Source organism: Clinocottus analis, unplaced genomic scaffold (genome assembly GCF_023055335.1).
Source record: "Clinocottus analis isolate CAN_PGR_092001 unplaced genomic scaffold, fCliAna1.0.p SCAF_4, whole genome shotgun sequence".
Classification (NCBI taxonomy): Eukaryota; Metazoa; Chordata; class Actinopteri; order Perciformes; family Cottidae; genus Clinocottus; species Clinocottus analis.
Window position 1 is genome coordinate 17,299,946 of NW_027176153.1, and position 72,089 is coordinate 17,372,034.

At 40.0% G+C, this 72,089-nt stretch overlaps 3 protein-coding genes across 7 annotated transcripts; all 3 read right to left on the reverse strand.

Moving 5' to 3' along the window:
• Positions 1-4,407: 4,407 nt before the first annotated feature.
• Positions 4,408-10,936, reverse strand: znf740b (zinc finger protein 740b). Of its 2 annotated transcripts, XM_068598673.1 has the most exons (7): positions 10,853-10,925; positions 8,680-8,831; positions 8,251-8,484; positions 7,797-7,925; positions 7,555-7,684; positions 6,896-7,014; positions 4,408-6,732 (listed from the first exon to the last, which is right to left on the reverse strand). In XM_068598673.1, exons 2-7 carry the CDS (start codon positions 8,722-8,724, stop codon positions 6,583-6,585), a joined length of 807 nt encoding a protein of 268 aa, XP_068454774.1. In that variant the 5' UTR covers positions 8,725-8,831; positions 10,853-10,925; the 3' UTR covers positions 4,408-6,582. The 2 variants fall into 2 exon arrangements, with proteins under 2 accessions (XP_068454774.1, XP_068454775.1); XM_068598674.1 differs by lacking the exon at positions 8,680-8,831 and having other exon boundaries at positions 10,853-10,936.
• Positions 10,937-11,642: 706 nt separating this feature from the next.
• csad (cysteine sulfinic acid decarboxylase) lies at positions 11,643-18,167 on the reverse strand. Of its 4 annotated transcripts, none has more exons than XM_068597742.1 (14): positions 18,084-18,167; positions 16,965-17,104; positions 16,752-16,878; positions 16,575-16,665; positions 15,092-15,314; positions 14,452-14,531; positions 13,783-13,837; positions 13,503-13,619; positions 13,350-13,414; positions 13,126-13,207; positions 12,832-13,031; positions 12,508-12,559; positions 12,324-12,413; positions 11,643-12,118 (listed from the first exon to the last, which is right to left on the reverse strand). In XM_068597742.1, exons 2-14 carry the CDS (start codon positions 17,004-17,006, stop codon positions 11,945-11,947), a joined length of 1,398 nt encoding a protein of 465 aa, XP_068453843.1. In that variant the 5' UTR covers positions 17,007-17,104; positions 18,084-18,167; the 3' UTR covers positions 11,643-11,944. The 4 variants fall into 4 exon arrangements, with proteins under 4 accessions (XP_068453843.1, XP_068453844.1, XP_068453841.1 ...); XM_068597743.1 differs by having other exon boundaries at positions 16,965-17,107; positions 18,084-18,101; XM_068597740.1 differs by lacking the exon at positions 18,084-18,167 and adding an exon at positions 17,196-17,851 and having other exon boundaries at positions 16,965-17,107.
• A 309-nt stretch (positions 18,168-18,476) lies between these two features.
• Positions 18,477-20,683, reverse strand: zgc:174906 (uncharacterized protein LOC571548 homolog). The gene is made up of 4 exons (XM_068598293.1): positions 20,516-20,683; positions 19,642-19,969; positions 19,464-19,544; positions 18,477-19,376 (listed from the first exon to the last, which is right to left on the reverse strand). Exons 2-4 carry the CDS (start codon positions 19,955-19,957, stop codon positions 19,096-19,098), a joined length of 678 nt encoding a protein of 225 aa, XP_068454394.1. The 5' UTR covers positions 19,958-19,969; positions 20,516-20,683; the 3' UTR covers positions 18,477-19,095.
• Between the last annotated feature and the right edge of the window lie 51,406 nt (positions 20,684-72,089).

Below are 72,089 nucleotides of genomic sequence, written 5' to 3' on the forward strand. Positions count from 1 at the left end.
TTACTCTTTCACTTCACACTTGGGGTTGTCTACTCAAGGAGAAAATTGTCGGACAATAAAGAGAGAGAGAGGAAAGCCCTGGACTTTCCTTGTCAAGTGAGATTGCATAATTTCATCAGAGACCTTCTCATGAACTTGATCACTTGGGGTTACACACATGCCCTCTGACAATGTGTCATGTAAGAGAAAGAAAACAGGTTTTTACATCTTTAAGAGACATGATCCCCCTGAACTCGGAGGAATGACGGATAGTTCGGCGGTGTCTTTGAAGAGGTTGAGAGAAGTGTACCTGTAGAGAGTTAACCATTTCACTGAGGTCTTTTCTGTAAAAATCATGCTTTGTGTGCTCTGCTGTTTGTATAACCTTTAAAATGACTGTGACTCCTTTTGGATTGGCAAAAACTACATTGTTAGTAAGGGTTCGACCAAATTGACGGCTTTAAAGTGGTGAATAATTTGCATTCCGATAAAAGCAAACTCGAGAATAAATGGGTGGTTTTGATTAACATCGCTCCTGATATTTGTTTAGTGTGTTTCTGCTCTTTGGAAAGGTCATGGCTTCCCAGATAAAAAATGTCTTCACCCCAGTGCAGGGAGCATCCAGCGCCTCCGAAGTTCAAATACGGACTCTTGTTGTGGCTGCTTGGCTGTTCCCTGGAGAAGCAGCTTGAGCGTGTCCCAACAAGCTGTAGATTAATAGGGAGGCGTAAGGCATGTCAATGTATCTGGCGAGGCTTAGCACACCTCTGTTGGAGAGTGTTTTTACACCGTCAGCAGTGTGCCGGGAAGTCCATCCTGTTCAAGGGGAATGTGGATTACTCTTTGTCGCCAAATAAATCTCAGCAACAAGGTCCCGCACAACTAAACTTGATCTTTGTAAATGTATCTGCACGCTGCCGACCATAAGTATCCGTGGAGAGCAGCAGGCCCTCACTCCGCAGCCTCTGGGGCTCCTCTCTTTGTCAGCGTTGTTTATTCTAACAGTTTTAATTAGTGCAGAAGTTTAAGTCATTGTTTGAATTGAGGACTTGCAGTCTAGTGTGGTTTTATATGTACATTAGACATCAGAAATAGGTTTACTCCTTGAAACTGAAGCAGCTAAATGGAATATGATTATTATTTACATACATGTTCAAACAATTCCAACCTTTTTTGTACCTCTGCTTCCCCGTACTTCCGAACCAGTCTCTCTCCACTCTCCATCTCTTAGGCTTCCTTCCATACTTGCGATTGAGCCAAATTGCTAAAAGTCAATTTTGCTGATTCAGGATGACTGAAGGTTAATTTGAATGTATCAAAACACACAAGGTGGCAAAACTTGACTTTTCCTTTGTTACCAATGTCATGGATGATGCTTTCACTTCTCGTCTCCTCTGAGATTTAGTTTGGAGTATTGGGATCAGCAGGCAGGGGCAAATTCATCTTGCTGAGAAGTGGCAGACATCGGACTATGGGACAGTTTGAAGCATGATGTGACCGAACGTTCCCCGTCAGAGATGTTTTGTGATGCAGGAGGCTGGCTGACATCCCGTCAGTCATTTCCAGACATCTATTATACTTTGGCAACCCAAACAGAAACACTGGCCACCGAATACACCAACTTTGTACACTTTGGAGGCCATTCTTTCCATCTCAGATTAATGTGAAATGGTTTTCATTTGCTAAAACGCCCCTCAATTGACCCGGCTATTCTTTAATTTTATACTGCTAAAGACCTCATACTGGTGCAGGATGCCTTTTGGTTATAAAGGTAGACCAAGATCCAGCTACATACATAATTGATATCTGAATAATAGCCCCCAGTATAAGAGAATATTACAATATTTGGTAATCATTAATAAGTAATGCCTTCTCACTTTCACTGCTCATTGTTGGACGAGAACTTTAGATTTATGGCAAATTCTTTAATATAATATCAAATAGTTATTGAGCAAGTGCGATAAGTCAAATTGATGATTTTACATTAATGCTGACATAGTTGGGTTAACATTAAAATAGATGTGAAAAAAAAAAACAGTGAGCGCCCCAACACAGTTATATTCACAGTTGATTCATTTAATTACAGATGCCTCGCATGTCTGTTCTTCTTTTAAAGAAAAACTGCCGTTGTGTTCTCATTTATTCTCATGTCTTGATTGCATACTGTGTGAAAGGTTTGAGGACGTGTTCACTGAGGTGTCCGGGAAGATGGGAGTAACCCGGACAGAGGAATTTTAATTTTAATGATGAGCAGCACCACCATGCTGACGGCCATGGAACACCTTAGACAGCTTAAATATCAACGCTAATTAACACAGAGAGGTGGGCTGTCACAGGCATGATGGATGATGGAGGAGGGTGGGGGGGGGGGGGGCAGAGCAGATCACTGCCTTCAACCAACCAGCGATTCCTTTATTAATCAAAGCCTGAGATGAAAAGGCTCTCCCATACCTCGGGGAGAGGGAGATAGCGGGAGCTATTGTTGGGAGGGTTTCAATCATTTGTCGTGAGCTTGAGATGTATTTGATCAGGGGCCATCCAAATATTTGTAGGAGACGGGACCTTTCTGCTTCTGCACTTGTTTTTGTAAACCCTTGAACCACCCACATGTTTACAGAACACACTATGCACAGTCATCGGAGATTTACTGGTTTTTGGGGGGAATTTCTTTTTGGAGGTCCTGTTTTTTTTTAATCCCTCTGACAGGAGAGGTGAGCTTAGTTGGCTATCATTCTTAAACAGAGCTCTCCTCCCTGATGGAGTGAGCCAGACTGAGCACAAAGCAGCACTCCTACACTTTAACTCTGGACCGACTCCACGATCAGTCTGTCTCGCCGAGATGATTTCGAACCGAGATGATTTCAGCACTTTGTGTATGAAGATGGAGTGTTATCTCCCCCTTTCTGGTCGCCTCCCCATCTACCTCACTTAAAGAGGTCCATTGTTAAGTGCCAGGGGCCTGTGGGTGCTGTAAATCAGGCTGCAGAGGGAGGGGATGTCTCCCGTGGGGGAAGGCGCACACTCCCAGCAGCCTTGAGGCTGATCTCATCCTGCCTATCCTAATGCTTTAATTAAGGCGCTGGTCAATAGCAAGGAGGAAGGTGCTAAAGGGTAAGATCCGCCGAGCGTAGGACGGATGGCAATACCTACGCAGACAGAATGACGAGAAGAGGTTCTTCCTATTTTACTAAAGAATGTGCTGCAGCCACACAGACAGTTAAAACGGTTTAATTACCCAGTTTGACAATGTATCTTCATTCCAGCAACACCTATCGCGAATTTAAATTCTTTAAAGGACCGACTGCGGCGTAAATTTTTGGCAAGATTTGTAATCAAATGAGATTTTCTAAACTTAGCATTGCAAGTTCCAAAGAGTGCAATGCAACTTCAGATCGAGGTCATATATTGTCGACCAACGCCAGGCCATGATGTCAGTGATTGAGGTATTGATCATCTCTGCTTTCACAAAGAAAGCCCCTGAAAACTCCAGAGCACTTGGCTTTGCACAGTGCAGGCGTCTGTTGGTACTGTCTCAAGGAAGGTCGTGAACCGACAGTAATTTGGGATACACCTCCCTCTTGTGGTGCAGACAAGGCTTCGTAAAAAAACTCTATTGCAATTTGTTGTTGTATGAAGATAACCATTAAGAGGGAATTCCTCTTTCCTCATTTCATGAAAAAAATGTATTGCTTTCATTGTCTTGTCATCCAAAAAGCAAATCTAAGCTACTCAAATGTGAGGAAAAAGGTTTTGTTTTAAGTGATTAGAAAAAAGGGATTCAATTAGATTCATTATTTTAGACAATCACGTTTTTTTTTTAGAAGTAGATAAGAATAGTCACACAAAGCAGGTTACATTTGTAGTCTGATTGTTTAAAAAGAAAGAGAGGTAAATGCCATCATCTAATACAGGTGATTAAATGGCTTGTATCAAAGTTGTGTATATAATTGTAGATCGACAATATTCTGACCCAAACTTTCTATTAATGCCAGATTTGTGTGGTAACAGAAGTTCCCCTTTTGGACATTCGTCTCACTGCCTGTTTCCAAGACTTGTTTATGTGTGGAGCAACAATGTTCTCCCCATTTAATTAATTCTGATAACAATATGCAAGAGAAGCAATCGAAAGTGAGGACTGAATGCTTTCATCTCATTCACTAAGGTGGGAAAACATTTTAAAGTGTTTTTTTTCATCAAAATTATAGAGAATATTGCGAGTATGTGGTCATGGCTGCCACCTGCTGACAAGATTGGCGCATTACATATTCCTGAAATGTTTTACAGGCTTTTCTAGTTCAGAAGATTCAGTAAATATTGTGTTTTTTGAGAAGTAATTGCATTTCTCAATTTATGTTGACCCAAGTGAAAGGCAGCTGAAATGGCTCTGAATGATTTGAACAAGCGTTTGTTTAAAAAGTGTAACAGCTTTATTGAGACTTGGGGCCCTAAAACTTTGTTCACTACAGAATGATTGACTGAGTCAAAATAGATTTCACTTCACCCCTGAAATGACAAAAAGGTGGGGCTCACATGAAAAAAAAAATCTCCAAAACAAAAAGTATAGAAGATCTTTCCAACAAATACATGCAAAAGTAAAAATATGCTGACTAATCATGGCAGCTATACTAACAAAAGCAAGAGTGGCAGCTTGTATTGTACTCCTAATAGCAAGTTGAAAGATGACTTCCCATTTTCAGTTGTCATAAGAAATCAGACTAAGGATTATAACTTTGTAAATACTTTGATTTTCTTTTGAAGTGTAGGTCCCGTACATACTATTTCCTACCCCTAATACAATTTAAATATATATTAACTTCATAAAAAGTAGACAACTCAGTGGTAGGCCCCAAACTCCCTTCACATAATCTAAAAGTCTGACAGCAACAGAAGTACCAGTCTACAATACAATCCTCTACAATTGAGCTAACATCGTCAGTCCAGTGTTTACAGTCTGATTTCATCATACAAAGGCCTAAAAATAATATAATGTAGGTTAGCACTTTACAAAATGCCACGCGGACCTTATATTCCCCCGTGCACAGCTCTGGATCTTCATTGAAGACGCTCATGGTTAAACTGGAGATGAAACGGCATGGTGCTGTGTTCAGATCACATTCAGTTAGGTCAAGACAGAGGAGAGCTCTCAGAAATATGTGGATGAACCAAAACAGTTACGTTGCAACTGTTTGACTGGGCACTGACTTTAACAAATTGGCACTACACTTCCCCCAGTACCGCCACTGAAAATAACTGTAGGCCTCGGACCAGCTTTGATTTAATTGTGTGCTAATGCACTCTCAAGGACTTTCAGGTAAATCCCAGGATTTATGATGACATATAGCCGCCTCACTTACCAAAATACATTTGAAAGGACGGACGTTTCAAATTCAAATTCAGAAAAATCTATAAACGCTGAGCAGGAAAAAATAAGACTGACAGTGGTTTCTGGTAACAGAGACAGTAAACATTTATATTGAGGGGGTATTACAGAGGCAACTTCTTTTTTTCATTTCTTCGACAGACAGGTGGTTCCTACATCCGGTCATTAAAGGATAAAGAAGCTCAGTAACTTTTTTATCAAGAGCATCAACAACCTGTCAGCCTTCTGCTGCATTTCAACAATGTAACATATAAACAGTCAGGATGAACCCCTTTAAAACAAGGTCGAACAGTGAGAATGTACGCTACACAACCTAACTAATGCCAACAGTAGTCGAACATTTTACATTTCAGGAGCATCTTGTTAACTTTTAGTGTGTTTCAACCTGTTTGTACACATCACCAACAGGGGTGCATATGTAATCCAGTTTTACAGCTATTGGCGAGTAGCATGATAGAAATGATTTGATTTCCATTTAAAATTAAAATAAAAAAAAGGGTGATCTTCTATATGAAGTGAAAATGGAATACCAGTTGCATTTCACTCTGTAATAAGCCCAATTCATGTTTAGATCACTGTTATAAAAATGACATTATGTTTCATGTTAGATGCCTTACGCACACCTTCAGTATTGAATAGGACCACAAGTCTGCCGTGACCTTTTCACTCATGAGCAGTAGCTGGTACAGAATTAGTAACGTAAGGAACACAAAATGAGAAGAATTTGAACACTGAAAAGCTATACAGTTCTGTATGCGTGTCCTTTAGGGAACTGTCCGTATGGAGGAGAGGCCAGCACCGGGGTTGTTATGCAGGTCAACAGGATACCCAAGAGCTGCTGCGTGATACATTGACAGTCAACACAGTCAAAAATACTTGCGATCGGCAGCAACAGCAAGAAAAAAATACCTGCAACCTTTCAGATGAAAGGAGCCGTGTGCATTTTTAATTCAGTTATTGCCATAGTACCAAGACCTGTTGTCCATGAACATGAATTAGTCCTTCCCCTTTTGTCTGGTTCATAAATGGAATTGTAGATTAAAAAAATATATAAAAATCCATTATCGAGCTCTGTGAATGAGCTGGCGAGAGCAAAGGAAAGTTTGGTTGTGGTTAAGCAACGCTGTTTTCAGCTTACAGTACTGTTGAGCTCTAACGTGGGACATTACGGAGCTGCAGGCTGCTGTTTGCTGTCTGTGGGGATCTCCGTGGGGAGCGGAGGGTCAGACAGTCAGACGGTTGTTGGAAGGCTGTAGGGGGCTCCAGGAAGCTGAATGGGCGGATGCATCCTGTGAGAACTGGCTTTCTTCTTTGCTCATCCCCACTGTACATAGGCGTCGGTGTCTTAGCAGCCGGTCTGTCCGGGAGAAGTTCTGGAGGAAAAGAAAGACGTGCGTTTCAGTTTCAGTTAGCATAACAATGCTACTGACAATGCTGACAGGTGGATTTGTTTCCTGCTGTAAGAATATACAGAACCATAATTGTACAAAATGTAAATGTAAAGCCTTAGCGTGATTGAAGCGACGGCTAACTGACCTGATGGCAGCGATCACACTGGTACGGCTTCTCTCCGCTGTGCACCCTCTTGTGTCTGTCCAGGTGGTAACGCTGAATAAACCGCATGTCGCACGCGTCACAAGCATATGGCTTCTCTCCTGTGAATAACACAAGCAGACCATTTAGCACCATGTAGCAAGTCTCAGGGGCATATTTCAATGGAGGCAAGATATTTTATTATTACTAATTTGTCATTTTTAATCTCTTTTTTGCGAGTCCTAATCAAAAGAGCTGTTAGTCTGTGGACTATAACTAAAAACCAACTTTCACAAAGAGAAAAAGAATAAGGACTGTTAGAAATAACAAATAAGGCATTCCAACCAAATAAAAACATGCGTACTATACATTATAAATAAATAAAAACATGTATACTATACATTATAAATAAATAAAAACATGCATACTATACATTAGAAATAAATAAAAACATGGATACTATACATTTAAACAATTGTATACATCCAATTTTGTTCTTGAAATCCTTCAAGATGGTTTAAATCTGTGTTTTTTTGTGTGCTGATGAAGCATAAGAGCCTGAACAGTGGACTCATTACTCATAATGTCGTTTAACACATCGAACCACCACATGCAAAGGAGAGAGAAAGAAAACGTCGATGACGTGAGCTGCGAGTTCTCACCTGTATGTGTAAGAATGTGTCGCTTGAGGTGGTAACTACTCCGGAAAGCTCCATAGCAGTGGTCACAGATGAAGTTCTTCTGGACTTTCAAGGAACTGTCATCACTCATATCGATTTGTGGAAGTAAATGCTGACGAACAAAACAAAATGAGTTGAAATGAGTGAGTGAATGAGTTGATGATCAAGGCTAGATCTCTGCACTTAAATGGCATGTAGACATGTAGCTTTGCAACAATCCTTACCTCCACTTTGACTTTGCTGGATGACCCTGCTTTTTTGTGCTTCTTCTTGGGTTGCATATTCTGGTTGGCCTGCAGGTCCTTTCCGTCCATCATTCTTGATGAATGATAATCCCCGTCTTTTCGTATCAGCTTTTGAAAAAAGAAATGGTAGTGAGTAATGTAAACTGCACTCTGCATATACAGGATAATACTTCAACCCCTTTTATGGGCAGAGTATACAATTGACTGGTTCATAAGGCACTATAGTGTCGTTGTAAGCAGATATGAATTATTTTCCAACTATAACTCCTCCTGTGGGCAGGCTGATGTATAAACAGAACTTAAAACTATTTTAAAGTTAATTTTCACTGCCATAACTCAATTATAACAACTTAAGTGTTGTTTATAAACAGAGTTAAAAATAACAGCTTTAACAGGCGTTCTGGGTGACTCTGCCCAATCTTTTCTCTCATACCAAGGGTGGACAGCTCCCAGCTGAAGGATGGCCCATGTTACTGTGGTGGGGTTGTCCATGGTGAACCTGGTGTCCGTGGTGGTTGTGGCTGTGCTGCGAGTGGGTTTGGTGGCTCTCGGGACTGGACCTGTGCCCTTGACCCAATGGTGACATCATCCTTTTCTGGCCTGGGATGTTGTTGGCTTGCATCAGGGCCATGCTGGACAGCACCGCCTCGCAGCCCAGCAACCCAGCCTGGCAACACAAACACCATGTCAGAGCAGAAAGAGGTGGACGCAGGACCCCTCACAGAGACAAGGAATCAGGGGAATGAGGAGGTGAGTCAAGGGAATGAGAGGGAGTTGAGTAACGGGATTAACAGAGAAATGCACTGGCACTAGGATTGGGAATACAAACTAAAAACATGATGGTGAAGAGACTTCCACTGACCCATTTCATATGGTCTCGAACAGAGTTGTTAGAATGGTGTGTCATCGCCGTGGTTTGAATGCGTGTGTGTTTGTGGGAACAGAGGGGGCTTCACTTAGGATGAGGGGGCAATAGAAGAGACCACAACCACCCAAATCATCTGGGGCCGAAGCCTGAAAGTAGAGGCATGACAACATAAGGCTAAAGGCTAACAGTTTTACATGCTGCAATGAGGAGCTGGAAAGCCAGACTGATTTAATAAATTTCACGAATCTCCAAATCTGGATTTATGACCAGAAATTTAGTTGCAGCATTCATATGTGCAGTTTTCAGGCCAGAAAGCCCAAATGGTTTGGTGCATGCCATGTTGACAGAAAAGCAAGAGAAACAGATTGAGGAAAATAATGACAGCAAATAGGAAAAAGAAAAACGGTGAAAAGGAATGCAAAATACATGATGCATTTATGATACTGAAATGTATATAAGACCAGTATATTAAAAAGTTGCTCTTTGAGAGCAGCAAGTGCACTATAAATACAACTTCATCTACCTTGCTTTAAACTATTATGGCCATCTTAAAAGATAAAAAGGCAATGATTTGATGACTTAAACTATAATTTCTCAAAATACAGGGAAATGGATTTCCGGCAACCAAGTCTGGCACTGAGGTTACAGGTGCAGAGAAAGAAAATATGTAAATGCGATTATTTTAAAACTGTGAAATTATTGTGGTGTGATTTAAGGATCTTTATCAGACAAAGATGTTTTTTTAAATCTGTAGAATAAAATGTGTAGGCAGGAAAATCTCAGCAGCACAACAATATTTTGGCACACATTTCAGCTCAAACAAATCCTCCAGTAATTACATAACAGCATATAATGCTTTGGATCTAATTTGATCGTCTTTCATGTTTGCTCTATCCTGAAGAAAAAGTTCCAACACCTTCAGTCGGTGGAGATTTGCAATTGTACCGTATTTATAAAAAAACAATTTTAAGAATACAATACCGAAGAAAGTGTCTGACTTCTTGAGCAGTTAGTTAGTACTTACTAAACTCTTCTAGACTGAGACACATGTGTTACTTATTGCAAAATATGTGAGTTAGCAATTATAATGCCTAGTGTGAATAGTTCAACAAACTGTTTTAAATGTAGAATAAACAGGAACGGCTGTATACGTTCATGCACATTTAGAATCAATCCGTAAAATAGAAATGCCTCTTGGTGAGTATACAACTATGGTCGGAAAAACTTCTAAAAACGCTAAAAATATCACACATACACGAGACTAAAAGGGCAAGAACAGTGTAGCCTTTGGGTTAAACAGAATGGCCATACGCTCAGTGGGAAATCGCACAATCCTTGGCACTGGAAAGCTGTATATTTGAATTTAAACATTAATTCCCAGCCAAATTAACATAAAACCACAATGCACATACCTACTAATGGACGAATATGCCACAAGAAGTATTATGAGTGGTGTAATGTTAAATGTAAAATGCACATCAAGTAGGCTGTGAATGAAAATGATGTAGCAGATGGACATATGCAGACCATGCATAAACCCTGCGATAGTAAACAAACACTACTAGCCTATTCCTCACTTCAGTGGAAGACGTTTTTAATTTCATTAAATGCATCTATTTATAAGTTGCAAAGCATCGCGAGTCATTCTCGGTGGTAAGCGTGTAGTTTATGATCTCGCAAAAAAACAAAAACATGATGGCCGTTTTAAAAAATGGTGCATTTGTGCACAAGTGAGCTAGCTAGGGACTTATCCTAATGAAAACCCCGTTGTTTTGGGGGGGTTTCTGTTGAAAACAAGGTCTTCTCCGAACAAACGAGCTCCGCAGATCGAGCGGGACTGTACGTGGAGCATGCTGCGGAGCCAGCGGTCAGACAATAGGTGAGAAAATGTGAAGCGTGCTTGGGAGTCTCTACTGGATGAAACAGAAAAGGCTAACCTGCTAGCTAGCCAGGAGTTGGGTTTTGGGACAACTCTTGTATGACTGAACCCCCACCCGCGCCCCAGACAACACAACAACAGCCAGCCAGGGCGTGCGGTGCAGGCTCAGCGCCGACCGCTAAATAACGCCTCCCGCGCCGGCTACATCTGTTAGAAACAGACACGTAGCGGATTATAAAATGGTGGAAGGAGCCGCGAATGAAATTCGCCTGAAACGCCACCACTTACCTTTTGATTTTTAGAGTTTTGTAGGATATTATTTCTTGTCGCACTTCCAATTTTTTCTCAGTTTACAAACACTGACAGGAAACGCCACCGGAAGTGCTCCCCGGAGCGAGTAGTGATTGGCCAGACGGCCTCTCACGTGACCAAAGATCAACGATCCACATTTGCGGCCATAGCTGTGAGGGAGTGTAAGCTCATGGATGATAATAATAATCGATTTAACATTGAAATAATTTTATTGTAAATATCACGAGTTTTTGCCTTCCCTCAGGAATGGAATTAATGAATTACAATTATTCTGGTTATGGCAACAAAGTCGTTTTTTTTATGACTACTCAATGAGTTTTGTTTTTATTGATCAATTTTTTTTTGTATCGAAGTAACGTTACACTATCTAAGTAACGTTATTAAACTATTTATAGTACTTCAATCCATGTAAAATAGCATAAGTTACATAGTAAAGTAACAATAAGTCCTAACCTGTCTTAAAATCAGAATGGAACAAAGAGGAGGTGCATTTTAGCATTTCCACAATTTGGCAACATTGCTTACTCAGATTTAATATTCTAATTGACAATGACTGCTTCTATAATTATTCTGCATTTTATTATAAGTTACTTGAAACTTGAATGAATGCCTTTCATTCAGAAACAAGGGCTTTTCTTCTGGCACTAGCACTTATTACAACAAGTTAAATATCAAATGATACATACAGTACATTCCCACAATAGCAGGGTTGCAGTTCTCTAGTTGTTCAAAAAAGAGGTAAAAAGAAAGAACGAAGTGAACTAAGCCAATTAGAACAGTACTTTAATTCACTTGAAATGTTACAAAACATCTTTAAAACAAATGCCACAAACAAGTTCAAGTTACTTCAAATGAAGTCCTATTTTTTTAAATTCTTGACATTTCTTTAGAAAACTAACAATTAATGCAGTTATTCAGTGTATTCAGATTTCAGGGTTTAGTATTTCTACTTATACCATCGCAGCGGTCTTATTTGATCAAATCACACTAGTTGAATACAGTTTGGTTGTTTGTTACAATTTGAGACATAATCTTGCTTTCTAGATAGTCGTGTAGGTTGGGGTTTGTTCACAAGTCTTTTCCCAGTCTTTCAATTTCGTCAAGGAAGAAGTCCATGTCTTTCTGGGAAAGCAGCGGAGAGAAAACAACCGCACGGAAAAAGTTGACCTTGTTTCCCAAAGGTTGATAGCCCACCATCATAGTGCCTTGTTTCATCATGCGCTCCTTGATGACTGGAGCGACCTTTTATTAAGAACAAAACAAAAAAAAAAAACACACACATAAAGTAAACCATTTAAATCAGATGTGTTGCACATAATTGGTAAATACTTAAAGATGTTGTCCTCCATGTTTGTGTGCACGTGTGCCTGGCCAATGGTCGAGCTAAGCCATAAAAAATAAAAACAATTTTCTTTACTCTTCTCAGTACAGTGATACAGGAACTTACCTTTGCCAGTCTGTCCTGGTAATCTGCATTTCCTTCCTTCCCCCTCATACTGGGTGGTATGAACCAGAAGCATACATTCACAAACTCTGCCTGATCAAGGAGACAAAAAAACAACACAAGTTCTAAACGCGTTTTAGGGAGAAAACACCTCATGTTTCTCCGTATGCTTGACATATGTACTTACCTCATGCAAAAGACAAAACCCTTCTCTTTTCTTCATTTGCTCCACTAGATATCTGCAGAAAATATGATATGTTTTCACTTTGTTGGCTTGGATCACAACTCAATGCGAGGTAATTATGAAGAAACTGGGGGGGATTTTACATCAAAAGAAACATACAAGGATCTAAACCTGCTGTGTAATGTTACGTGGACCCATATTATCCTTCTTCCTTCATGTTTATAATAAGAAACATCAACTTATGCCATATATAGATTAGATAATTTTCAATTCCTTGCTGGTCTCAACCTCCACACGGTTTGTGTTGTGCTCCAGATGCATGCCTACCTTGCATGGGTAAAAGCTTTGTCAACACGCTCAGCAAAGCCAATGGAGCCAACAGCTTTCCACATCAACCATAACTTCAGACAGTCAACCTTGCGGCTGCACTGCACTGACTTATCCCCGACATCCAGATTCACGTCATAGAATTTGTCTTGCTGGAAGAGGTATGTGGCGTTCGCACTGTGGCACTTCCTCAACAAGTTCTGAGGACAAGCAGAAATTAAAAAGATCAAAGATTAAAAAAACAAACAACATAGACCTTTATTTTGTGTATCAGATGATGTTGTCGATTCAAACCATGGTATCCTGTAGTAGCAAGACAGAACACTGCAGGCCAGCCACCAGCATCTTGTGTGGATTCCAGGCTACTGAGTTTGCTCTTGTCACAGACACATAAAAACACCCCAAACCATAAGCTATGTATTGTCTATATCTCTACATGACTATATATGCCCTACTGTCTAAGTCTACTCATGTAGAGGTACAATTGTACCTTCCTCATACTGAAACATGCAGAATACCTGGAAATTCCTTTCATCAGATGACTGTGTTTCTTGGAAAAGAGCACGCTCCCTCCCCAGGCAGCCTGAAACACACAAAACTCTGCATGTTGGATGGATGGACAACAGAGGCTTGTCAACTGGCACGGATTTGTCTTTGACAGGATGACTCACGTCTACATGCATCCACAGCTTGTGTTTCTCACAGACATCAGCTATGCAGTCCAGTGGGTCAAATGCGCCGCGCACTGTGGTCCCTGATGTGCAGCTAACAAGGAATGGCACTGCACCCTGGTAGGCACAAACTGAGAATGAACACAGCCTTCTTGCACTTGGTGCTTTCTGGCTTGCAAGATGGACAACATCCTTTATGGTTAGTTATACCATGTGGATAATTATTGTTTAACCACCAAAGTGACCATACCGTTACATCTTGGTATTAGTTTTAATTTACCTGAGATTTTGCCAGCTTTATCTTTTTATCCAGGTCATCTGGAATCATGCGGCCTCTGAAGCGCACAATAAGATATCATTTAGATTGTAAAGAATCACAAGATTAATAATGAATAGGGTCTTAAGAGTGGGTGCTACACTGCTGCCGAGCGGCAGTCATGATCTAGTCAGTGGGGCACGTTGTGATGCCGATTTAGGCGTTTGGTTTCATCTCAACACAGTGAGTCTTAACTGTGTTTTGCTGTCATTAACTGTCTGTTGCGCTTGTCGCTCTCCCTTCACTCCTCTCCTTGATATCTCTGTCACTGTTATAGACTATATTGTAATTACATTTTTTAAAACACTTTCAACATATAAAAAAAGGGACTTCTGATACATTTGACTGCTTGTTTTAATTTTTGAAAAAGTATCCAACTATAGTGGTTTGGCAAATTGAAGCTCCATCGAGAACTGCTGAGCTTTGGAATCGTTGACATGTAAATTGCTTGTAAAGATTCACACCTCCACGTAGACATAATTCACTATATATTATAGACAGTTGTTGTTTGCTGCTATATTAATGCTCTGAATCCCTTATGTACACACACCTTTAAGCACTTAATCGATTATGAAAATTAATGAGCTCATATATTATGAGTTGTTTCAGCTCTTATAATAAAAAGTACATTACCGATCATCCACTTCCACTACGATGACGTTGTCTGTCCCAATCCCCAGAAAGGCAGCTCCTTTCTTCACCGAGTAATGGCTCTAAAATACAACAAGTGCAAACAGCTGCAGACATCAAATAATTATTTCAATCAGACTATTCTCTTTCACTTAGCTCTTATTTGTTGCATTTCATGTTGTCATATAGATAGACAGAACTGTAGATAATACAGTGTATGTGTACATAATATATATCACTCAAGCATATGTCACTCTTTCTTTGTATAGTACTTTTTATATAAACATTTGCAGTGAGTCATGCAATGAAATGTGTATAGAATAAAGAGAAAATCATTGTTGTCAAAAAATTACGAAGGCCATTATTTTAGTAAGGTGACGACATGATACAACGTGAAATAAAGCAAAACAATGAACAGCTGATGCAGCTGGAGACAGTTCCAGAGCATCATTGATGCAGCTGTGGCTCATGTCATATTTAAAAGGAGTTTGTTGACTGTCTTAACTGCCTTAACTTGTGTCTCTCCGGTCTCTTTCTTCGCAAAGAAAGGAATCAAGGATGTACAAAGTGGGATGAGTAAGGCCTCTAAACTACAGTGTGATTGTCAATAAACATCTGACATACAATGATAACCATTCCTTACCTCTGAAGATGTAAAGATGTTTAGTCTTGGGAGACCACACAGACCCTGGCTTTTGACTTCTGGGAAACGTTGGTAGCGTGCGAGGTTCATGGCGTACATATTAGAGGCAGAACCTCCGGGGCAGAAAAGGCCGTCACCTTCTGTCCAGCCGACCAGCTGTCGCAGTCCTCTCAGAACCTCAGCCTCCATCAGCACAAACACTGGGGCCACCTCATAGGTGAAGCTGCCATTGACACAGAACATGTCTGATAGTTTGTTGCATTTCATACTATTGCATTGTATTCTACATTGTATTCTACATACACACAAACATTATCACAAGAATCGTAAAGTAATTTCGTACTCCAAGCATACTTCTTTGTAGCTTTGACGTTTTACTTACCAGATAGCCAAACTTAGTCATCCGAAAAGGAAAATGGTGGTATATTAATAAATAAGTGAATTCAACAAAGATTTGGACAATTTCCCCCCCCAAAAATTACTTTGTTAGTCATCTTTAGTTGTCATTTGAAAACACTTAGATTAATAGAAATTAATAAATATTTGCTTAAAACATTATTAGTTTTAATGATTTATTAAAAGCTTCTTAGAGCTAGTGTTCAGTTAGTGTTAGGAATGATAAATTAACAGTCATAATCCCCTCTTTAATATCTATTTTACATTACTGTGAAAAGCATCTTCAAATAACTGTATTTTTTTCAAGTTTCTCACATTTGAAAATATCATGATAATGTTGAGCTTTGCCCTGTAATCATTGTTACTGTGTGGACCGTGAACGCACCATTGTGTTTCTGATTCAAACCTTCTTGAACAGCTGCTGGCTCCGTTCCAAGTGGAACAGCTCGAAGAGAGAAGAGCTCACAGCAGCATGCACGGGAATGAATTACAAAAACAGGCCTTTGTGTCTGAAGAAGTTATAGTTTCTGAAATGTTTATATATGCCGTTAGCTCTGTTATTTAGCCAAGCAAGAATAACAGAGGCTGCCAACAGTAAACTATAAAGGTTAGGATTTGTTGTTAACATGAACTATTATTTCCTGCAGTGAACCACAGTGTGACTGTGAGTAAGGGTGTGCTTTTTTTTTTTTTTACCAGTAAAGATAAGATAGCATTTTCTTCTAAAGTAGAACTACAGATAAAGTAGTATACAGTTATGTAACATGTATATTAGATTTTTGAGTTAGAATAGTAACATAATCCAGATTCTGATAATTTCCCTGCCCCTTGTCTCCGTTTGCATACCTGCTTTTAATGCCTGTTATTTTAATTGTTAACACGCTCGTCACTTGCCGTTTTGAGTATGATTTGTGAAGTTCTGTCTGTTCTGTGCCAAGTTATTGGGCCATTTACGTCTTCCTTCACAGCCCAACACAATCACATTATCTTATACATTGCATTGTTTGCATGAAATTTAATAGACTTTTTCCTCCAACCATTGATGATGGGTTTATATGCTGTAGTTATACATTACATTGATTCTTACAGGTTAGTGTTGAGAGCCTCAGTGAGGAATCGGCCAGCCAGGGCATGATAATCCACTCCTCCAAACTGCTGATTCATAAAACGTGGGTGACCTGAAAGAAACAGAACAGTCTTATAATGAAAGAACAAGGGTCAACCTGGAGTGTTTAATTGTCTCAGCGGTCTCTGTCAGTCTTACTGGTCTTGATGCTGTACTTGGCGACATCTTGAACTCTCTGCAGGAGCCTGTGGTGTGGCTCCCCCGTTGCCCTCAGCTCCAGATCCAGTAGCAGAGCCAGCTCCTCTGGCTCTTTCCACTCACACACCTGCAAGAAGAACACATGGCTTTTGAGTTTTTCCTCACAGTGCTTACCGTAATCTGACACCATTGTGATTTTAAACACCATGATACCTTGTGCTTGATGTCTGTGCCCTTGCAGAGAACCTCCTCCATTATGATTTTAAAGGTGTCATTCAAGAAGAGTTGGCCCTCTGTCTGGTCAACAAAAGGCTCATTCAGGTCACGGAGAATGTGGGATTCCTGCCCATCCACTGCTGTCAGAACAGTTAAACGCATGAACAAATACTTCCAGAAGTCAAGCGTTATACACAAGAAAAGATATGTATAGCACACTGCACTTACATGAGACCGGGGCCATGACTGCCTTAGCCATGCTTTTAAAAAGTTGGTGAATTTCTTGCCCTTTTAGTTGTTGTACTAAGAAGGAAGACCACAGAAAATGGCTCCACAGCAAAAGACGGTTGGGTTCTTGTAGTAGTGGGAGGGAGTTGACCCTTGACCCATTAATTTAATGTCTTCTGATAGGAGGGGAAGGAATGGGAGGAGCAATGTAGTTGTGGAACAGAGGCACAGTTGCACTTTTAAAAGACACACCAGGAGGCAGTGGCGTTTCTAGTATTCAAACAATTCATACATTGGTTCATTCAGAAAGAGTGTGATTTTCCTCTCCAGACGGATAAACCAGCTTTCATATCCGTGTCAAACCCAAATCCTAACACACAATGGATTTGACAGTGTCAACTTTTGAGTTGTTTACATATGAGCAGAAATGAATACGATTTTGATGAACATTTACATCTATTTTGTTGTCCGTGTAGTTTTTCGATATTGTGATATGTTATGCTCCTTTAGACACTATCACTGAGATAAAGATGAACTAGTTCAGTGTCAAACACACTTGTCAATCGGGAAAAAAATACAAACAAACAAAAAACATTCCAAGTACATCTTAATTATCGAATGATGAAAATTGTACAATGTGCTGAAATGGACAGCACCCAATGCATTCGCTATAATCAAGTCAAACTAGGATTGCAATGTACAAAGATAAACACTATCGGGCTAGATCCAAGATAGCATTAGAGGCAGATTAAAAAAAATACACAAAAAGTTACCTTAGTGTTGACATAGCCCACTAAAATATTCCATTTCATTTGCCTCAAGTAAACCTACCTTTAAGCAGGTAACAATCATTAACAACTACCACATTCTGTAACTACCTGTACTTACATTAATCATTACCTCCGTGCATCATTTACTTTGAGCTAAACTGCTCGGCTTTGATCCTGCTGTCTTGAAGAAAGACGTTACTTGGCAGAGTGAGAAAGCCGGCGCAGCAGCCTCCCCAAGGTCCTAGTGCCCAATAAGTTAAGTTAGTATGATAATAGGCTATTATTGAATTGTAATTTGAAGGAGGAGGAAACATTTTAGGCCTAAATACACCCCTGCCAGGATGTAAGGTATACATTGTATTTAGATGCAATTTAAGTACACAGTAGGTACATTTAAAGAGCAATATAGTTTCCATCCATCCATTTTCCGCCGCTTATCCGGGGTCGGGTCGCGGTGGCAGCACACCCAGCAGACCGACCCAGGCTTCCCTCTCACCCGCAACATAGTTTGATCAATAAAACACATGTCAGATTCCGGTGACTCTTGATAATCTCTACATTCACAGAAAGTTACATATCCCCTCACACACTGCACATTCATCAAATGCTCAGTAAAGAAAAACAGAGAACGAAATATAAAAAGATAGAAATATGATTTTATCCTTCTCTTTAAATGCCATAGTGTGTAGTATTACAAAGTAAAATAGCACTGTGCAGTTGTTTTCCTAATGTCTGCTTGACTGGAAAGAGAATCATCATTAACACATACACTATAAACAGAGAATAAAATGATATACGAGCTGTTTAAAAAAAGAGGAGAAACGACAAAAGATCATTGACCTGAACATAATATCTCCAGAATTTACAATCGACAAGACACCCTTGAGCCTTACTCCTGTAATTTGGCACAGTAATATATTTACAGTATGAACAATCAGAATGACAAAATACATACGGAAGAACCTTAAACAAAAGGCCTCAGTGGTATTAAATGGCACTCCAGGTTTATTCCATAAAGTACGAAAGTCTTCAAGTGTGTTTTTTCCTGATATGGAATGAGTCTTGAGACACACTCTCATTCTGAATTAAAACAGGGCTGCAGTCTCAGACATTGCCAGACAGTCAAAGCCTCAGTCAGTCTCCAGCAGCGAGTCAATACTTTCAAGTGGCAGCGCCAAGTCTTCCTGACTGAGCAGCGAGTGCAGGTGAGCAGCAGTGGCCTTTTCCCTCTGGCTGGTACTCCAGAAGCGCAGCATGGCGAACACTCGCTCCACATGGGGCAAATAGTCTTCTTCAATCTGTTCCAGCTTCACAGAGGGGATGTCCAGAGCCAGTCTACCGATCTCCTTCCAAGATCTGCCGATGGCACGAGCCACGATCATCAGCTGCTTCTCCTTAACTAAGCGAGAGCCTGTGCAACGAGATGGTGGCAGAATACAGCAAGTGAAGTTCTCTTCAACGCTTTAAAAGGAATAGCTTTGAGTGTAGTGTGACCCACCTTTCCTGCAGATCTGTTTGGATGGAATGGTCTCTTGTAAGTCAGGAGCTGGTTCTCTCTTTCTTGGAGGTTCTCTTTTCCCTTGTAAAGAGAACATTTATATGATTGACATGGGAAACTACTAGTACTAAATAATGACATTACCTAAAATACTGAAATGAACAGACGTTGTCCTTACCTGAAGGCAGTGTGTTGACTTGCACATCCTTCATAAAGCAAAGCATTGGGAAGGTTTCCTGCAGGGCCTGGTTCTTCAGCAGTTCTAGTAGACCCCGCGTTGCTTCAGGACCCCTCTGGATGATGTGATCCAGCAGGTCTGTCACCTTCTCACTAGGGACACGACAGGCTTTTAGCTGCTGGTAGCCGTGAGCAGACAGCAGATAGCGAGAGTCTGCATACTGCAGGACGAAATCGGCATCTGCGCTTAGAATTTCAATCAGTTTGACCTTCAGGCTTCTGAGAAGTTGGATTTCTGCTGCTGGTTCCTCAGCCATGACTGGATGTCACTTAAATAAGAAAAATAAAATGATAATGCATTATTTAAATGCAGGCAAAGATCACAGCTGAAATAACTGTCGAACCAAGTATTGCATCCAGTGTGGCAAAACCAAAACAAACCGTTATCTTTTGTCCTCGTGTCAGTTATTTCACGTAGTATAAGCACACGGTGTGGGAATATTGGGCTACCACGCTTACATCTGAAAGATGGTTATTATGACCCATTACCCATACAGCAGATGGGGTTTAAATCATTGAAATGGGTACAGCAAGTGAGGTCTTAATAGTGATGCTGTTTACTTACACAATTACTGTAAAAATGAAGTAGCTTGGACATGAATGTCAGTCATACAAATAAATACAGTATATTTCATGTTAAGTTCCTGTACATTAACCAAAAACAATTCAATAAGAGCTCAAAAATACAATATTCTAAAAGTAAAACATATATTTTTTAGAACAATATGTTTGCTATGTTATCACTACATTTTAACAGCGGTTATTCATCACGAGTCCCACACTGAATATGTGTCTAGACTTCCTGGTGTGGTCACCTTTGTGGGATCCGCGCGCACAGCAGTTGTTGTCGGTCAGCAACACACGCGCTTCACGCTCACTCTCTTGCACCAAGTACGACTTTTGGTTACACACTACATCTATTCGCATAAGACTCATAAGACAGACTGAAAACAATTCCTCTCTTCACGGTCGTTTGTATCACTTGCTTCTGACTGCTCGTTTTCTTCTTTGTCTGTTTTCTGCAGCCTAATGCAATTCTATGCATCCATGTTACCGCCGGCATTTGCTTTCACTTTGCTTCCACCCGGTGGATGGATGACTTCACTGCAGGAGTCTGCCGTGGCTGTGAGGACTGAGTGACATCTGGTGGGACTGATCACACATTGCCCTCGCTACTGAGAAAAACGTTCATACATCTTTTATAATAACGCAATGTCTTAATACATATGGCACTTTATTGATTTGTTACAAATGTTACAGCAGAACAAAGGCTGAGAGGTAAAAACACTTTCTGTCTGTCTGTCTGTCTGTAGGTCCATCAATCAATCAATGAATCAATCAATCAATCTATCTCTCTCTGAAAACATAAAATGAGACTCAAAGAGAAAAGTATTATGTCATGCGTGTGGTGCTGTTTCCCTGCAATGAACACTCTCGGTTGTTGTAATACATTTAAATTCTTGAACGGTAAACTGAAAGGCTTCTCTTCTTCTGGGGCCTCTTAGTCAAAACAAAAAGATTAAACATTCATGTCGACTCCGAGAAATGTGTTGTTGTTCATACCATGGAAGTGGAAGACTGACAATATGGGAATAAATATTTGATTGATTTGTTTGAGCAGAAAAGATTCACTGAATGAATACAAAACCGAATGTGTGTGTCTGTGTGTGTGTGTGTGTGTGTGTGTGTGTGTGTGTGTGTTCACGGGTACAAGCACGGTCATGTGAATGATGCAGGAAACACAGCACATCTGAGTGTAGTGTATCGTTTCCCTTCCAAGGCCTCTGACTGTTACCGGACAACAATTATCAGCCACCACCGGTCACACGTCTGCTTAGCTCGTTTACTCAGCTTCAGCTCTGGGAAATGACAAATCAATATCTTATTCCTGGACAAATATTTGCTTTGTGGGAGAGGAAAAGCCTCTCGAGCCCATTTCATCCACACACTGTATACACTCTGAGTCACTGTGTGTATTAGCTGTCTGAATAAATCCAGTTTTCTCTCCGCGAACAGTGGGTGGAAAGAGTACAGATCATTTATTCAGATCTTTATTCTTATTGTTTATTCTTACCACCCAGGTGAGACTACCGTGTACGAGGGAAATGCACCATTCCTCTGCCTTTATGTACTTCTAACGACTCTATTATGCTATACATTTGCATTATGTTCAGACTTGATCTTGAGAAGACACAAAGCTGAAATGCAGTGATCTACTGATCCAACAAAATATACACGTGTTGACACCGGTGAGCTTTCAACTCCAAATGCTGCATAATGTGCCTGTGGATTGTGCATTCAGTCATTTTGCATTAAATCACTGCAGCACAAGTGAAGCGTATTCTGTATGGAATATGAAAATGAACTTACTCTGCCACTGATCGAGTGCGATACCACTCATACCCTTGTGCTTTTCAGGCCTCATCGCACACTCTGTCAAGTGGTAAACTCCATTTGTGTGCATGCTAGTGGTGGATGGTATAATAGCTGGGATGCTCCACAGTGCTGATGGAGAATAATGCTGTTTCCTGGTGAGTGGCTCTGGCTCTATTCTACAGACCTCTGCACCTGGAAAATTGGGATTTTGTAGAAGAGAGAGTGTGTGTGTGTTTATTTATGCATGTATACAATTCAAGAGTGAGCCAGCGCAGCAGCTTATCCCCTCCACGCCTTCACTGAGAAATTAGATTTACATGTAAAGTAAAAGACAGGGGAAATCACTCTTAGTGACAGTCTTTAGCATTCTGAACCTCAAGGGAGAAAATGGAGTTGCTTCTCAACATTTGTTTGGATCAAACGTTGCTTTGCATGCACTTTCGTGTTAATACAAAGAAACAAACATGCAGATAAATGAAACTCCTTTCTAAGAAAGCGTTGGTAAAATCCTTGATAAAAGAGACTTTATCCTTTGACTAAGCGTTCACTCTACAAATAGCTTCAGAAGCAAACTCCTTTTGTTATATTTCTTTGAAAATTAGAGATTAGCCCACATTTGCAATGATTGTGTATAAAAGCTCCTCTCTCAGATCTAATTTGGATTCATGTGACGAAACAGGTTTCACCTTTTTGTCCAAATATACTCTCTATTTGCTGTCGACATGAACCCCTACACTCAGGGTCAATGGAGCAGCAGCGAGGGGACAGCCATGCATTTGAGTGACTCTGACATGACTGTTTGTTTAACATGCATTATATATGAAAGACTAGAGTGAAAGGAGGAAAGAGCATGGGAACAGGGCAGCAGAACTGAGAGAGGGAGAAAGAGACAGATACTGTCAGGAGACAGCCACTGGGAGGGCAAAGGGGAGCAGCTATTTACAGTAGAGTGCACACATACTGTGGGTGGATAACTTCAGTTTCCTGCAAAGGAGACTGGGTTTAGTGTTATGACGGAAGAATAGCAAAGTAAGGAAAAAGGTAGAAAAGAGGCTCAACTGAGCGTCTGAGTAATACCATCTGGGATGATATTTTCCTTACTTTTAGAGCAAAGAAGGTTGTGATATAAAGGCAGGATGGCCGTCCATTATCATTCAGCATGTCATACATTCTCTCAGATTAAATTGATATGAATCTGTGGTTCATTATGGGAAGGAAACAGTTTGCAGAGGACTTAAGCCTCCAATATAATTGACGGTCCACGACTGTCGATAGGAGTGTAAATAATGTAAGTGTTTGTGTGCAAAACAAAAAAAAAAGCAAACACAAAGACTTTTTACATTTAAGTCTCACGATTGGAAAAGACAGTGACTCTGACTGCCACATTCTCGGACCGCATTAAAGCCACGAAGTAGCTGCTGGAGAACATAGACGAGTGGGAGAAAGTGAGACTGTGTGTGTGTGTGTGTGTGTGTGTGTGTGTGTGTGTGTGTGTGTGTGTGTGTGTGTGCCGGTGTGTGTGGGGGCTAGTTGTGAGGATAGCAAGAGACTGTGAGATCATCACAGTGGAAGTCACTGGACTCAGGGAGAGGAAGGTGTGTGTGTGTGTGTGTGTGTGTGTGTGTGATATTAGCATGTCATACCTGTGTTGTGTCGAGAGCCTGTTTACAGGATTCACCAACCATACAAATCTCTGGAACAGGGGAAATCTGTGTCATCACGTCAAATGCAAAGCAGCAAAGTGAACAAAAGAGAGAAGAGCGCAGATGACGCGTGTCTGCTGCAGCGCAAGTTGACCTCTAGAGGGAGCTCTTGTCATGCTAAAGTGTTGTTTCAGGGGGTTCAGCCTGCACCCTCTCCCAGCACTTCATACCTTTTTATAATTTCAGCCTTAAAGCTTAGATTTGCTTCAATCCACCAGTATCTGTGTTTTCGAACATGAGGCAACTGAAAGAGGTCGAGCCAGGTTTCCTGAGCTCCAGAAGAAAAAAAACCTGTTGCCAAGTGGACCCGCACTGTACTGGCTTTGAGATTTGGTCTGGATTGTTCTAAACTTCGTTAGCTGTCAGAAACTATGTGACTCTAGACTTAATCTGAAAGTTGGATGTTTTTTCGGGTACATCACACCTGTTTTGAACGAAGCGAGAGCCACTGTTATCCACTTTGACACCGACTGAACATGAACTGACATCTTCTAATGCATTTAAGGCCCTTGTGGATTTGAAGCAACATGAACGATAATGACAACACTGGCCTGGTTTAAACTGAAGGAAAACATGTCGGGAATGTCGTTCCACTGATAAGATATTTCAGTAAACAACTGTTAAGACATTGGGGATTTCACCATTTTAACAGATAAACCCGACTACAACTCATACAATCCATTATTTATCTCTAGTTATGGCTCATTGAGTGGTTGTTATGCATGCTAATTTTCATCTGTGAGAAGGAACAATTCAAGATCTTATATCATCTAATGTGATTTCAGTTTGACAACTGTCTGGAGGACACGTGTCACACTAAAGTTGAAAAGTATGAGTGTTGTTTTTTAGTTCACTGTATTTGCAGTGTCCATAGCTTGGTAGTGAGAGGTTTGCAGGTGCAACTGCTTCTAATCTGTCTGTAGTTATTGCACACATGTCATATTTTGAGAGTGCACTGCTCCCTAGTCAAAGTGTTGGAGGTTGTATTGTTGATTTTAAGGTCATATATACATGTACACAACACACCTAAAGCACTCATTTACATATCCATACTTTTATGAATTAGTAATACTTTTTTTGTATCTAATGAAAACGTTCACAGGAGTATTAATTTTATTTGTATATGTTCTCATAAAAAACGTTTGGAGGCAAAAAACAGAGAATAGAGTTTTATTGGTGATATTATTGAATTAACGGCTTTCATTATCTTCATCTTCCTATTGTTACATCAAGCGAATATGACAATAACATGTATTTATATTAAATCCAATTATCCTCAGTATTCAACATCAAATGGAAGAATCCCATGAGCTTCATTGATCTGATCAATACAGGAAAAGCAGTACTGTTTGTGAGTAAATCAAATCCCATTCTGTCTCAAAAAATGCACAATCAAGCAAATTTACTTTCATTCTTTCCAGTCAGCCACACCACCATTATCTTCATCATGCTTCTCATTTCTGTTGGATTTACTTCGTCCTAATTACCCCATTAGTGATAGAAACAGCGAATTGTATGAAACCATGTTTATTTGTTTGCGTAATAAAGACACAAATCTACCTTCATAGACTTCTGGCTAAAATAAATCTTTGGGACAGGTGTGTTTCTCGCTTATGCTTTTTAAAAAAACAAAAAACCCTGCTCTAGTTAATCAAAGCACTCAATGACAAGGGATATGTGACCTTGAGTGATTTACGTATGTGTGAGTGTGTATTCTTATAAGTGTGTGTGTACATCCAAAGCTTCTAGGTGGTGTCTCTGTCTCTGTGATTTTAAGTGTTTGTGACAGCCGTCACTCTCTCCCACTATGTTTTCACAGCATATTGGTGTGAATATGTGTATATGTGCCTGGTATTATGTGTGGTTAGTAATTGGTGATAGTCGGATATGGCAGTGATTCACGTTTAAGTGTTGCATCACACCCAACATCCCCAGTGGGAGGAAGTCGCCTTTCCAATCCAATAGAAAGAAGCTTTGCTTTGAAAGCCTTAAGAAAAAAGAGAGCTGTAATATATTATTTTTAATTAGAACTGTCGGAGTATTTTATTTATTGTTGCATCCATATTTGTTTTGAATGGATATTGACTGTTGACACTGGATGCTGATGCTGATATTGTAAGACCAAGTCGCTGATTTCTGGTATTTTGTGACAACAATCCAAATCTATACATTCCAGTTTCAAACGTGTTTGTCCTAGAAATGTTTTGTTGGAATTGCTAAAAAGTCTCTATGGTACCCAATGAAACTGCTTTAGTTATTCAATTCTTTAAACCAGGTCCCAATTTCACATTGGGTTATTTATGGTCAGGAGACCTTTGAAATAATTTTACACAAAACATGTATGTCAGGTGAACTGGACTGGAGCAACAGTGAAGGTATTTCTACCTCAGGGCTGGAAATCAGTCCAGGGTTCCCTGCGTCCTACTTTTCCAGTGCATGGATAGCAGTAAATACAATTAATGGGGCACCAAGCAAATGCATAAATGAAGAAAACACCTGCATATCACATTGGTCCTGACTGGTCAATTTAAAAAAGTGAAATTGTACTGGTCTACTTTTATAACTGTTGTATTTTCTTCGGTATGAAAATGTGAGTCTTTCTATGCAGACATCTGACTGAAAAACTGTATCACTGCCATCCCAATAGATCTAAATGCTATAACCAGACAATCACTTAGTGTCTGGCTGTGGCCTGCAACCCACAGATTGCACTATTCCTCCCTTGGCCACAGCGATGGGGTATTATGCAACGAGTGGCCTACCTCAGGTCATTAAGATGCCCTCACTCAGCAGAACTGGCACATCTGTGCGTGCTGATCAGCCCCGTGGTTGGTGGAGGGATGATAACTGCACGCTAATTAAAAAGCCATTCATTGGAGTGAAAGGCCAATTAAAGGCCTAATATTTGATAAGGCTTTCAGTTCACTCAGCAGCAAGCCCACCTGGGAAGTATTTATTAAATGTTAATGGAGACTGTAATTAATATCCAGGGCGGATTAATGTGCAACTGAATATCATTCACATTCACAGTGAGGGGGAGGGAGAGCGGGACAGAGAGGGAACAAGTACAAATGAGAGGCAGATATGTAACTCAGCATTTTGCTCTTGTAGGCTGAAGTGAACATAAGAGGCTGTTATACAGGTTTGTCATCAATCCAGAGCAATGCTGCCCAAGAGCATGACATGTCCTTTTGTTCAAGATTAAAGCAGAAATATTCAGATTCTTTGTTACAGTTCACATTTTCTAAACATAGCAGCCAGTTAAATCTTGATAATTGTCTGTGTGTGTCTCACTCTAATAGGCCATGTGAATAGAGGTAACTGAGCTACACGTGTGTTTCTGGATTGATAGCATTCTTCATGATAGTGTTTACTGAATACTGAGCATACAGGAACTACAGCGCATGATGCAGGAACCAGAATGTCATGTCAAGATTTGACTTTTACATCCAAGTGAAACATCTCCGCTTCTAAAGATTTTGTTGTTGTTTTCCGATTCAGCTTTTTCACATGCTATATCGTGTTTAATCATAGACTCAGACACTCCATTCACGGCCACCGCTCCTGTCTTCCCTCCTTGTTTTCAGTCATATCGGTCAGGACATGTCCATTGACCAGGTAGTGCTAAAGCCACATAGAATTATGGGCAGTTTTGACATTTCCGGGACCATCAGCTGCACATATACATTTAAATCACTTGATATTTTATATCATGGCGTGACTATGACTGTAAATTGATGATGTCAAAGTTGAAGCCATGATGTCGCTTCAACTTTTCCTATTATGCACAAAATGTGAAGCTCATTTCATATACGAAGTCAATGCAGAAAGCTCAACGAGAGCGTGAGAACGTTTTAGTGTCATCTAGTGGTTTGTGACCCTCGGCTTAGCCCCTCCCTTCCAAAGCCTGTGGCCTATAGGAGACACACATTGCTTAGATATAACCAGATATTTATTCTAGAGCAGTAAAAGTTAGGTCCACAACAGCAACGTCACTATATATAAAGTAGTTGATATCTCACTGGAAATGTAAAATGTCAATAAAATAAATAACACACCTGAGTGAAGTTCATAAAAAATGAAGAACACAAACATCCGTCACTATCAGTAATTCCTCTTGTCTTCTGTCCACCTGGCTGATTTGTCTCAGCTGGTAGAGTAGTTTACTGAAAAAAGCTTTTGGCCTATCCTTCATGCTGTGCCTGTGTAAACATAACACCAGCTAAAAAAAACACTATTTTATTGAAGTCTTTATTCCATTTCCATTTCCTCGGATTGAATTGACGTTTCACAAACTCCATTTCCATTCTATTAGTTTCGAGTTCTCAGGTCACAGCCGGTGTTTGACACTCTTCTGTATACGTCTGTTCTGCATTCTGTCAGAGTGACTGTCTTTGCCTCTGTTCTTCAGAAGATGGCCTCTTTTTAAAAGTTATACTTTTTTTTTTTAAACGCCGTCCTCCTGGTCACGGAGCAGCACAAAGCTTGGGAAAGACACTCACTGTGTTCCTCAGCTTCTCTGTGACGAGGACAGGCCAAGTAGGACTGTAGATAACAAAATGATTTCCCCCTGGAACTGGCCTCTTGCTCCTCTGTTCCTTTTACAAGCTTTGTTAGTTACTGCTGCTGTGAGCTGAGGTATTGTCTGACCGTGATGATGGGTTTCTGTCATTTTCTTTTCATTGTGAGGAGCTGTCTTGGTTTTTGCTTTTGACCTTGTTTACATCCCTTCCACAAGCCATTAGGAACTATGTAGTGTGTCTTCATTACAGATGGCTGCTCTATTAGCCAAGACTAATAGACGTGGTCACAGAGGACGGACATGCCAATAGCACTACATATGCTAAAGGTAACGATCCGGTGGATTGGTGGCAGGATTAAGGTTACGGCTAAAGGTTGAGGTTAGAGAGTTACAATCTCACATTGATGAAGAGGGATATAAATTGGCAGTGTTTGGTGACTCCTAGCCACAGCAAAGTGTCAAGGGGCCAAAAGGAGGTGAGCCAAGGATGCAGTGACACACACACACACACACACACACACACACACACACACACACACACACACACACACACACACACACACACACACACACACATTAGTGCATTTATCTAATCTAGTTGTTGATTGATTCCCAATATGTGTGTGCTTTTGACATTGCTCACACATGTGCATACTTATAACGTGGGTTTGGTGAGAACTGAGAATAATACTATCAATAATTAATACTATCAATAATAAACATTTAAAGACATGGTTGGTAATCTGGAGTTATGCTAGATGTTAAAAAGCATCAACCCAACAAACCCAGCCCAATGTTGCCAACTCTTTTCCAGTGAAAACAGAAGTATAGCTCCAAAAGTTGCAAAATCTGGTAAGAATGTTACACTTATACACAAACTATGTAAAACAAATCTGACTATTGTGAAGGTGCACCGTTGTCTCTGTTTAATCAATGGAGCATTTAAAAAAATACAAACATGCCAGCATGTTTTTTCACACTCTACCTGAAATGACTGCCAGACGAGAGACTCGAGCTGTGCGCTGTGCAAGCCTGGCTCTGCAAGACTAAATTTAAACTGACATTGTTTGATTTGTCTTAATTAGAAGACAATCAGCTGATTTATTGCTTTTTATTGACAATCCATGAAATGTCATTCTATTTACTGTAAGTCTGCATACAACGGACTCAGCAGCAGCAAACTAGGCAGAGTATTGCATGCCCCCCCAGAGTCTCAGGACCCCATGGTAACAAATGATTGTTTCAATAATACGTGTGTGTGTGTGGGGGGGCGGGAACACACATACACACACACACACACACACACACACACACACACACACACACACACACACACACACACACACACACACACACACACACCAGTTTGCACATCGTTTGCACGGTGTGCAAACTGCAGGAATGGAGTGGATGAGTGTGTGAGGCTTTATTGGTCAATAAAATACTCAGGACTGGGCTGGAATGTAAATTTATTGTTTCTGTGGTCAGTTAATTGTATGTGCATGAGTGTGTGTCACAGTATTAAGGCCACAATATCCAGTAAATCAGTCAGACACAGCAGACAAAGTGCTGTGTTGAAACGTCACTGTGGAGTAGCTACATAGCCAAGATGGATGGATAGAGGTGGGGGGGCCATATAAGGTAAGAAAAGGAGGGAGGGCGGACGAGAGGAAATCAGCAGGAAACGGCTGTTGAACGGCGCTTAGATCAATACTAATAACCACACACAGAGAATGACTTCCTCTCATCCCTAATAACTCACACAGACGAGGAGAGGAGAAGAGCGATGGACGCACACACCGAGAAGAAGGAGAGGTGAGAACATGGAGGCTGCTCAAGTAGAGGCGAGGGAAAGGAAAAATGAGTGCAAAGCTCAAATTTGTCTGTTTTGCAATCTCAGTTGGTCTCTTGCTTTCTCATTCTCCTCCTTTCTGTTTAATAAGAAGGCAGGGTGAACAGACGGCCATGTTTGAGGTGCCACTTTATCACTGTGGAAACGCCGTGCCACCCATCTCCTCCTCCTGCAGCCTCCCTGAGCTCGCAGAGCGTGTGTGTGCGTGTGTGTGTGTGTGTGTGTGTGTGTGTGTGTGTGTGTGTGTGTGTGTGGAGTCTTGGAGTGCCACACATTTTGTAGTGAATTAGATTCTTCTAAAAGCATCTCTCAATAAGAGGCGGCTGAATGTGTTTGCCCTAATGGCCTGCCATTTTATATTTCTTTAATGAAGTTACAGAAGGAGAGAAAAGGGTCAACCCCGCAGTGCTCCTCTAGACACGCACACGCACAGTGCGCTCCCTTCTCTTTCCAAGCTGAAGTGCAGACATTAACCTCAGCTAATTCTTCGTGCCAGAGAGAAACTGAAGATGCAATGCTTACCGCCTCACACTGCAGGATGCAGCCAAATTCTGTTTTGTGTGTGAACAGTATTTGTGCACAGAGACTGTGTCAGTTGAACTTACGAACACTGTATCAAAGCATACTAATGTGATCCCGGCTTACTTCAGAGTGACTATCCCATTTCACCCAGACTTCACAGCTTTGGTGAAATTTCAACACCTTGCTTCAAACTCAAACCTATTTATGCCAGATGAGTTGAAACTTCCCCATGAGAGTGTGAATGAGCGATAGAAGAGCAGAATAAAGTAAAGGTTTGTCTGATGTCGGATGAGAAAACTATACACACATGCAGATAATATTGCACGAGACATGATAAGTGGAACAATGAATGCCGTTTCTTCTTTTTGGTATGGAATAGAAGAAATGAAGGCAATAGATTCGTCCAGAGTCATTTGAAGAACCTCTTCAGACCATTTCCAAAGTAGTGAGTGTATTTGGAAAGCAGACTCATTGTGATTCCCAGATGGCAGACGGCTCATTGTCTGCTGCTACATACATAGAGCTACATTTTAGGACAGAGCTTTCATAAGCTGGTCATTATGGTGGAACTCAACAGCAGATGGCTCTCCCTAAAGCCCTGCCTGGAGTTTGCTTCCTACATCCAGCACTAGGACACATCGTCAGTAATACTTTCATGCATTAATTTGAAAGGTAATGACCCTCGGGTATGAAAAAGAGATTATATAAATCTTCACTTAAAAAGCAATATGTTGCAATTAATTCAAGTAGTGTTTGTAGTCTATTATCGAGGCAATGTGCTCAAAAGGCCCCTTGTACTCATAAACTAAGCCTGAATCTGAGAGAAAAGTCCCTTTGAGAAATAGTTACAAAATTAAAAAAAAAACTTTTAATGACTGTGGGTCATATTTTTTTTTTTTTTAGAGATATGCAACTTTGAAACACACTATAATTTGCAACAAAAAAGATGTGCTCAAGCAGAGCATCCCAGGTGAACGTATTAATGTGCAACAAAACTGTTTACCCCGCACAGGAACAGGAAAGCACCAAAACTATATGACTCGATAAAGCTTGAACACAAGCCACTTTTTCCAGAGAGGTAATTATTTCATCAAACACAATGGTGCATATGAGGATTCCCTTTTGATTTAATGAACATTTCACTGACACACATTTAGTTGTCATCAGAGCTTTTATAAGATATATGCTAATCGATAGACTACTTCTTACCTACTGTATTGATTTTTCTCTAGGGCTATCTTCAGATGGTGCTATAGCTTATCAAACAACAATGATACATATCACCATCGACCCATCCTAATCAATTATTTAATCCGAAGACCTAGGCATACCTGCATATTTTACAGCCCCTAATGGCCACACTATTCCTTCGTTTCTGTCCCTCCATCTCTCTCCGATATCGATTTAGCCAGCTCTAAGATATAGCTGACATTGAGTCTGGACAATATCAAAATGTTAAAGACAGGGACGGTAGGTATTCATCAAAGTTCATCCCACTGGGGATGGAATGTCTTGCATGAATAGCACAAGAACACAAATGAACACATGAAAAAAAAAAAGAAATTTAAATGAACGTTTCTGACAACAGAGGGTGGAGGTGTCAACATAATTGTAATGGGGTGTTAGTAGTATTTTAGTGCATTTTAAGGGGTCATGGTCACACCAGTCAATATCACAGCACAAGCAGCGCTGCTTGGATATGTTTCTGTCAAAAACACACAAAGAGGAGAAGACATAAAACAAATTAGCAACAAGAAGTGGTAGAGTGGAAATTGGTTGCCCTCGTCCCTTTACTGCCAATTAGAGTCAATCTGAGTAAAAAACAAAAAAGATGTTGATATTTTGGCCATTTTTTAAAAACTTGACCAGATAACAGATACATGGTGAAAGTCTCTTACATGTGTATAGCTTACTGCAATGTTCTGTAAGAACAACATGCGTCTGTTCTTACATTCCAGCACATTTGCTCATACTCCACCCCAGATGAAAATTGGGTGCGTGACACAACACAGCGCTTTGCCCGTGTGGTTCCTTATCACAACTGATCAAGGTGGTCAAATATTCTCTGCTCAGAGGGCCTTGCAATTGATTTTGCAAGAGAGAGAGAAGCTTTTGATGATGATGTAGAAGAAGAGGTTTCAGAACGTGAGCATCACATTTATGAAAAAGAGGATGAGATTGAGCATCAGCAAGTTCCAAAATGAAGACAAGCACCAGGACCAATCCGTCAACCGCTAGCAAGTGAAAAAATATTGATCTGATCTCAGACGTGTTCTGATCTCAGGGTTTTATGCTCTGACCTCAAGTTTCTATACTCTGATCTCAGGGTTCTATGCTTTGATATCAGGGTTCTATGCTCTGAGGAGACCCTCGGAAAAACTAGGGAATCAGAGTTGTCTTGAACATGACTCAATCACTCAGTGGACACAACAAATAATGCAACCATTTATTTAGCTCACAAAGACGGAACAGGAGCGCCTAAAGAGGAAATATGGATGTAAATAATCGTCCACACTCCTGCTTTGCAAGTGGCAGCAATGCACCTTAAATGGAGAGGAAGAAGAGTTTTCATATCTTTTCCTCTTCGTTCCACGTTACTCGTTTTAGGCATATTATTAGTGGCGGCTGGTGTAAAAAAAAAATTGGTAGGGACATTTAATACATTTCAGCAAACATCCCTGTATGATTCAATGCAAAAAAAGGTATCAGCACTATTACTACTTTGCAGTTAAATATTTAACATTTATTCCAACACTTTGACATAATAAGGACACCTTATTAATACAATTCAGTATTAATAGCGCGCACACACAAGCACACACACTCTCTCACACACACACACACACACACACACACACACACACACACACACACACACACACACACGAGAGTTTAGCCAACACTCTCTAATTTCCTTAAAACATACAGTTATTACAATTTTTGGAATTGATTGACAAACAGTTTCTAAAGCCAAAACGCAAATCGGGTTACTTACATATATAACTAATACCCGACAGCATACCGTCAAACAGCTTGTTTTGTGCCGTCCTTGACGTGCCTGGCTGTCTTGCCCCTCCAGGACTCAAGAGTCAGTCTTGTCATGCAAGCGCAGCTCAAAAGCCAACAAAACTTCACACAATCAATTATTTTGGATAAAATGTGCCTGTTTTTATCCACCTCATTGTGTTTCTTCAACGCAGTCTGTGGGTAGTGATGTTGACTTGATATGCTAGCTTAGTAGCTTGATGGAGTTATCCATGCGTGTCCGCCTGGTGTTCTCATGTTTTCTTAATTTTTCCGTCAAGTGCTTCTTGTCCCTTACTCCCGTAGCTGTCCATGCTCAATCGGTCCATGTTCATTTAAAAAAAAAAAAAACAAGCATATAAAGTAAAATACAGCGTTAGCATGACTGCATCCAGCAGCTAGCTTAGCCACACCGTCCTGGTGTAGCTTAGCCGTCTCCACAGAAGCTGCTTCCATTCCAGCCAGTCTGTTGTCTTATGGAGAAGTCCGGCTGATCCGGGACCAGGTGTTTTACCTGTAGTTTCTTCTTTCAAACGGGTGTTGGAGGAGAGATTATGTAGAGATAGCGTTTGGTTTTCTTTAAAGAGCATTGCTCGACTCCTGCTCAACTCTGTCATGTTGTTAAAATAGGTGCTGCGCGCCTCGTCTGCCCTGACGAGAGCGAGAGACGGGGATGCGCAGCCTGTGGCCAACCTGTGGCCAACTTGGGGCTGGCCCTCCCTGAAGTCCTTTTTAGGGCGCTGATTAGATACATTATCCATCCATCCATGTCTATCATTTGTATCTTTGTTCAGTGATTGGCTGAACTGCTTCTTAGACCCGCCTTTCTTGGGCAAACTGGAGCTGGCCCCACGACGTGCACTAGCAGCAGAGAGGTAAACGAGGTGAGCGGACGAGCAGGAACAAGTAGATATTTTGCTCAGACATTTTGCGCAGAAATCCTATTTTATAAATATTACCAGGTAAATTTCATAGCTCAAAAACACAAATATTGACAATTTGTATAATTTATTTTTTATTATTATTTGTATAATTAATCATTTTATAAATAACATTTTTTTTTCTTTTTTTTTGGTGGCTCAAGGCGGATGGCTCTCTATTGGCCGACTGCCACAGCATATTATGTTGACTATTGCTCTTCATTCAAAAGTTGAATGCCATCAGAGCTTGGTGCTACATTTGCATATTAACCTATTGTTATTGGTTTTCTTTCTTTTACAATATTCTAAAATAAATATGTATTTTTTTGTTTTTAATACTGTGCAAGAAGTAATTTAAAAGGTGAATTTCTGGTAATCATTTCTATGATATAATATGAAAGTCAAGGATTCGGCCAAGAATGACTTTTATGTTGCAATAACAGAAGACGACTTAATAGAAGTCGAGAATGGAAATCATTCTGTAAGTAATCTAATGTTGTTTTGTTGTTGTGTTTTTGCTGTTACTGAATCCGAGGCTGTCCTCCATGTTACCTGGTGAATGTGTGTAGTGCTGTGCAATGTGTATTTAAAATGCTGATGAGAGACCTTGGCATCAGTCATATTGCTGCACAGCTTTCTCAATGACTGTGAGGGGTTGTATTTATATTATAATACTGTCAACTCTTAGCTGTATTTGCATGCTTGAGTTATGTGGGCTACCCTGCCATTAGTAGAGCTAAATTCATATTTTTCCTTTTTTTCTGACAGCAACATTGTTCTTTATTTGGCACTGGGGTATTTTATTCCAGTGGGACTTTTGTCAAGAAATAAGTTGTTGTCCTGTATGTGTTCTAATTAAGAGGCGATGTGGTGTTCATTATGAACCCCTATGGTTATCACAGCTTGGTATAGTTCTTTTTTTTATGGGAGGTGTTTAGACTTGCCACAGCAAGAAAAGCACAGGTCTAATGACATTACCAGTGGCTCAGTTCCATTAATTGTCCCAATCAACCATGCCAGTGAGACTCCATACACAAAGCAGGGCCCTGAAACAGGCTCACCTAAATGGAATGCAGTCGTTATGGATGTTATTTATTACATGCACATTTCTTGTTTGAGCCAATGCAAATTCTTCCCTTTGAAATAGTCTACGTGGATATAGATGTGTCTAGCAAAGGGATTTCCTCACCATCAACATACATGATAAATACTTTTGTTTCACTTTTATGGTGATAGCCAACATCTAATTATTTTTTCAACAGATTCTTGTTGTACACAAAATAATGCAAAAAGTCAGCAGGGTGAATTCTTCTTTAATTTACTCTATTTGTATATATGATGGCAAGACCACATCAAATATTTTGTTGTATGATTTGGGTTATTGTGTGAGTTTGTGTGTGCGTGTGCTCACTCACATGTGTGAAGTGGGTGTGGACAAGGGAACTAATGGTGACTTATTAATATCATAATTCAGCCAGGCAGGACAACTAATCACTGAGACCTCAGATAGACCCGCCACAGGGGGTGATGGATGAAGCCTGTGTGTGTGTGTGTGTGTGTGTGTGTGTGTGTGTGTGTGTGTGTGTGTGTGTATACGTGTTGGTGTGTGTGTGTGTGTGTGTGTGTGCATGTCTGCATGTATGTGTGTGTGGGTGATTCTGTGTGTGCATTAGTGATAGATGGGTTGTGTGGGGGTCCTTTCACACTGAGATGTCTCCCAATCAGTCTTAATGATTAGGCACTATTGATGAGAATGGGATTGTGGGTGTTGTAGGGCGTGGCAACAGAACTCTCTGGAACAGAGAATACACCCATCTGATATCTTGTCTACTTCAGGATTTGAAGAATGTATATTTAAGTCTAAACAACAAATCACTGCCTGCTTGTGAGTGTGTGTGTGTTTGCATGTGCGCGACTAATTAGTGTGTCTGTGTTCTTGTATGTGTTGGGTCTGCTGTTTGGCTTCAGCTCGAGGAGGGCTGGGCACAGACCGTTTATCAACAGGAGCTTCACATAGAGGAGTGTGCGGAAGTCCCTTCTTCGGTCTTCTCCTCCTCTGTCTGTGTCTCCATCCATCTTCTCGGCACCGTCCCTCGACGGTGGCACTCATCCTTCTCTGGCCCAGTCAGTGCTGTTTATACTCATTTAGCTCCAACTGAGGTGCAGCCAGGGCAGGCTTTGAGGTATTTTTAAGCAGCAGGTGAATAAGAGAGTAAACAGGAAGCAAGAGAAGAAGAGATAAAAAAAAAGAAAAGAAAATAGTGTTGACTTCATTTGCGGAGTCTTTTCTTTTTTTTAGAGTAATGGCATGTGAAAGTCAAGAACAACAACATTTTGGAGTCAAAACCCTCGTCAGTGACCAAGAGCTGCAGATAGGCGAGAATTTGATTTCCACAATGACTTTTGCTCTCATGAGCTTGCAGTTATTGTTACCAATGTGAGCAACGGAATTACACAGCAGAGATGATTAAGCATGTGTCTGATAGGAGTTTTTCTTAATATGGACATTTCCCCACCCTTCCTCTGTCTCTTTCTCCATTCCTTAGCAAGCAGTGCGGGCCAGCGGAACAGAGGAAGAGACAAACTGAATTAGTGTTCTTTTCATCATCCGTGACCAGCGAGCCGTCTGATAACCCTGATCTCATTATGAACGTTAATTGTTAAGTTGCCCGTCCTCCCATCCGCTCCTCCTCGCCATACACACATTTAGAACTAAAGGCCTATCTCAAAGCTACTCTCTCTCTCTCTCTCTCTCTCTCTCTCTCTCTCTCTCTCTCTCTCTCTCTCTCTCTCTCTCTCTCTCTCTCTCTGCGTATCTGCGTATTTACTTCCTGCCTGCTAATGGCAACCAACAACTTCAGGGAGAGGTCGAATATCCACTTTTAGCATAATCATTCTGAGCATGGACAGCAACATGAGAGATTTATGGTCTGCTGAATGCAGTCTGGCCAAATGCTCCAGCTTTCACATTGCAACCTCTTAGCTGTCTGTTTCCTAACCATCTCCCTTTTGCCCCCGTTTGCTCCTCTCTTTCACTCATTCCTGCAGTCACTGTGTGCATGTCTGTGTAACTGCATATACAGCTATTTATGTATTGCTGTGTTTGTATAAATCTGTATTTCTACTTTGTTTTTTTAGTAAGTCTTCCTCCAACAAGAGCAACGTCAAATCTCCCCTAGTCATCCTTTTTAATACTTTGTTTCAGATAAACAACACATCTTGGTTCAACTTGCTGAAGCCCTGACTATGGGACAAGGGAGAATCAGCCCTGTTTGGATTATTGGTTTCCTCTATGTTCCTGCTGTGAGTAATGACCACAATGTTTAATGGAGGTCTTACCAGTGTCCTGCTATTAATTAAAGCTTGATTGGATGAATAAATTAATCTAGCTGTGGTCTGCCCGATCAATAACCCATATGAGGGCTCCATTAAGCACCGAGGGCTGAGTGCTCAGCATGTGATATGGGTGTGTGTTGAAAGAGTTAGGGGAGTCAAATGGGCCTCTTATATTGCAAGTGATTTTCACCTCCATTAATCATAACAACCTCATCAAGTCATATGGTGTGTGTGTGTGTGTGTGTGTGTGTGTGTGTGTGTGTGTGTGTGTATTCATCAAACTATGCATGTGTGTCCCATACAGTAGTAGCTTGTAATTTTATTATTTGGATTTTTTCTTGAACTGATATCTCTCGCGTTCTTCGTGTAGACGGATGTTATTACATTTTTTTTACTTGGTGAAAATATTTGCTTTAAACAAAGGCAAATGGCATTTTCACATAAAGTTCACCCAAATGAAATGCTAATCCAGAATCCAGTCGTTTTAATATGCAAGCCTGATTTTGGCATACTAATTTTGCTGAGGAGCTTTATTAAATGTGACATATCATATAGCAGGTCCTTCTGTGTGGAGTTTGCATGTTCTCCCCGCGGCAGCGTGGGTTCTCTCCGGGTTCTCCGGCTGCACAGTCCAAAGACATGCTGCATAGGTTAATTGGACTCTAAATTGCCCGTAGGTGTGAGCGTGAATGGTTGTCTGTCTATATGTCTGCCCTGTGATGGACTGGCGACTTGTCCAGGGTGTACCCTGCCTTCGCCCCTTGACAGCTGGGATCGGCGCCCTGCGACCCTAATGAGGATAAGCGGTTCAGATAATGGATGGACGGATATCATATTGCCTCGTGTTGAATTCTCAAACACAGATGAGAAAAGTTATCTTTGAAGTGCTACCGTTTGCAGGCTTTGATGCAACCTGCCAGATTGAAAAGCAAACACAGAACATATCGATACAGACCTGTGCAGACTGTACATGTTCCTATTTTTGTTAAAATTAGCTATGAATGTAAAATGAGTACTTTATTGCAAGATTGGTGTAGTGCACGTGCAAACTTGCATTTTAATTGGGCGAGTGTATTACATGTTCACATTGTCAGTGCCCCACTTTTCCATAATAATGATAATCAGTGAGAATTCACAATTTTACATATCGGCTCAGTTTAAGGAAAAGCCAGGTTCTTGTTTAAGCTAAAACATATTTATCCCCATGAGAACATTCATGTGCTTTGAAAGGTTAATCTGCTAAAATGACTATGAAATACATGATCCTCTGCATAATTTTGGCATTTTGGCCTGTGATGGCAAGTAGTGTCCAAAATGGAAAAGGTTTACTCAGGAAACTTCGTGGGGATCAACCCACACATACGATGTAATATTTTGTTCATTTTGTTTCTTCCCTTTTGTGCCCTAACAAGGCCACAATGTTGAACATTGTGGCCTTGTTAGGGCACGAAAGGGAAGGTCAGTTTGTCAAGGAAGTATGGTTCATCGTCTGGGGGCCATAAGTATCTGCAGCAACTTCATAGAAATTTCTCAACAACTATTTAATAGATTGCCATGACATTTGGTGATACCCTAGCTTCTCCCTTCGAGCCATCATTAGGTAGACATTTACATTTATCCAATACTTCAGTACTTGGCACCAAAGGCATTCCCATCAGACTCAGCTGCACTTTGTTTTGTGCTAATTAGCAAATGTTATCATGCTAAGACGAGATGGTGAACATGGTAAACTCCATTCCTGCTTATTTATTATGAGCGTGTTGCCTTTTACTGTCGTTGGCATTCAGCCGAGACAATGCCATGGCTGTAGACTCTTGACCTGGTGTTGGGGCTATAGATGAAAGGTCAGGGTGTCACCAAAACCATCATCACCGTCAAAAATGTCATCATATTTTTGGTACCGGTAGTATCCATATTCTGCCCCGCAGTTGTTTTATGGCAAGATGTAACTCTATATCACCAAACCTTTCAGAGCCAGACTCAAACTAGATAATTGGAAGGGTTATGTGCTCTGTGTATAGTAGGACAGGTAGATAAACTATGATAATAGTTGATATGTGTACAGAGACCAAGTACAATTTGCAATCAGTCAGTCCTTTGAATCAGTTATGCATTGTGAGTAGCTTCAAGGCTGGAATCATACAAAGAAAATACAGACTCACAAATGACTCTCGGGTCTCTTCTTTCTCCCTAAAGCTCTGAATTCTCATTCAGCTTTAATACAAAGTGTTTGATCATTTTCACACAAACTGATATTTTCTGTCGCACAGATGTGATCCATATACATCCATTCTATCTTTCTGTCACCTAAATCATCCTCAGCTGGTTCAACTTGAGAATGTAAGGTCCCCTGACAACAGAAAGAATGAATGCTGAATCATCATTTACAGTAATGAGTTTAGGATGGGTGAAACAACTACTGTCAGAGGTACACACACACACACACACACACACACACACACACACACACACACACACGCTCCATGTAGGTCTCAGTTGGATATGCATTAAACTATTTCTGCAGGAGAGCTCGCACAGAGTGGGACTAGTCAGACGCAGGGAAACAGCAAACAGCTGTACTTGTGAATGCACTCTTTTCCATGGAGTGTTGCAGTGTCTGTTAGTGTAGTAAATTGCTGTTTTACCCTTCTTGCTAATGATTAATTTGTTGTTGGAGAGGTTTTCCTTGCAGCACAAAAACACTGCTAATCAAAATGCCTCCCCTAACTTCATTAAAGCATTTTAAACACGCCTCACACTGTTTCCTGATGCAAACAAATAAGTCGTTTTATCTCCATTGTTCTCCTTTTTCTTGTTCTGTATTGGATTCCATTTCAGAATACAGAAACCAATAAACCAGAGTCCATCTTTGGCCATGCATAAATACATTTCTTACATAAAGATGTCTAAAAAACTATTTCTCCACTGCGGTTTCCCATTTTGCTCTCCATTTTACTACCTCCTTTTGTATTTTGTGTGTGTGTGTGTGTACGCGCGTTTGCAAAAGTGTGTATCTGTGTGAACATCGACGCTAATGTGTGGGATTCCATAGTTTAATGGGAAACCTTGCTTGGTTTCCTCTACCTCATTGTTTGATGGACCAAATGAGAAATAGATTTATGATTCCGATTAATAACGTTAGCCAGAGTTCATTGTTTTCGCCAGTCAGCCGAACAACTTCATATCAGTCCCACTAATGCGTTTGAAAAACCAGTGCTGTGTGTTTAATAATATCCCTGTTAGAGAAGCCATTCATTCTCATTTGAGCAGCAAGTCTCATTTGGTTGGAGTAGCTCTCCACCTCACCAATCCTGCAGTGACTATGGGGAATACCGGGCAAATGAAGGGGAGAAATAGCAATATTTCTGCTATCTCGCCTCACAGATCTCTAAGAGCCTGTGTTGTATCATAGGACTCAAATATATTGAAGGAATATATTGAACCTTTACAGAAAACAGATGAAACTAATTTACATATTTACACTTGGTCAGTGTTTTTCAACTTCTTAGTAACGTGTGTGGCATTGGGAGTTGAAATTAGGGTTGTATATTTAGTTTCTCATTTGCAGGGTCAAAACTATATATTATCACTGACTTTAGTGAGCCCAAAGTTTTTCTCGTTGAGGTCACATGCTTTGGGAGACCGCGGGCCCCATGCTATGACTGTGAACAGGGGTGCACTCTAACAATAAATGAATGTGGCAGCAAAGGAGCTAATCGGCCAAACAGTGCCGGTCACAACGGGACACCAGCAACCCTTAATCATCAAGCTGCAGCAAATTAATTACCACAATCATCTACCTACGGCAAATTAATTATCACAATCAATCACCACAAATTAAACTGGGCCTTAAAATAGCGCCCGCGGTCAACTAGCAATCAGCACCTCTGGCCCGCACCCGGGCAGGACGGAGGCATGCAATCAAATACACCTACACACCTCAGAGGTCAAACATTGAGGGATTTATAGACACACATATGCGCATGCATGCACACACACACACGCACACACACATATACAGATTCATGCACATACCAAATCATAAACACACACCTCGAGATTCAATAGAGAAAAAAGGGACGCAAGACTAATTGAAGTGTCTTGAATCCAGCCTCTCTTATTAGAGCGGGGGGATTAGGGGAGAAGGCGTGGGGGTGGATTAAGAACAGAGATTGGAAAAACAATGTTTAATTGAGAAAGTGGTATAGGAGAAAAAAGGAACACAGGGAATATACTGGCATCAGGTCAACTTGGACCCATAAAAAAGCAAAGGCAATGAGCGAAATGAAAAACAGCTTCTCATAATTAATTAGTAACACCTTCCATTTAATACACTTTAGCTGTTGCGACATGTTGTGTCAGTACGAGGCTTCTGAGCTCTATATGTGTGTTTGTGTGGGCGTGAATCCTGAAGGGAAAACAGTTGTATTTGGACTAGCAGTGACATATGTGTGATGATGACAATCTGTTTTTTCTGCCTCAAACGTTCTCTGGTACAACAAGCCAATGAGGCGATTACTGTGTATTTTGTAAATGCTATATATATATATATATATATATATATATATATATATATATATATATATATATATATATATAAAAATAAAGATTTTTAGCATTTTCTCATTAGTAGATATTTGAAGATGTTAAATATGATACTGAGAGCAGTTAAATAGCAGTAAATGTGCCCCAGTGGCTAGTCCATGACTGTTCATATGGCGGTTACCGCTGATAACGCGCCCTGATCCATGACGCCGAGATCCATGGCGCCCTGATCCATGGCGCCCGCCCTCTGGTTCCCCCCCCCCAGGTAAACACTGTTGGCTCGGTCAGCACTGTTGAGTGGGTCAGTCAGCAATATTGACATAGTGTGCTGATTTTATTGAGTTGATCAAAGATTCAATTACATTTGATTTCATTGAGTGGTTAAATGTTAGTGTTAGCTATTGTCTGCTTTGAGGAGTATTTTACACTGAATCATCCGCTTTATTAACATTCATAATGATTATTTGTTGAAGTTGAGGTGTTTCTTTTCAATGTTTTTTTTACACATTTGAAGGTAGTATTAGTCTCAACCTCCCTTACTGTATTACTCTGACCCATGCCTAGCAAAGTGTTTTCTTATGTTTAGATATAACCTTCAGAATCTAAAGCCAGATCCATTTCCAGTCCGTACTTTATATAAAACCAGTTGCTTTCCAGGTAGGCTGTAAATAAATGCCCCGTTGCACTCTGTTACATCACTGGAACCATTTTCTAATGCACGGCATTAGGAGCTAGTGAACTGTGAAGCAGCACAAACAAGTAAATAGCAGCAAGCAGGCTCAATTAATGATATATTCTGACAGCTCATGCTGGTAAGTGATGCGAGAATAGATGCTTTGGGTGAAAAACCTATTTGAGGTTGACAGCACTTCTAAAGTGCTGCTGCTGATTTAAAACTTAATTGGAAATTCAGGGTTTTGTTCATGGTGGGGATTAAGAGAGGCCGTCCAGATTCTGTTCAAATCTTCCTGCTTCCTGCAGAAATATCACATTGATAGTCCACTCTCTTTACAGCTTTCTACAACATACTAAACAACATAATTAAAGAAACACCGTAAGTTTTAATGTGTAAAATGTAAAGCTTATCAGTTTGGCTGGCCAATATTTTTAGATTGAAAAATTATGCCAATGCAGAAATTTGCAGTTTATTTAATGGACAGCAGGGGGCGACTGCAAAATCGTTAGTTTGAAGTCTTCTTTAATACAGCATGATGTCTATAAATTATGATCCCATTGAAAATGTCTGTTTTCAGTTCATACAATTTATTTTTAGTGCACAATAACTTTAGAAATCTGCAGTCCTTTTTAGTTTTCATCAGATTTCTGTTGTCGTATATATTAATATAGTTTAAATATTTTTGTTATAAATCAGTGTTGGACTGGGACTGCTTTTTTAAAGGGACAGAAGGGATGGTCTTCTTTCCCTCTGCGCATACCATCAACATGAGAAGAAAAAATACACCGGGGATAAATTGTCAAAAATACAAAAGACAGACAAACTGCTATTACATGTTAGGTGGAGATGTGATGAATAACACATTTAATATGTATTCTATGATTCTCTTGAGTTTGATTGTTTTGGTGTGTTGCACCATATTGGAAGATGAATCATTCTGTGAAGAAACCAAGACTCAATTATTCAGTGTACTCCTCCGTATAAGCTGCCCATGACTGTGGACCGGAGAACCCTTCTGTGTCCACTGAGTCTCTCTGTCTGTTTTAATAACTCTCCCTTTTTGTGTCTGTCCTTCTTTCTTTATCTGTGTCACTCACTTTTTGTCCCCGTCATTCTCTGTATCTCTGTCACCCGTCCTCTTTTCTTCCTGCTCTCTGCCTGGCTCTGCTGGTCTTTGGGAAACTGAGTAGACGCTGTTCAGTTCCTGTGGGACCGGGGGTTTAGCCATATTGTGTGACACACTGATGGCGCCTAAAGGCAATTTAGCACGCAACAGACACACACACACACACACACACACACACACACACACACACACACACACACACACACACCCACACACACGTCTGCAATCCTCATACATACACATGCAGGCTTAATGCATTTAAATTTAAAACCTCTGGCGGTAAATGTTAGTGCCGGTTTATTGGAGTTGACTGTGCACGTGTTCGTGTGCTTTTTCAAGCTTTACAATTCATACAACTTTTGGCATGCATGCATTTCTATGTGTGTCCGGGCATGTGTGGGGCTCGGATTAAAGGGAGTACTTCATTGTGTGGTGGGTGCCTTGATGGCCTTTAGCCCTCATCTGGGTATGCTCCAATATCACAGTCTGATTGGTCTCAAACTGTCCTGACAGGAAATCCATCTGCGTGTACGTGTGCAGGGTGGGATGCATCTGGATGACAGCTAAATTGAATGCCAGGGCCAACAAGGCCACAGGATCACAATGAGAGAGATGAGGACAACACTGTGCAGAGAGCAACTGGGAGAGAGATGCTGGCATTAAGCCCAGGGATGACATAGAGAGACAGTTGTTGGGAAGTGTGTGTGTGTGCATGCATGTGTGTGTGTGTGTGTGTGTGTGTGTGTGTGTGTGTGTGTGTGTGTGTGTGTGTGTGTGTGTGTGTGTAATTGATTGAGCTTTAATGTGGTCCCTGATGAGGAGTCACTGACATCAGGGGGAGGTGAAAAGAGGAAGGAAGGAAAGGAGGAGATGGGAAAACAATGTATTCTTCAAAGTTAGATTAAAAAAGGACCATACGCACTGCTCTCTGTCCACGGATCTTTTTTTTTAAAGCTTTTGTCCTGAAGGTGGCTTTTCCGATCCATCTGATGACACTCAAAACTTTTATACAAGACTGCAAAACTGTGCTTCCTAGGTATTTCCTTCCACATTTGGACAGTGTAGTACATTTTTTTATAAGTGTTGAGTTGAATCTACCTGAGCCACACATGTTAATAACATGTTGATCTGGTCTGTTCTTAGTATGTACCATGTCCGGGGATCCTGAAAAATTATTGAAAGGACACTTCAGTGTTCAGTTTTATTGCATATGCAAAGCTATTAAAGTGTTTTATAATTATGAGGTATTTATGAATGATGTCTTATACTACAACAGTAATAATAACAGTAATAGTAACAAAAAACAAGTGATAATCTCTAAAACCTGTAGATTAGGGCCTATTTCTACATTGACACCGCCTACACTTACCTGTTGAGTGTACTTTATGCCAGTCATAACTTCCATCCTACCCTGAAAAACAATGAGAAACATCTTCAACCCGGATTTGTCCAAAAATCAAGGATTTAGACAGTGGTCTGTATTTTGGTTTTGTTTATATTTGTGATTTTGAATTAGTATCATTCTTTCTTTATCGCTGATGTACATAAGTTGTACATTTTCTTTTATTGTTTCCACGGGTTAGGGTTAGGGTTAGGGTTCCAAGAAGTGCACCCACAATTACATGTGTGTGCACATAAGCCCGGTTGTGGTTGTGTGCATACTTGTAAATGATGCAACACGGATGCAAGCGCTTCATCACAAAGTTGTTGTGTCAGGTGAAACACTTGGCTCAAATGTACAGAGATGTGGGTCCTCATGACAAACAAACCTACCTGCTGAATATTTACAGAGGCTGGTTTTGACTTTGAGTCTTCCTCTAAGAAAAGTTCATCCACTATATTTCAATCTTGTAAAACAATCTTTTTTTTTATCGATGTTGGATATTATTTTGAGTACAAGTTAAGATTTTAGTAATTTTTCGTTTGATCTTATCGTTTGTATTTGTCAGTCTGCAATGAACCACAAAGATCCAGGCAATTGCTTCTTATTGTGAGAAGTCAAAGCCTCATAGTCCAGTAGATTTATTCCCGTGTTCAGACATAGTCTCTTGAGGAGAATGACGACAATATTTGAAACTAAATGTATCTGTGAATGTGTTTGAATTGTGTGTTCACCCCAGTTTATAGCACAGTTTATAGCACTATCACACAGTTTTTGTTTTGTTTCTAGTTTATGTTCTTTTCGTTTTATTGTCCTGAATTCTGTTTCTGATTTAATGACATTTTGTCATCAGCAAATGTGTGTAATCACATGGAGGATTAATACAATCCAACAATTCTTAAACAAATTTAAAAAAAAAAAAATGAAATCAATGAATTTGATCTAATTCAACATTCAAAAAATAAATGTGATCAAAGAAATGTCCCACTCCCCTAACACGTGTCTTACACATTGGCTGCAGCTCCATGCCAAGTCAGGTATTTAGCCTGCTAGGTGATGTATTAGACTGCCTGTGTGTGTGTGTGTGTGTGTGTGTGTGTGTGTGTGTGTGTGTGTGTGTGTGATGCCTTGGCCTCGGTTCCACCGACGCAGAGGAGAGAAGCAGCGTGCCGGTAAATTAAACCATAACATCGTTTTTTTCTTCTGTTCATTCGACTTAAGTGCTGTGAAAAAAAAAACACATATAATGGTCGAGGGAAAACCCTCTTTTTCATGAATTGCTTTCATATTCAGACAAATTCCACAACATTTTGCGTTTTACAGCTGCTTCCACTTTTGTCATCAAATTCTGTGGTTCCGTCTGTGATTTCTGATCTTGGAAGTCATAGGGCCCTAATTAGTATTCCTGTATTCCTCTCTCTCTCTCTCTCTCTCTCTCTCTCTCTCTCTCTCTCTCTCTCTCTGTCTCTCTCCTCTCTCTCTCTCCTCTTTTTCATCGTCTCTTTTTCCTTTCACTCTCCCTTTCTCCTGGGTTGTTAGTGAGCGTCCAAGGTCAACCACTCCACTGTTGAGCTGAGCTTTGGTACTGACACAGCTCTTTGATGTTATCAAAGAGGGAGGGAGGGAGAGAGAGAGAGAGAGAGAGAGAGAGAGAGAGAGAGAGAGAGAGAGAGAGAGAGAGAGAGAGAGAGAGAGAGAGAGAGAAAGAGAGAGAGAGAGAGAGAGAGAGGTGTTATGTTGGAAGGAAACAGAAGCATCTTGGGATGGAAGAGAAGTGAGGGGGGAGGAATACTAAAAAAGGGATGACATGTCCAAATTGTATTATTTTTCACTTACCTCCACCTTTGTCCGGGGGCTGGTTATGGTTTTAGATAATTGTATACTTTTGCCAATATTTTACCAAGCCGATGTCAAAACAATACTTCATTCTGCAATTTTTGCCGTCTCAAAGTACATGCGTTTGTGTAGTCAGTTTATAGTTAAAGGCCTGACATAAGGTCTGTGGTTACCACAAGCTTAAGATGTTTTAATGTTTTGTTTTACGACATAAAATGTCAGTAGTTAATAGTGTGGGGTGGAGGGGGGTGAGGGTCCCTCGGCACCTATTCGGTCATTATTCAGATCGCAACGATGCGATTATGAAATTATACTGATTCATCTTGATGTATCAAAGTTTCTATTAATCCTATTTTCTCTCAATGATTCATTTTTTCTTGCTGTTTGTGTTAGCTATTTCTAAAACACTGCATATATGTAGTGATTCATAATTTAAAAAAAAATGATGAATGTACTTCCATTATCTTGTATTAATCCAATATTAGTAACTAGGAGAGATGTGTCAACTGGAGGGTTACCATTGCACTGCAAATAGAACCAGAACGAAATTAAATTCAATTGTGCCTGCAGCAGCATCCTTCACAAAACAAGCTGCCCTTATTCACAAATATATAATAAATACTTCTCAAAGAAACAGCTTTCTTAAAGATGTGGTGAAACCAGTTATAAAGTCTACGTTTGATTCTGTGGCAACAGGTGTCCACAGAGACTGTGTTCATGCCATTCTACCCGCTTTCCTCATCGATTCCATGACTTTAGCTTTGGTTTGGTTTTAGAGTCTCGCTGTGTCTGTAATGACGTTAAGATGCATGTTGTAACTCGGTTCTAAAGTCTGCAACATAGCGCGAAAGCTCTGATTCTCAATCACTGTGTAGGGGCGTAAATCCTTGGTAAAAAAGTTCCCTAGTCGATAGCCCTTTGAAGAATTTGAAGCTTTTAAGTCTCGTAAAATGGTGGCTGTTTACAAGTTAAATGAGATTGGCCTACAACAATACACCGTTCTCGCAGCACTCTATACCATGCTAATTATACCTGTTTCCTACAAAACTCTTATTTCCATCACCATTAGCTTATGGTGGCTGACTTTAGAGAGATATCCCCAGTGAGCCAACCCTTCGCCGTTATCCTGTAACACTAGTTGCTGCAGTGCAAACGTTAAGGATCACTTGAAATGTTATGGCCATATAATAACTTGGCTGAAAGACAATTATCCAAAACTTAAACTTTGATACAAACATTTAAACATGGACCTATATGACCAAAGACTATATGAACAAGACTACAAATCTGACCAGGCGTTCATGCAGTTTGAAGTCTGAGCTGTATTTGATACACACATTTGATACACTGTACGGGGGTTTGATTTACATTCAAGGTTGAAAAGAACAATATTTTAATAGTTTATGAGTATATTGTAAGCAATGATGACAGTATGCAGATGAGTAAACAACTCTGTTTAATAGAAACATTCACTAATCATCACACTTTACTATGTCAATGCATTCAACACAGCAAATGAGATAAGCCAAGTGAGATATAAAGAAACAGAAATCAAGATGGGGTGAAAAAGAGCAACCGGGAGAGTGAACTGAAGTGGTGGAGATAAGAAGAGAGCAGACTGAATAAATGGATACAACTGAAAAAGGAAATGAAAGAAAGATGAAAGACATGAATGCTTATACAGAAAGTGTGAGAAATAGAAGCAGGAATAGTCAGTCGAAGGCAAACCGAATGGTAGCCATTGTGAGTGAGAAAGAGAGACAGGTCATATGGTAAATCTGTGGGTGAGGCTCCTGCCTATTAGAGTGTATTACCCTGTGGCTGATGTATGGAGTGTTGTCAGGGATATGAGGTTTAGATAGGCCGCAGTCTGGGTTAGATAGAGTTTGTGTAATGGAATCCAGTCCCATATCACTCGCTATGGGCCGGAGAGGGTGGAGGTAATTCAATTGCCCCTTTCCACACCTCAGAGAATGGTGCGAAGCTCCGGGATAAAGGATGGACTCTTTTACAGGAGAGTGCACAGGGCAAATCTATCAGTCAATCCAAACGCTGTTTTCATTCTGATAATTTGTGATTCGGTCGTGTGCGATCGCTGTCTTAAATGATACAAGAATCGATTTCCATTGTGCGAGACCTTCAGAGGACCTCGTAATGACTCAACCCTGATTCAAAAATAATCTCTGCATTTTATCTCTTAATTGTAGTACTGCCTATTTTCTGCACTTCATATCCTCTTGCACTTTTTGTGAGCCTAAAACACGTTCAGCCACAAACAAACCCTTCCTAAAGATCATCTTTATTATAGTTTCCTCATGGTTGTGTGCTCTACAAGCACGACGTAAGTGGTTATGTTTACTGTGATTGCAATCCTGAGACAAATCAATAAACACACTATTTTCAAAAGGCAAGTGTTGATGTAAAACAAGATGCTAGTCATTCACTAACTATTACATTTGACAGAAGGGCACATGATTTAGAAGAGGGAAGGCTTTGACATTTTGTGATGGGAACTTTTAGCCTCAGTAAACAGGATGAAGTATTAAGTAGAGCTACTCGTGGCTTTGTATGGATTTCTGTCATTTCTGTTCTGAGTGATAATGAACAAAAGTTAAACAGTCATCTATTTGATTAAGTCTCGTCTTCGTCACAGAATAAAAAAAAAACATGCAGGATTAATAAATTGCCACATTGTCTGGTTTTCCTGATTTCTATTATTCTATGAATTGAGACACTTTGAAAGGGGGTCTGCACGGCAGAATGGATGGTGAATAAAGAGATAACATTATGTTTGACTGTTGGTTCCTTTAGATGCTGGGTACCATTGGGTCATTCTGGCATTTTGTCATTCTGGCAACACAAACTGTTACTCTCGTTATAAACCACTGTAATATGGCAAACAAGAAACTTCAATTCATTTATAATGCTTTTTGTGCTAAATTGCAATAGAAAGTACTTAAAAATACAATGAAAATACAAAAATACAATGGCTTTAACTAATGCAAATGTGTTATATCTAATATATGTATGTATTCATTACTTTTAATGTCTACTTGAATATGTTGATATTAACTATTAATGCTCCATATATTTTATACAAAGAACAAGCAAGGAGCCGAACAAGTGTAGTTGCCAACATGTAAAACTATTCCTTAATCGAAGGATCCCACACTTTTTTTGGGCAGTTTCTGAGTTTTTGCCAAGACTTGACATTTCTTACTCACCTAATGATTACAAATGATGTGTCTGTCAAGATACACGGGTACCACCCGTGACTCCCGAAATGCACACGGTGGGTCAAGAAAATGAATCATGCACTGTAACGTCGTATAAATGGCACATGCTAACAAACAATGCATGAATTAATTCATAAGCATGTAAGTTTTAAATCTCGGCAGCAGCTGCATCAGTTGGAGTATTCTCAAACTGTTGTGAAAGTTGAGGCAAATCATGCTGAAAGATGTGCTGCAAGCAGCATGAGTTAGCTTCTTTATGAAACTGAAAGGTTGTATGTCGGGAGGCAGAAAAACATCTGCTGTCTAATAGTTTCAAAATGAAAAACCTCCACTCTATTTTTCAAGGTTTCACAGGTGCACATCATGTGAGCAGTTGGCCTAATAGTTGTCTGGTATTTGCTTGCAGCAAGCTGTGGGGCACAGATTAAATGCAAAACCAAGCCAGAGTCTTTTTCGAGAAAGTCTACTGATTGCGTTACTGTAGCAGACGGCATTCATAAGTAATACAGGCCTCGGGGAGAGAACCTGGCCGAGAAGGCTTGTCACGTTGATATATGTGATTATTTATGTGTGTGCATATATTTGAGGTGGAGAGGATGATGGAAATAGATTTCTTTAAGAATTCCTGACATAACGTCGTCTGTGCATCATGGTTTTCTTCTGTTCTTACAGTGTATTGACTTGTGTAGACCCTAGCTGTCCTCTCCTTATTGTCGTATTGATCAGAGCCCCTGCGCTGCCCTCCCTCCTGGACACAACTCTCCCCTCCCCTGTCTTTGACCTCCACCCTCATCGTATCCTTCTATTCTGTTGCTCTTCATCCTACTCTCACACTACTTTGTACTATTCTGTATCCCCTTCCCATCATCCACACATCATCTGCTCTCCCTTTTCTTTCCTCCTGCAATCTCTTTTTGTGCTTTCTGCCCTCATCAGCCCAGTGAAGGAGGAATCGGTTTGTGATGAGCGAAGAGACTATCTGCTTTCACAATAACTATAGACTGTATTGTAAGTCCACAAAACTCTAAGACAATGGGCTGTGGATAATATACAGTGCAGCTTGCTCTGCATGCCGTTTTTTGTTGTTGTACATGTGTGTTTCTGAATGTGTGGATTCAAGGAGTTAGAGTGAGGCTGCTGCTATTGATGTGGACAAAGCAAATGCGACTGAATGCAAAGGAAAGAATGAACATTGGAATCCCTTTCATGGTCCTGAAAAGTGATCCACACTCAGAGAACAAGTGTCTGGTGGGTGCTCTTCAATGTATTTCGTGAGAAAGGGCAACGAGCCATCACAGAAAAAAACATATAGTGCGTGGCGTGTGTGTGTGTGCATGTATGTGTGTGAGGGAGAGACGAACAGAGAGACAGAAAGAACGACAATACACATGAGAGCGAGTGAACAAGCTCTGCATTGCATCCTTGGCCTGTTTTTCAAAACATAATCTGACAGCGTGTCCACTTGAGCTACGTTTTCCTCTGCAGGAGAAAACCAGACAGACTCATAGAGGTGTGCTGTTCGCAGACAGCAAGTCCCACTGGATCAGATCCATCAGCTCATTGACTTCAAAGACGGAGAGCAATATACCTTGACTACCGTGGGCTCATCTCCCACCAAGCAGACTTCACACTGGAGAAGAACCGGTCAAAGCTGCTGATGTTACCACAGGGAGCAGAGATACTCATCTGATTGGATGCAGAGCAGAGAGATGTGAATTTGATCAGACAGAAAACAGAAGGTTGCGTGAGAATATGGAGATTCAGTGCAAGCTTTGAGCATAACACATGCAGCGCCATAGAATGAATGCAGTGAGTTGCATGAGTGTGCAAGTGCGCCTGCATTACACGTGAATATTACAGTTACTGTGCAGAACAGCTGGAGTGATGCTGCAGAAATGTTCGATCTTAGGTGTTTTGGTTTGAAATCAGGTGTGAATATGACTATCACTATACATAGAGATTGGCTTTCAAGAGAAGGCAATAAGCTGAATCTCAGAGAGAGAGAGAGAGAGAGAGAGAGAGAGAGAGAGAGAGAGAGAGACAGATATGATGGAGCCGACACCCCTTGAAGACAGTGACCTAGCAATTGACTTATGAACCATTTATACCCCGTTCCTGTCAGAAGTCATTGGTCTGGGTGTCACACGATCTGCAAAGGGTGTGAGTGTGTCAAAAGAGTGTGCGCTTACGAACTGTGGAACAGGGGTGTTGGAGGTGTGGGTCACTGCGACGGAGCGTTATAGCCAGAGGGAGGGACACAAATGTACACACAAATAGAGATGAACATCTGCTGCGAGAGACCTGGGTTAACCTGATAGGGCTGCAACCAAGTACCGTGTTTATAAATGTGAAGCATTTGGGATTGACAATCTTTTTATCCAGCTGTATCACATATGTGCTGATTTAAAGTGCCTTAAACACACATTAGTTCTAATATGTCTATGTAGCTATGACATGGATTAAACATCATATAAAGAGTTGTTTTGGCAAAATGACTAATGTTAGATTAGTCTAAAAGGTTCAAATCCTGTCGGTTCTCATATGTAATCACTTCTATCCTCAGCCTTTCAGCAAGAGCTGTTCATCCATCTTTCGTTTCACTATTAGTAAATGAACTGAGAGACGGGCTTTTAGAAAAGCAGGAGATAAAGAAGTACATAGAGGTAACTCAGGGTCAATTGTAAATTCAGGCTAATAATCAGAAGCCATGCAGATAAGGTAAGTAATCTGTTTATGTCCTATAAATTGTTGTCAATAAGGATAACAGGAATGTACTTCTCTATAACTCCCAAATACAGCACATGAACAGCTGAAAGGTTTTTTTAGCAGAATAGGTTAAACATTTACGATACATTTTCTCTTAATTGGTTAATACAGTTTGGAGGATAGGCCCCTTAAAAAATCTAACAGGTCCTAACACGTCCTTTACTAATATTATTCTAAAACAATGTGAAAACATGAAGGATTATTAAATTACCGTTTGATTTTTTTTTTTTTTAAAAAGGGTAAAGTTGAAGAAAATCTTTTTTGTTCAGCATTGGGGGATGTCTTTACTTGCACTGTGATTATTCAAATATATAGTGGATTTTAAACTATATTGGTTTTTTTTAAAACAAGATGATCAAATGAATTGTGATTCAGGTGAATGTGATTTCATCCATCTTGAAGCACCTGGGTCTTAATAAGAGCATGATTGTATACCTTAGCAGGTATGAAATGCGGTTATACGAGCTGCGTTAGAGGACTATAATATCTGTAGTTTGCATGGCCGGAACATATACAAGCCACCAAGACTTATTACTTTTAATTAGCCCTACCCCTTTAGTCATTTAGCTGCAGCTGCACTAATTCTATTCCCTTGTCCCACTTTCAGACTAAAATGTGCACTGCCAATACACATTAAAGTTTACCACCCTTAAACTAGAGGCCTCCAGTGTGGGATGGAGCGGAAGATGTTATAATGTTGAGCATCTGTGTTTACCTTGAATGAGGCCGGAGCCTATCAAACACGGTTAGTTCCTCATTTGTAAGGGCTTTATCTTTCTATCCTCAATATCAAGTATCAAAGCATGACCTAATGTAATTGTACTCTCCCCATAAAAGGCTGAATTTGTAGCTTTATGCAAGTGGACATTTCCATGGGACAATACGGTAACATGATAGATATAGTACAATGACACATCTTCATCTTCCCCATCAACACTGAGATGAAGAATAAAAGAGTTAGAAATAGTTTATGCAACTACCAATAAAAAAAAGCAAACAAAAAGTGGTCATCATCGATTGTAATATAGTCTATCTAGTTGCACTACCGAGTAAGGCAAAGCCCCACTAAAGCTCAGTTAGCTTAAATATTTACTAAATGATAATCAATATCATTGTCAATTATCATGCCTCCGGACATTTGCTGAGGACATACACAAAAATAAAGAAGTTTGTAGTGAAGGCTGTCTATCGTCACGCCATACTAACATCCATGAGCAAGGTTGGTTGTACTTCATTTGTAATCCTGTAACTTTCACCATCAAAATGATGCAATACTTACAGTGGTCATTGTGACTTTGGAAAGTGTATGCTGCTGTTGTGCAAAATACACAACTTAAAAAAAAAGACCATCTATTTTGCAAAGACAAGGTCTGTCTGAATCCTGCAAAACCAACTGTGTCCCTGTTTAGTGACGTAGTGCACATGGGCAAACTCAGAGCAGGGAAGGGGAACGTAGACGAGTTCGTCCTCAGGGAGTTGAAGAGGTTGAATTTGAAGTGTATCCTTGCAGCTGCAAAAAGTAAAGTGTTTATTTGTTGAATGGTTTATTCAAAGTGGCCAGTCTGATTCACTAAGTATGCAATGAAAACATCCATTTGCAATTTGCAATACATTTAAAGAGTTTGTAAAGTTAAAATAGTGTTGCCTAAAGCAAGGATTTAGGTGCTAACCCCAGCCAGCTTCACTATCTTTGTTTGGCTGAGACAGACCAGGAGCGAAACTGAGATGGATGGGCTCCAGACAGCTCTCGACACACATATACAGTACACACACACACACACACACACACACACACACACACACACACACACACACACGCTAATCTGCTCTCTCAGAACCACTCTGTATTGTTGTAGAGCACAAATGCCATCCATACAGAGAGTGTGTGTGGGAAGAGGCAAGACGCCATTTCTTTGTTTTTTCTCTTCCAGGCGAATATGTCAACCCTTCGCTCTAAAAAGAGATTGCATACATATAGTGTGTGTATGTGTGAATGTTAAAACAAGGGTGGGTGTTTAAATGTCAGATCCCATAATTGCATCACTTGCTTACTGTCTCCCCGAGCCCCAAGTAAAGCTATAGCTCTGTTTTCCACAGAGCCTACGCACACTTCGTGAAAATATGCTCTTACATCTACTTTGTGCATCACAATCAGTGTGATATTGGCAACTACAACACCCATGATGCTGTGCGTTTCCTCTTGGTGATAGGGGAGGAAGAATATTATTTGTTTGGCAAAGTTCTGTGTCTGAGATGTGTAGGATGTTTGAGAAACAATCTAAGATGAGTATTGGGTGAGACAGGCAGTACAGAGAGACAAAGATGTGAATAGAAAATGGAAGCAGAGAGTATAGGATGTAATTATATGTGTACCTGTTATATGTATTAATGCATGTATGTATACAGTATGAACACATACTAGCTCCCCCCCCCAAAAGAAAAAATCTCATTGAATTTACACGATTCACGTGGGTCACCTATTACAGCGAATTTCGCCAAAAGGTGAGGGATTTTCATGTCTGAACAATATTTTGATGAACATTTACATCTATTTTGTTGTGCGTGTAATTTCTACAAGTGCTATTTTATGCTCATTTGGACACTTTCACTTAGATAAAGATGAACTAGTTCAGCGTTAAATATACCATTCAATAGAAGAAAAAAAAACATGAATAAAAAAGTACATCTTGATTATCAAATGATAAATATTGTATGATGGGCTGAAGTCAAGCTAGGATCTTGTTCTGGATCGGACTTGAGGAGTGAGGAAGCCAGCGCAGCAGCCTCCCCAAGGTCCTAGTGTCCGAAGCTGCTGAATATGATGATAGGTGATTGGATTGAAATTTGAAGGGGAAGAACATATAAAACCCAGAACGCACTTATGTAACATGTTAGCGTTATACATAACTTGTACATGTAAGATACAATAGTTTAATTTAATGACATCTTCAAAATAAAAATACATTTATTTATTTATTTTTTTAAAAGCCAAAATATTTTGGGGAGCTGAAGAACATTTTTTGTGAGGCTTCAGCACCTAACAACGCCCTTGGGCCCAATGTTTTAGACCAAGCCACCTGATCAATACGCTCATAGTAGTCTGAAGCAAATGCTTAAACATTCATTAATACTCTCACTGTAATATTGATTCACCCCCCCCCCCCCCCCCAGTGCTGAAAATGGCCCTGCAGCCACAGACTTGTAGTCTCTACACAGTACGTCAACCACAAAAAGATTATTATTTAAGTATGAAACATCACAGTTTGAACATAAATGTATTATGTGTAGTCCCCCTCAAAGTGAAACAGGTGTCACAGTCTGCTTTGTAAGATACTCAGCATAGTTGTGATAAGAAGATTTATTGCAAACATAAACTGCTGCAGATGATTACAGTGGAGGATATGATTTATGCCTCCTTCATTGAGGCAATCAGCATAATTTCCCTTGGTGTGACACACTAACACTCAGATGAATATTCAATCACGCGCATGCGCGTAAGCACTTACACAGCATGCACACAGAGCAGTTGCTGGAATGGTGTCACACTGTGAGACCTGCTTAGATCATACCTCGCTCCAATACGCCCTCCTGCAAGGAGCTCTTTAAATATGTACCTACCACCTGAGGCTACAACAGGTAAACACCACACACACAAACAACAACACAACACACACACACACACACACACACACACACACACACACACACACACACACACACACACACACACACACACACACACACACACTCAAAAGGAATAAGAAAAATACTGGATATAAAAGATTTAAGAATTTAATGAAATCATCTGTTTCTGTAAAGTTTCATCTTCAAATATTTGCCAACATTTTGCTGATTGATTTGCTAAAATGTATAAAGATGTCATATATTCCTGCATTACTGTTATCTTAAGATAATGTGGTCTTTGCGCTATGATTTGGGACTCACAGGTTTGATGAGAACTGGAATATGTATTACATGAAATCTTCCCTTGCCAGTAAACTTTGAGCTTTGAGTTTCCTAATTATCTTTAATATCCACCGCAGTGTTTAGCTGGGGATTGAGTTCTTGCCCTATTTCTTTTTTGAACTCGTCGTGACTTCTATTTACAGTATGTTTCATCTGACCAGTCGTGTGAAGCAAACTTTATATGTTCATTGGAGACTGGGTGACCTAACTATCCACAGAAGCTTTGCAACTTTGATCCTGAGAAAAGTGTTTTAACTTGTGTCCTACTTCCTATGTACGAAAGCGGTACGCTCATATCCTCTTCCAGAGAGTTTCATTAGGCTACATCTCCAGTCAATTCACTTTTCTTTGATTCTAATTTAAAAGTGGAAATTGGCATTTTCAAATATTCATTTGCACCCATTTTAGCTATTCCCTGGAATATGGGAGAGACAACTTTGTTTTATCAGGTTTTTAAATGTATGTCCTTTTTATTTTCCTTCCAAACTAGACACCCACTGTGTGTATTTGTAGTTTCCTCAATACTTATTCAGACTATCCCAGCCATATTTACAGAGGTATCATATTCCTGATTTGATTTGGCAGAACAATGGACTTGTTGTTCATTGATGTATGTTAATGTTTTTTGTTGATGGGGTGCATGGTTTACACCATAATTGAATAATAGCTAATAAGTAAGATTGTTCGCAGACATATTTTTTGTGTTTAGCCGCGAAAGTCATTTGACTTTTAAGTCTCAATGTAGCTTAAAATGTATGTTTGCTAAGTTTATATAGCTGTTTCAAAGTAAATATGGGACTTTGGCAATTCTCCAAATTAATGCTGGATTTTGAGTCTGTATATCTTCAGATATGTCCTTAATGTATTAGGAATTACTTTTTAAAATATTTTTTTACATTCAGAAAACAGACATTATTTCTACCTTGAATGTCAAGTTGATTTCCTAATATCTAAATGTTGATACATTTTTTAAATAACTAAATCAATAAATTCTCATCAGTCAGGTAGGTTGTGGTCTTCACGCCCACCCACAATGTAATGGGAAACACTGCAGTAGTGAAACATGTCTGCTTTCCTCATATGTCATCTTTATAAGGGTGTAGTCGTCCGCCTGACAACAGAAAACACATCAGAAAACAACAATAACACACCGATCTTCTTCGTCTCTCCAGCTCCGTTGTGTAGATTCATCACCGTGGCCTTCAGATGTGGTTGAAAGGGATCCGCAGTGAAGTGTTTACGCCAGCACTATCTGCAATGAAGACGGTCTCCTCCTCCCGGCTTTTGACTGATGCTCTTAATGAGATACTCTGTTTTGGCTAAATGGTCAAAGCTTTTATTTCCCCGGTGTGCCATTGAGCTGGCTTGTACATGGCCACACTATTTCATGGTTTTATATGGGTAAAATTACACTGGCATTTCATTGAGCCTGTCCACCCTCAAGATCAATCATCCCATCATCCCATCATCCCGGTACAGTCGTACAGTGTTTGTGTTATGCGCGCACACACACACACACACACACACACACACACACACACACACACACACACACACACACACACACACACACACACACACCATAAGTCATCTCAACATGTTTATGGAAGCAGTTGGATCAATAGGCACCCAGCCTCTGGCCATCAGGAATCAATACTGCAGCACAGTGAGGACACAAGCCAAGAACAAAGCTGCATCACAGTACACACAAGCACACACATTGCATGCACGTACAGTATGACGCAAACACACACACACACACACACACACACACACACACACACACACATACACACTCACAAAACATCCACACCTATGCCATGACCAGTGAATGATTGCTGTAGTACTGGGGGACTGTGTGATAAGGGATCCATTTGGAGCGAAACCAAGTCCCGGCCTCCTGTGATCCAGAGGGCAGGCACATCTGAAAGGTAGGGAGTGGTACATTGTAATGCATCACTTCCATATATAATATACACAGATGCAAATATATAGTTTGCATTTATATGAAAAACACTTTATTTATCCAGAATGAATGAAACTATTAAATAATTAGTTGTAAAATGACATTTTTGCCGACAATGGGGGCCACTCTAAAGCACTAAACACTAAAGCGATACGGCTCGAGGGACGGCAATGTCTGTGTGTCGGTCAGGGATCAATGCCTATACTGACATTGTATCTGATCGGCTTAATATCTGTACAGCTGTACAGTTTCTTAATTGTGTAACCTTTGTGTGACATTTACGCTCCATCTCTCTTCATATACATGCATATATTCATATATAGATATATATATGGGGAGAGATTAAAAGCTTTTACAAAAACATCTAACCTACACAAGTGTTAAAGTCACTGCACATATATCCGTAAACATTTTTAGGCTTTTGGAGTCAGAACCTTACCTGTTGAGTTAGCTTACTGTGAAGTCGAGTTGAGGAAGCTGAGTTCTCTCTGAAACAACTTTGTGCTACAGCTCTCTGTTGGCTTATAAATAGCACAACAAACCCCACCAAAATGTTTACCTGACTTAAAATGAGAGGCAATTTGTCTCCTGGAAAGTTAGCGTGCTGTATTGTAGAAGGGGGGAGAAGGTCTTTGTGGAAGGAAGGGAGGGAGGGAGGGCAGGAAAATATACTGGGGGAAAAAGCAATTAGGAGATAGAGAGGCAAAAGAATAAAAAATCTATTTTGGACAATTTCAAACAAGCTTGTCACAACAGTGCCAAGGGACTCTAGCTGTCTATCTCCCTACGTTGATACGGTGAGCTCACACAGTCATGTACACACGCACACACACACACACACACACACACACACACACACACACATACACACATACACGTCAGTCTGTGCAAGTTTCTTTGACAGTAGGATCAGTCTGCACCCCACAGGCTACAACCCCTCGCAAACCTTCTCAAAATGCTTTAATTAAAACGTCTCCCACAATTACAGCACATCCTGATGCTTTGACCTTCACACCTTCCATGAATACTGTGTCATCTCTCCGTCCCACACACACACACACACACACACACACACACACACATACTGTTCCTGTCAGAATGTTGCAGTTTTATGTGCAAGATGTGACATGTTGTTTCGATAATTATTTTATAACAGGTAACTTTAAATTGCTTTCTAACCAACATGACTTCCTGACATTTGTGTTTAAATGTGTCCACTGCCAAAAATAAAAGAAGGAGGTCAATGTGGAAACACTAATTCAGTGAAATAATCCTGCTGGCTGAGAAGAAACTTAAGCGGTAAAAGCATTTTATTATAAATTTGGATAACTTTTTTTTTTTATTTATAGTTTTGACATCAAATCACCAAACTGAATTTAAAAAAAAACTTTAATTTTAATATTCATTTATTGTATTGAACTATTCTTTACAATGTACAAAAAGTATTAAAATTAAGAGAGCATCATGTATTGACAACTCGTTATTGGCAGATAACATTCTGCTTCGTAACATTCATACAGAACTGCAACACGGAATAACGGCGCAACAGCCTTAAACTCACGAAACCTTGATAGCGAGCGCTGATCAAACTAGTATGAACAAATATTGGTCAATAATGATCGGCGGTCGATCGATCGGAGCACTGTTACGTCAGTGCACTTGACTGAGATTGCGGTTGCATTATCAAACACTTTGCCAACTTAAGTGGAACAATGCGTCGTTGTGTTTTGCCTGCTCGGTGCTTTTTATGTGTAGCAATAACAGAACAATAGAAAAGGTTTCTCTGCCAAACCAGGACTCTCCCATATATGGATATCGAAGATAAATGCATTGGAATAAGAAAACAGCCAGCGGCTACACCACAATCACACAAATATCACAATAGACACACACACACACACACGCACACACACACAGGGTAGCTTTCATCCTGCTGTGGGGACCTGTACAGACCCGATGTCCTGGGGTCTTATCTGAAATGGGGAATAATGATGCCGGCCAAGGCCCATGATTGGTTATCCATTTAGACCAAAGCCTGTGATTGGTTGCCGTATCGGACTGGCTTCCATCATGCATCACATATATTCATCTGTTCCTCAGGGTCTCCTCAAGTAGGATCAATCCATCTCTCCCTCCATCCTGCCTTCCCCTGTCCCATAACCTGTCCTTCTCCTTTCATCGTCGCCTTCATGCCATTGCTCTCACCGTATCACCCGTCCCTCCCTGGCTTTATGTATCTCATCACCATCCAGCTGCTTGTACTCATCCCTCGCTCTCTCGCCCTTCTGCTGTTCACCATCCTCATTTACTTACTTTTCTGCATTTCATTCATCCCCTGGTCTGTATAGCTTTACAGTCATTTGTCATCCCTCATTACTTCCCCTCACCCCCCCCCCCCCCCCTCCTTCGCTGTCACCTTTCCTCCCGGTCCTGCGCAACTCATTTTCATTATGGGCGGCCATTTATGAGGGATGTATTTTACCAGCAGCAGAGTAGACGGCAGGGATACAGGGGTTGGATATATGTTTTAAATAAAGATACAAAATAACGGCAGAGGCAATATGGTGTCAATAGAGTTGTAAAAACAGAAAAGTGCCCTTATTGTATTTCATTTTTTTTCCTGCTGTATGTGGGTGAAACTCTCTCAATCTGCCGTTACTGGCTGATTTATACCAGTCAACAAAACAGCGGTCGCTTCTTCTTCTATTCTCTTCTACTACTGCTCAAAAACAATAAAGATCCACCTATACCTTTATACAGTGATTTTATTTCAACTTGAGAAGGACACAGCAGGAAACTCAGTGGAGAGTAAGTCTTATGTTTTTGTGTGTCCATAGCCTCACTTTCTCTAGCTGCACATTTTTTTTCTGGCTGCTTCTGGTTGTGTGTATTGAGAGCCCATCAATCTCTTCCTTCCTCACTCTCTCTCTCTCTTCTTCCTATCTGTTTCTCTCCACATCCCTTCCTCAATCTTGTTGCTTTCCCTGTATCTCTCGTCCCAGTGTTGCTTTACAGATCCATCTCGCTGTGGCACTGTCGGTCAACACAACTTTTTCTTCGCTACTCTGGTTCAGCTATCTCGGTGAGGCAGAGGCACCCTGCATTTCCAAACCATGTGTTTTTCTTTATCCATTTTCTCCCTCTCTTTCTCTGTATTTCCTTGTTTCCCTCACTCCCCCCCTCCCCTGTTTTTCTATCCCTGACTCTCTTGGGAGTATCAAAAGCGATAGTTCACTTGCTGAAAATAATAAGCAGCTTCTTTTGAAGTTTGACGTCTCTGTGGTGTTTCATGCAGATATTGCCTCCATTTGTGACGGGGATAAACAAAAGATTAAACCTAGTTTAAGGTCAGTCTGTGTGTGTGTGTGTGTGTGTGTGTGTGTGTGTGTGTGTGTGTGTGTGTTAAATCAACCCCTAAGGGTGCACAGTGGCCTCCTGTCACCATGCCAATCATATCAGTTAGGTGTGTTCTGATAACCTTATCTCTGCCTGAGTTCTGCTTAGCCATAGGGTTGCCCTCCCCAACTCACACACACATACACACAGACACACACACACACACACACACACACACACACACACTTTTATACATGGCAAATGAAAGAGGCTATAGAGCAGATAGGGATCGATGCTGCTAAATCAAGGACATGCACTATGCAGCTTCTCTCTGTCTCTCTGTGGCGCTTATCTATAATGGAAAAGCCATACATTTACAGCTCCTTTCCTACCGTATGGTCACGCTCAATCACAACATAAAATACTGCTGCAAAGTGTTCCTGCCGGAAAGAGCGTCTATTAAAGGTTTCGGTGTTCAACTTAAAACATATTTTCCACGTCCACATCAATAGGTGGACTGACAGAGAGAGAGAGAGAGAGAGAGAGAGAGAGAGAGAGAGAGAGAGAGAGAGAGAGAGAGAGAGAGCGAGAGAGAGAGAGATGGCATTGTGAGATTTGTGCCACCTGTTTGTTTCAGATTTGTTTTTATTCAGAAAGCATTTCAAATACAACACAGTTTTTCCTCTTTCGCTTTGTCTTAAGTCTGCATGTTGTGTGTGATCCCAACACAAATGTGGCAAGCGAGGATATGTTATTATATACAATACGAGTGACTATTATTAAGTCATTATTTGACATTATAATGTCTTCCCCAAGATAGCAAATGAGGACAGCATCTGTAAAGTCTGTTTTTTGTGTGTGTTCCTTCTCCCATTTTATCACAATTTGGAATAGCTCCTATTGAGTCGCAGTTACTTTTACCACAGTGGACCACAGTGGACAGTGGAATCCCTCACAGTGCTTTTATAGAAGAGAAATGTTTAGCAATAGCTGGTATACTGATTCTTAACCCTGATTACAACAACTTCAGACAATTCACCCCTACAGAAGACTGGGGGAGACGTGGAGTTCACAGATAACATTTTTACCTGCTGATCCTCTCCCAGACGCAATGTAATTTGAAATCGTTTAATGTTTGTCGAAACCAAATGTCAATGCTCTGCCCTGAACGAGAGCATATTTGACTGAGAGAGATGTTGAAACAGTGAAGGACAAGGGTTGCTCCAGAGGCACAGACGTTAGTGTTCGAGGACACTTAATTCTCACGTTTAGCTCTTACTGTAATCCCCCATTTGTCTGAGATATCTATTGAGATAGCATGTGTATACTACTTTTAGAGGTCCAGATTAAGGATGTTGGTTATGGTTAATTTTGCTTTTGATATCCCCAACACCTAATAACAATAAAACTGCAAAATGAAATGACAAACAGAAGACGCTTTCCTTTTCCTCTGGTGCTTCATTAACTCAACACGATTAGGTGCTGCATTTCATTTTCTTTGCTGAAAAGTATCGCCAAATTCTTTTTGAAAAACGGTTGAAGTTATTTTTAGTAACGGTGGTGAAAATAAGTTATAGTTCTAAGAAAACCAAAGAAAACCAAAATATGCAAGCCTGGCAGGTCAGACTTCAAAATGTAAAATTGGCCAACAAAATTGCAATCGGTACATCTCTAATTTACATGAGATGCATATAGGCTTAACTGGGAGAATCTGCAATTGGTGTGATGCAATCAGATAAATAATTTCTCTAGAGAAAAATCACCAACAAAATCACTTGGTTTCAGAGGAATGTTTCCTCCCCTTAACAAATAATCTGTGGTACAGACGAGTTTACAGAGAGCGTATTCACCACAACAATACACAGTTTATTTTAGCTGTTATGTAATTCACGTTTTCACCTTTATTTGTAGTAATCGGCTGGCAGTAACGTGTCCATCATTTAAAAAGGTGAAAGTGACCATCAGTACTGTAGATAGAGGTTCTTCATTTCTATTCCTCTTTTCATTGTGTAACTAAAAGTTATGTGTCTGTGTCCATTTACATCTGACTTGAGATGGCGCTTACTTTTTTTGGCAAGATTATCTTACTAAGAAGAAGGAATGATCCATACCTGACTTACATGAAGTGAAATCAGGATATTGTTTTTTATCAGCTTTTGAGATAAATAAGAATATATGCTCCTCTGTCAATTCTTTGATGAATGTAGCTTGAAAATAAATCAATTTAAGTGCCCCCTTAATGGCTGTTCCATTTTGGGCGTATCTGTCTTTCCTGATATGTCAGACTTGTATAAATTAAACATGACCTCTCGCTTAAAAGCCCTGGAGGCCGATCTTGATCCTTTCATGAAGTGGTAGGATTAGCCAAATAATAAAATCTGCAGATCGGTGTACGTAATACAGATGCTTCCATTTTATATGAACACGTTTAAAAAACAACAACAAAACAGGTTTGACTTATTCCAAAAAACATCATATATTAGTGTTTTCTGAGCTATGGCTGAGGTTAGGCAACTAAAAACATCCAGTTACGGCTATAAAAATAATGGTCATGTTATCCTACTGTCTTCTGAATATCGCTAATGAACGCTTAATTATTTTATTTTTTGTAAAACAAGGTCATGGTCAGTGGATTTTATATTTTATATTAGCTGTTAATTGTTTCACTCTTTGAGGTAAGCAAAGCTAACTGACCATAGCTTCATATTTAGCATGCAGACATGAGAGCTTTAGCAGTGTTTTCATCTCGCTTAACTCTCAGTAAAAAAGATTACTCCAAATATATTACATTGCACTCCAATAACATTGTCGGACTCATAATGGATAAAAAAAAAAAATGTCGCAGAAACAGAGCTATTTTGTGCCTTTATTGCCCATAATGCTCAGTGTTAGCTTTTTACTTATGCATGATCAATGTTTAACTTCCACCTCTCCATGTGAATCATGAATGATACTGATGAAAGTACATCAAAGCTAGTATCAACTTCTGGAGAAACTACTGTTGCTTTAAAGCCTATTCTTAAAATAGATCAAAGCAATGCCACCCATACAGTCATCATACAGTATAGATTAGTGAAATAATCACATCCTCCCATTACGAGATAATTCAACAAGAATAAAATGTGTAAATACATGGAGCTAAGGAATGAAACATGTCGCACAAGTGATCTCTGTGAGCGACACACCTCGAATAGAACCCCTTATCCATTTTGATAGGATGTAAACTTGTAACAAGAATAACAGTTGTCTCAATATTAGGATTATTATCAATTGAAGGAAACCTGTGTTATTGCAATTGTGTAAGTATTTTACAAAAATGAAAAAGAAAGAATTGTACTTCTCGGTAACAAATTTGACTGGTCCTCTTGTCTTCCCATCTGCCTTTTGTGACATGTATAATTTGTTCTGTATGTATTAATGAAACAAATATAAACCTAAATGCTAGTTATTATGCTCTTGATGTCAGCATGTTTGAAGCGCCCACTTTAATGTGGGTAGGAAGAGAAAGAGGGATGAGGCAGAAGAGGAGTGTGGGTGGAGGAAGAGTAGAGGTTAATGTGCATGGAGCATCTCAAAGCTTTCTTGGCTTGACTCATAGATGGCTGAGATCAGACAGAATGGTAGATTGCAGGTTTTACCCTCAGCTATTAGGATTGCTCTGCTCTCTCTCTCATCTCCTGCACTCTTTCTTTCTCTCTCTTTATGTCCTCTCATGCCATCATTACCTCTATCTCAGTTTTATATTTTTTATATTTTATAGCAGGTTTCACTAACACTTTCTTGCTCTCACTAACACCCTGTCTCGTTCTCTGGCTCCCTCTCTCCTGCCCATTGCTACAGCCAGTGAAAAGTCTGTGCTTCAGCAGTCCTCTCCTGCTGCTGCAGACTGTCTTTTTATGGCCACATCATATTTGGTGAGACAGGTAGGGGGTGGAGGGATGCAGCTAATATCTCTCCCTGGGTCTCTCTCATGGCTCAATCTTTCCATCCTATTTATTCTGCGTATGCGTTTTTGTGTGAGAGAGGGAGAATGTGTGTATGTGTGCCTGAGGCCATGATGACCCATCAGACACATAAACAATCTCAGGGCATAACCATTTTCCACAATCTCATTGCCTTTAAACTCAGGGAAACATGTTTTAGAGACTGTCTTGCAGGTGTGCTATTGCTTACTAGTTCCTGTTGGATTTAAGTGGATAAACATGTGCAATCAGCTGCAGGGAGGAAGAGGGAACGTTTGCCAGCTTGCTGACAAAAGCATAAGCTGCATACTGCACTGCACATATAAAGGCTTCTTTTTTTTTTTTACCAAAACATCACATATCGTAAACTGTAATTGGAAAAGGAGCTAACTGTAAAATAGCATGTTCTTTTAGTGCATTCATATTTATGTGGTGGACCCTCATCACAAAGACTAGGCAAACCAGACTGACAATGTCTTAGAATGGCTTCATTTGAGTTTGAGCCATTGCTACTAACAAGATCATTTCATACTGTTTTATTTGTAAAACTTGAATTACTCTAAAAGGCAAAGCATGTATCTATAAGGAATGTTTTTTTTGTTTGCTTTAACAGGCTGTGTAACAGCAATGAATTACATTTTCCTTTTACTTACTCTTTAGTACTACTATCTGTTCAAAATAAAATGAAAAGAAATGGATACTTATGCGTTAATTTTTCTGCTGTCTTGAACTAACACTGAACCGCGACTCTTAAAGGGTGTGAACCAATACACAATGTTATTTATCAGTATATTCTGTAACATGAACAAGATGCTTAAAAGTAGAAGCAGTGTTATTCATCAGCGCGTATGTTTCTGAATAATCTAAAGCAGAAAGAATGTGCTTCTAAAATCTGTTAACAGTGTAAAGCAACCGGTTGCCTACGTTCTTCTTCCTGAACATTAATAACATGCCATATGGTGTTGATGCTGTTCAACAAAATGCATTAACGTTTATTTACAGTAACATTTATTTAGCGCTTAACTCATGGATGTGTTGAAAGCACTCGAACATGATTAAGATGGACTCATGATAAGAATATTCAACACTGCTTCAACTGATTGAATTTCTGATTATGAATAATACATACATACCGATCCGCCCATACACATATTCGAACTCCTAGTCATATGGTAATCTACACCTACATGAATATACACATATATAGTTCATGATACATACGTGCATACAGTACACATATCCTCATAAGTATATATTCATTTGTATACTACTGCCAGCAGGCACATTTAAATACATATAATCCGATTGATTTGGATGATGAGGCGCCGATACATTTTCCCAACACCAGTGCATTTAACTGGTCTGATATTTTCCAACGCTCATCTAACTCTAGCCCGACCAGCGGAGGCGACGTTACGCTGCATTCACAACAGAAAGTACGACACTTTCAATGTGAACACACCATTAGACTCTGCCATGATTATGGACTTAAATTCATCACATGTAGTCATGATCAACTTCTGCTCGTCAGCGGAGAAAGAGACGCTCTTTCTCTGAGTTTATTTGCCATTGTAGAAAGAGAACATCATGAATTTGGCGTTCGACTTTTCTCCCTTCTGAAGAGCAGCGGGCATGCGCAGTTATACTGAGGACTGACGTCTGGTTAGAATGAACGAGACTGTTTGAGGGAGCATCCACCTTCGGGGAACCGACATATCCTGTAGTCAATCATCTCGTTAGGTTAAGCTAGATAATAGGACATTTGATCGATTTTGTTGAACCACATACGTGGAACAGGGCCCAGAGCTTTCAAAGGTAGTTTTACTTACTTTGAAAACATAAAAAACAACCCAATGAGCCTCACAAAAACATGACAAACCTAGAGTCATTATATTGATATTAACAGCGCAAAACACATAAATAGACTATTTGTTCCAACTGGTGGAACTACAGGAAACACAGCTAATCAAAAAAGGGTTAGGTACACAGGAGATCCATCAGGTAATCAGGCAAACAATTCAGGAAGGGATGAGGCTAAAATGGGGGTCTAGAAAATGAGGCAATTCAGGCAGTTCATAAAAAAGGACCATTAGCACAAATAAATCACTGCAACAGTTGAGAAGGGGGACAAAGACTAACTGGCAAAGAGACAGAAACACACTGCTTACACACTGGGGAGGTGATGATGATTTGGCACAGGTGGATCCAATAAGGGGCGGGGCAGGCAATCACAAAGGAGGGAAAACACACAAAGGCAAGAAGTGAAGACTCAGAAACCAGAAGGGCGGTAAGTCACACAATAAACAGGAAATACTGAAATGATAAAATAAAATATAAGGAGCAGGGGGAACAAAAAACACAGGCGCTGCACAGAAAGAAAAGAGGGAAAACCACAAAGACAAGACGTCAAACAAACACAGGACACAAGAGGGAGGGGACTTCAGATAACACAAGAAACCAAAACCATGATCATGACACTATTTTAACTGAGGAAATGTTATATTTGAAATAGGGACATTTTCATTTTTAGTCGTCAGACTGCATGCACACTATATCTTATTTTTTAAAGAGGGTTGGTTTGTAAACTTAATTGGTAGTTTTTTCACTGCAGATTATGATGCAGGATTTGCAAATGACTGAATGGACTGGCACTAATTATTGGGTAATTCTGGATCTATCTATATATCTATATCTATATATCTATATCTATATATCTATATATATCTATATAGATATATATATATATATAAATATATATATATATATATGTATATATCTATATATCTATATATATATATATATAGATATAGAGATAGATATATAGATATCTATATTGCCCTATATATATATATATATATATATATATATATATATATATATATATATATATATATATATATATATATATATATATAGACTGCCGGAAGACGTTGCAAAATTGATATATGCCAACATTACCAGTAAGATGTAATATTGCAGTTGTTTTGAGATGTTGCTTCTCTCATCTCAGTATTTGAGATTGCTCCTCTTGAACAGAAGTAATAGCTTTACAGCCTCTTTGCGCTACAGCCACACTGAACTAATTAAACATTATTTTTACACAAAGAGGGCCTCTGCTTTGTCTTTATGGTGAACATGATTTAACCTGCAAATTATCAAGCTTGTAAACTCTAATAGACCTGGCTATTATCAAATAGCTTAACTTAAAATACCCTTTAACTATAGGTTGTCACTTTTTATGAGAAATTCAGACTGTTTTATTTTTATATTTGACCTCATTTAATTCCCTACTGCCAAACTATGGAAGCAGAACATGTAAATCCTTCTGTGTGAATCTATTGCATTCATGATGCTAACTGTCATATTGCTGATATTGATCAACTTGATCCTTTACATAGACAAAGGGTTAATTGTTTAAATAATCAATTTTTTTTTCAGCCACTGCTGCACAGCATGCTTTAGACTGAGTGTTGGGCTGTAATGTCCTACTGCTGCAACAGCTGAATATGAAACTAGGTGGATCCACTGATTCCTTCATATTCCCCTTATTGAGTTTACTCCTGGGACAACACAACTAATTAGCTGTCAGACCAGGACAAAGAGATACAGACAATATAGAGTAATTATATACACACACACACACACACACACACACACACACACACACACACACACACACACACATGCACACACACACACGCACGCACACAAACACGCACACACACACACACACACACAACATTGTCTGTGTGTGTTGATGGCGACACTTGACAAGTCAATAAGCCAATGGCTTATCTCACATCCTGCTTCTCTTCCCTGCTCTGCTCCTTATTGATTGCTTCCATAATTATTCACTTTACACTAAAGCTGGAATTAGCCACCTTATAGCTGCCAGACAAAAACCCTGACCCAAAGGATTTACATGATCATACTAATGTTACACGGGCTCACAACCAGATCTTGTGCTAATTTTAATAGACTGAAAAACAAGAGAGCGAAAGCGCGAGAGAGAGAGAGAGATTGCTTTGTAAACCTTGGACATCGTATATCTGATAGTCTAGAAAAACGTTGCGTGGAACTAATAGTCTCTGAGCAACATTTTTAAGACACATTCTTGGCTTGAAAAACTACACACACAAAATAAGTGATTGTCAAGCCGTCCGTCTCCATAAAGATGAATGCGGTGGTGGCCTCCACATGCAGACTATGTTTACCGTCAAGCCACAATTAGCTTAGGCATATTCAAAATAGATATTTTACCATAACAGATCAAATGTATTAAAATGTAAATTAACCTATGAGTTAATTAACAACATATTGAAAATGACATTTATATTCCAAAAAGTAATTTACTTAAATAGTTGCATACAGTTGAATGGCTCACATACATAATTATTATCCACTGTTGCAAAAAATAAATGTAACTATTTCTGTATCTTGGACTTCCAGCCACAGACTCAGCCAACACTTTCAGAACCACGTGCTTAATTAGTTGAACAATTAGGGTAGCATCACTTTAGGGTGGTCGCAGTTTGCCAATCCGCTCTGGAGAAAACAAAAAGTGTTCATCCAATAATTCAAACATAGGTGTGTGGTTGCCTCTACATGCCTGTCAATAGGTTTTTTTTTTGCTCTTTTCTCCTATAAAAACAGTGCTTAAACAGCCTAATCCATCAGGGTACTCGATAGGTTATGTGCCAATAAACAAGCTCGCTCAGGCTGCTATCAACATTATCGATCCACTTATCAATAGCTGACACTGTGGAGTCAGTATGCTCCCATGCTGTCCATCAATGGCTGATCAGTCAATTTGACACTCTTTAAGCAAATAACCCCAGTGAGTAGTGCAGAATGTGCTGTTCATACAAATACATTCTACGCATAAATACACAAACGCACAAACAACAGACACTTACGCTCATACTGAAAGATGAATGTGACAGCTTGATGTGTGTGTGTGTTGTTAAAATAGAGTAAAACTGCAAACTCCAGTCAATCAATATTAACTTATTGATGATCCTGGCAACAATAGTGTGTGTGAGAGAGTCTTTTGTCTCTTGAATATGGTAACAAGAAGAACAGGTGCATTTTTAACAGGAGGAACACACATACAGGGTCACACACTCCCACGTTGAGAACTGTTATGTCTACCTACTATGAACTTATCATCACTCCCTTCCCCCTTTTCTTTAAGTTTTTTTAGTCTATTTGATCAATTCTCCCCCCCCCCCCATTTTACATAAAGACACACTCATTCCTCGCTTTTTGCGTTTTAGCAACCATCTGTCTCTTCCGACTGCTCTCTGCTCTGGTGGAGGGAAACACAGACAATGTAGTC

Coding starts and splice junctions, on each gene's coding strand:
- znf740b (XM_068598673.1), bottom strand. CDS start 8,724: ATGACACACCATTCTAACAACTCTGTTCGAGACCATATGAAATGG. Junction 7,685..7,796: donor CCAGCAAAGTCAAAGTGGAG/GTAAGGATTGTT, acceptor TTTGTTCGTCAG/CATTTACTTCCACAAATCGA. Junction 6,733..6,895: donor AGTGTGATCGCTGCCATCAG/GTCAGTTAGCCG, acceptor CTTTTCCTCCAG/AACTTCTCCCGGACAGACCG.
- csad (XM_068597740.1), bottom strand. CDS start 17,226: ATGGCTAAGGCAGTCATGGCCCCGGTCTCAT. Junction 12,414..12,507: donor GGTTTTGTCTTTTGCATGAG/GTAAGTACATAT, acceptor CTCCTTGATCAG/GCAGAGTTTGTGAATGTATG. Junction 12,119..12,323: donor ACCAGGACAGACTGGCAAAG/GTAAGTTCCTGT, acceptor TCTTAATAAAAG/GTCGCTCCAGTCATCAAGGA.
- zgc:174906 (XM_068598293.1), bottom strand. CDS start 19,957: ATGGCTGAGGAACCAGCAGCAGAAATCCAACTTCTCAGAAGCCTGAAG. Junction 19,545..19,641: donor AGTCAACACACTGCCTTCAG/GTAAGGACAACG, acceptor TCTCTTTACAAG/GGAAAAGAGAACCTCCAAGA. Junction 19,377..19,463: donor CAAACAGATCTGCAGGAAAG/GTGGGTCACACT, acceptor CTCGTTGCACAG/GCTCTCGCTTAGTTAAGGAG.